This window comes from Podarcis gaigeae (assembly GCF_964106915.1).
Source record: "Podarcis gaigeae genome assembly, chromosome: W".
NCBI lineage: Eukaryota > Metazoa > Chordata > Lepidosauria > Squamata > Lacertidae > Podarcis > Podarcis gaigeae.
Window position 1 is genome coordinate 1,789,321 of NC_139695.1, and position 72,089 is coordinate 1,861,409.

Here is a 72,089-nt window from a genome sequence, read left to right on the forward strand (position 1 = left end):
GAGATTGCGCAGCCACGTTTTCGCCTCTCCCCGTAAATGCGAAACAATAAATCCCACTCTTTCTTCCTCATTTTTAAAGTCCTTGTCAAGCAGCTGCAGTGCATATAGTACATCTGCTCTGACGTTAGGATACTCCTGCAGGTCCCCATTGAAGTGAGACACAAGGCTCCCTCCTCTGTTCCCCAGCCCAATCCCTTCTGGTCTGGTGGCCGGTAGCCTCTGTGTAGTTAGCACTTCTAACCTGTTTCGCAGATCCTGGCAGGTAACAGCTGCTTCCTGCTCCTTCTTTCTGGACGCCGCAATTTCTGCAGTCAGCTGCGTCACTGCGTTTTGCAGACTCGCTATCTTCTCTTCGGTAGTCATTTCCCTGGTTTTCGTGAGCTCGCGAAGCACCAATCTTCACCCCTTGCTGCTTTCCCGCACTCCACGAGGTTTTAAAATTGGTGGAAAATGGAGAGAGGGGACTTACTGTCAGGACTGCTGCTAGGTCCCAGCTCACAGAGGACCAACGCCCAGTGGATGTTATATACAAAAGTCTTTATTAAAGTTTAGTTTCCATTTCCAAGCTCTGGGCGCGCAGACCCACGTCTCGACGCTAGACCGGCTAAGTCCCCTCTGACTCACTGCTCCACCCACACCAGTTTAAGATTCTAGCCCGGCTCCACCTCTTGCGCTGTTCTTTCCTTTGCTGGGTCCTTCTGCCCTCTGGGGTTCCCTCCTTCCTGGACTCCTCTGACGCTGAGCCTCCTGAGTCTTGCCCCTCCCTCCGGCGGGCTTTAGGACCTGGCTCCCTTCCCGGGCTCCCCGCTGTGCTGCGTTCCTGTACATTTGAACTTGGCGCGCGCGCCCAGCCGGTGACTTTCCTTCTGACCGTTTCCCCGCTTCCTGATGTGGGCGTTGCCAAACCTGACTCCTCTCCTCCCTCTGGTGGTGAGGACACTGGTCCCGACTCCTGGGACTCCCCCTCCCCACTGCGCTCTGGTGGAGACGCTGGTCCTGATCTCCAACTGCTGCTCAGGGACTCCCCGCTGGCCCCTTCCTCCTGGGGCTTCCCCCCTGGAGCCCCCCTCGCTCTGGCCACCGGCGCTCCCTTCTGTGAGTCCTCCGATTCGCTAGAGAGGCTTGTGGAATAACTCTGGCCACTGTCACTGCCTGCGCCCCCCTCGTACTCCTCCTCCTCACTCTCCATTTGCTCCCCCTCCTGTGTCTCTCCTTCTGAACCCCTGACAACTTACCTCTCTGACCTGTTGTGGATTAGCCTGAGTGGGGGCAAGAAGATAATAAATTTATAGACAAATTTGGTTTCCATATTAACTTTGCAATACCGCCCCAAAAACTTTGGATCTGAACTGCATTTGGACGTTCATATTGTACTCAGTTAATTAATAACTGGTTTGTGTAAAACTAAGAAAATGTCACATTTGCAGAAAAAGGGAGCAGAGGGGGGGGACACCAACAGAAAGGAGAGCTTCAAAGCAGGAAACAGAGTTTAGAACGGAAATTTTAAAAATGTTTGCAGAAATAAAACAAAGTGAGAAAAATCTAGAGACAAAATTAGAACAAGTAGATAATAAAATTGGGAAAATGGATAAAAAAATTGATGAGACAGTTAGTGAATTGAAAGGACAGATCAAAGAGGTATCAAAAAGAGTGGATGAGGGGTTTAAAAGGACAAAGCAGGAAATGAAGGAGATGAAACGGGAGGAGGAAAAAATGAAGAGCAAGATGGTAGACCTAAATAAAGCACAAGAAGAAATAAAAGACTCTATTGCTATGAATGAACTGAGACAGAGGGAAGTAAATTTGAGACTGAGACAAGTTCCAGAAACACAAAATGAAAATATAAGAGAGAAGCTAACAAAGGAAATTGCACAGTGGTTGGAGCTAGAAGAGGAAGAAGTTGCAAAAACAGTACAAAATGCATTCAGAATGAAAATAAGGACAAGCAAAACAAAGAAATTTCCAGGAGATTGTTTGATCACATTTAAAGATAGAGAGATGAGAAATCTGATTCTACAAAGAAATAGAGAGAAAAGACTTTACATAGATGGGAATTACATAATTATTTTTAAAGATATGCCAATAAGGCTGCTGAAACGAAGAGAAGTCTACAAACCACTGGTGCAAACTCTTAAGAAAAATAAGATTGATTTCAGATGGGAATTTCCGGAAGGAGTCTCGTTTTTTTACAAAGGTGTGAAAAGAAGATTGACAAGCCCTGAGGAAATAGGGAAATTTACGAGAAGATACAAAGAATTGCAAACGGGAGAGGAAGAGAGCAAGGGAGCAGAGGGAGGAGCATCAGAATCAGGAGAGGAAGAGGAACAAAACGGGAAAAAATCGGAAGAAGAAGAAGAGGAAGAGGAGGAAGTGAAGCAACTAGTACCTGCTTGAACCTTTGATAGAAAGTCACGTCCCAGCAAGGGAATTGGGCATTCAGGCACATACAGAAATTGATGTGTAAGTGTTTTCCCTCCAATCTGACATTCTTGAGGTTGCAGAAACGGTTTAAGGACCCTGTTGCCTGTGGCCCCCACAATTGTCACTGCTTGGTTGCTTTTTGCTTTTAATGGCTTCGTGAGCACCGAAAATTGCGCTCCAGTGTCTATCATGAAATTTACTAAACGGCTCCCCAGTTTAACCGAGACCATGGGCTCTTGGGAGCCTAAAGAAAGAGTTGAGCCCGGTCTGTCCTATGCATTCTCATTCTCATATTCCTCCAATTGCGCTAATCCAACAAAATCTCTGCTACTTCCTCTGTTCCTCACATATCTTCCTGCTTGCATCCTTCCTCTCTGCGATCCCCATTCACGTCCACGTTCCCTCTGATCCCTGAATCCACTTCCTCCCTCTGCTTCCCTTGCATCAGGGCACTCCTGTTTCCAATGACCTTCCTTCCTGCAAATTGCACATTGATTCCTTCCCAATGGCAGTCCTCTTCCTCTTCCACTTCTACCTCCACGTGCCCTACTTGAACCTCTCCCTTGGGCACCTGCATCAAATGCTGAGCCTTGGCTGATGGCTCCAGCCAAAAACACTGCCTTCTGCTTCATCTCCCGAACTCTGTCCTTCTTAACCTCATTCTCTCTGTTCAAGAAAACCTTTTGAGCGATTGCTAGGAGCTGATCCATTTGCAATGTTTCAAAAGCATCCAACTTTTGCAATTTCCTCTTAATGTCCGTGGCACTCTGAGCCACAAATGCCGCATTTACCATTTGCTTGCTTTCTGGGGCCACAGCAAAGGAACCACAAAGACAGCTAAGGGAAATCAATTTGCAGATCTGGCTGCAAAACGGGCAGCATTGCTACCACCACCACCTGCCTCTATAACAGCATCTCTTCTTCCTACAGCGGTTGATTTAGAGCAAATAAAGCCCATCTACACAGAGGCAGAACAGGAATGGGCCCAACAAGAGGGGGCTTACAGGATGCCAACACAGGATGGATGGTTTATCCTTCCAGACCAGCGAGTATTTGTTCCAGAGGCCTTGGGCAGGAACATAGTAAAGCAATACCATGAATCCACTCACTATGGGGCCACAGCATTGCGTGAAAGCCTAAATAGGCAATTTTACATAACCAGGATATCACAGCTGGCGGAAGCAGTATCACGTGCATGCCTTCTGTGCGCAAAAAATAACCCCAAGCAGGGCCCAGTACCTCCACCAGGAATACAGCAAACAGGCTTAATGCCAATGGAGAATTTAATAGTGGATTTCACAGAAATGCCTAAGGCAAAAGGTTATAAAGCGCTTTTGGTTTTTACTTGTTCTCTTACAGGCTGGCCTGAGATATATCCAGCTAGAACAGAAAAGGCCCAGGAAGTAGTAAAACGCCTCTTAACAGAAATCATTCCAAGGTTTGGTCTACCAAGGACAATAGGCAGTGACAATGGTCCGGCTTTCATTGCATCAATTGTGGATGGGGTATGAAAAGCATTGCAAATACAATGGAAACTACATGCGGCCTATAGACCTCAAAGTTCAGGAAAAACAGAAAGGATGAATCGGACTCTGAAAGCGCAATTAGCGAAATTGTGCCAGGAAACTCATTGTAAATGGATAGACATGTTGCCTATAGCTTTGTTTAGGATCAGATGTTCACCAACAAAGAGACTGAAACTTTCTCCGTTTGAACTTTTGTATGGGAGACCACCTCCAATAGCTAGGGGGAAAACAGCAGACTTGACTCAGGTGGGGGGGGCAGATAACAGCAGAACAAATCCAGGCTCTTTCTCGTGTTTTTCTTGATTTGAACAGGTGGTGTCTCCAGCGCATTCCCATCTGCTTATCCGACCCAGTTCATCCTTTTCGGCCAGGAGACCGAGTGTGGGTACGAGATTGGAAAGACGAACCACTGACGGCTCGCTGGAGAGGTCCCTACACGGTTCTGCTGGCCACACCTACTGCAGTAAAAGTAGCGGAAGTAACCCCGTGGATTCATCATTCTCGTCTGAAGCGGTCTGAGGGTCATTGGAACTGTGAGCTGAACCCGTCTGACCCTCTGAAGCTGAAGCTCACCAGGAAACCTTGCACCTAGCCCCTCCGGAAGCGGGCAGGAGCACGGTCAACGGGACTACAGGTCTGCTCTCACTGCACCTGGAAGCCAGTGAGTCTACACACACCAGAAGATTTTGGAGCTGCACCAGCGTATGGGAGGACCCCTACCAGTTAAAATTTCAGTCAATCCTAAATTCCAGCCAGACTTTGCTCATAAACCCTTAGTACAAATAACAAGGGTGGACAAAGGGGGGGCATTCGTGATAAGTGGGTGGATTGGGTAACTGCTTACGGTTGTTACATCCCTTTCTTTCTTTGGGAGGTCTACAATCCAGATTGGGCACAAGCAGGACCAAGACAATAGTTCACATACAAGGGAGAGTACATGCCAGGGGAACCAAGGAGAGCCATACGAAGCTTCTCCTACTCACCTCCCCAAGGAGCATTTCCCGGTGCTATACTGGTCACTGTAGCTGTAATTCCTCCACCACCCATAGGCCCCTTCAAGGTAGCAGTTGCAGAGTGTATACGGTGTGATTTGACCTCACCAGTTCGATCAGAACCTGGGGACCACCAATAGGTCCACTGGGTGTGGCCGAGCGGGAGGCTATATCTCACTAAAGGGTATGTTCTGGTACCTGCTACCTTATATAATTGTTGCAATTTCGCTCCTTGTGGTCCTGATCATTGTATTTTGTGTATACAAGAAGGATCACAGTATTAGCATCGACCTAGAGCCGGAACTGATAAGGTTCAACCTTGAAGGCATACATGGGGAAAATGAAAATGAAGCTCCTGTTGATATTGATGTGCTTGTGGCTCCAGAGAGGCCCAATGGTAGTAGGTAATGTCTTTATAGATCATGCTGAACACATGTTCCAGATATATGGGGAGAATGCTACCCTATACTATGAACACCCAAGGAAGGTAGCAGACATGTCCCTTATACCAGGATTAATCAAGGATCCTGATGTTGTTTTGGCAGGCCTACTTTACAATCAGAGTGGTCTCTTTGCAGCCCCGCCTACCGAAATGAATGACATCCCCTACCGATATATCAGATATACCAGAACTACAAAAGGTCTGTGTTTTTGTTGTCATGCCACTGGAGTATGGAATTCCAAATGGAAGTATTGGCCCCAAGTTAAGTACCACATTGACAAAGGATGGTTGGGAAATTATACCCAATGCTCGGATAAATTTTGGCTTTGGGGTTCCCACAATGCCTCCTACCAGGGCAATACGACCTTATCAGATTTATACCCATACTTTCCTCAGTATTCAGTTAATTTCACCGGACAAGGGTCCATTTGTTCTGGCTGGATGATTAAAGATCCTAACCTCTGGTTTCTATATGATGGATTGGTGACGAATTTCCACCCAGGAAATTTCCAGTGTGTCGGTGTGGGGGCGTTCACCTTTCCGGTTGCAGTGGAGGTCAACCACATGGTACCTCGTCTTGCAAGCAGACGGAAAAGGGCGGCCCTAGGCGAACACTGTGAAGATGAAATTTATCTGACAAATTCTGTAGGGAGCGTTGGAAGTGGATTTATAGGATTCCTTTCAATGGGAATCTACCCAGGAGTAGTTTCCGAGCAAAATAGGAAGGCACTGTTTGCTCTTACATGCAGGCTGGAGGAAACTATCAATGCCACCACCCATGTCTTGCGCTCCTTGCAGTCAGAGGTAGAGGATTTGAACCAATTGATGATGACCCATAGATTGGTTTTGGATTACCTCCTTGCACGTTCAGGCGGATTTGTAAAATTGTCCCAAAAGGTCGATGCCAGGTTAAATTCCACGACCTCAACGAGACAATCGAGGATGAATTGGAAAAACTTCAATCCCTGGTAGTTGACAACACACCCACTCAGAATCCCTGGGGAAAGATGTGGTCATGGATCCCAGGGGAGGGGTGGGTTCATGGCCTTCTGACCGCCTTGGCTATAGGAGGAATTGTTTTTCTGTTGTTTCTTTCTGTAATCCCTTGTTGTCTGTCTTTGCTTAGAGGAATGATAGCCCGTAATGTTAAACATCTCACTGACCCTCAGATTCTGGCAATATATCGAGCTTTGCCACCGGTGCCAGACGAGCCAGAGGAAGATGATGGTTACGAGCGAATGCATAGGGAACCAGTCCCAGTGCAGGAACAAGCCCCATTGCAGGAGACAACGGTTTATTCTGATGTCCTGAGTGGTGTTCAAGCTCAGGAGTCAGATGAATCTTCTCTCTGAGCTTGAAAAGGGGGGAATGAGGCAAGGGAGAAGGGTTACCCCTATGCTATCCACATAATCAGTTATCAGAAACCAATATAATCAATATATTCATATATGCTTACACATAATCAAGGATTCCAGTACTTAAAAATCCATTTTGAATCAAAAGGGAAGCTGTGCTTTAGCAAACTGCAAAATGCTTGAAACAGCGGAATTTGGAGCCGACCTTTCCCCTAAACATCTGCGCACCCCGAACAAGGGGGAAAGACATGAATCAGAGATTCTGGTACAAAATCCCCTCAGATACAGGCTAAAATAAATCCACAGAACAGGAAGAGCAAAACCACAAAATGTACAAAATGTCCATGTCCTGTCATAATTGGGGGAAAGGTTAGACAAAGCGTCACTATAAGCATCGGAAAGCAGAACTAGAATCCGGTGCTGACCAAGGCTTGACCGGGGGTCAAGTAGCGTGACAACCGCTTGCTGATTGGCTGACTCTTGCTGACAATATTGTGAATCCTTCGTGATTGTCTTATGATCAATGATTTGCTGTGTTCTGCTCAGGTATAAAGACCTCTGGATTTCTGTCAATCAGGGTCCCAGTTCTTTGGAAACTATTCCAACTGGGTACCTTATTGCCTGGCAATAAACCTCACCTTCTTATTCTCCATTGCTGTCTGGCTGATCTTATTTAAAACCACTTCGCAGGTACTAGTTGCTTCAGAAGAAGTCGACAGATTGTAAAGTAATAAACTAAATTTATTTAATTTGGAAGAAGAATGGCATTAAAATTATGGAATTGGAACATTAATGGGATGAATGATAAGAAGAAACGAAATAAAATTGAACAATTTTTGAAAAAGAAAAAATTAGACATTATATGTTTACAAGAAACTCATGTGGCAAAGAGACACAGGAAAATTCTGATCAATAAAAGATTAGGGAACGAATTCATATCCTCAGACAAAGAGAAAAAGAGGGGTGTTGTTCTATACATCAAAAATAAAATTGAATCCCACCAACTTTTCAAAGATGAAGAAGGGAGAATTATAGCTGTACAAATCAATTGGCAAGGTGAAAAATTGATAATTGTCGGGATCTACGCACCAAATGGAAATAAGACTGATTTTTACAGATCATTGGAGGAAAAACTATTTGAGTACATGGATCAAAAAATTATAATAATGGGAGACATGAATGGAGTTGTTTCATTGGAAATGGATAGGCTAAGAGAAGTAAAAAACAAAGAAGGGAAATTGCCTAAGACATTTTTTATGTTGACGAAGAATTGTAATTTGATAGACATCTGGAGACTTAGACACCCATTAGAGAAGCAATTCACATATTATTCAGAATCGAATCAGTCAATGTCAAGAATAGATCAAATATGGGTATCGAATGAACTGACTCCAAGAATTCAGCAAATTGAAATTCAAGCAAAAGTGATCTCAGATCATAACCCTATAGAATTGGAACTAAAAGGATTTGAAGAAAGAACTTTTAGGTGGAGACTGAACGACAATTTGTGGGACGACCAGAAGATAGTGGAAAAATCACAAAAGAAATTATCTGAATACTTTATGGATAACGTCAACAAAGGTACGAAAATGAGTATTGTTTGGGACGCAAGCAAAGCAGTAATGAGAGGTTTTCTAATCCAGCAAAACTCACTGAAGAAAAATAATAAGGGAAAAAGGACAAAAGAGATTTTAAGACAGATCATGGACAATGAACAAAAATTGATTAAAAAACCTAACAATGTGAAAATAAAGCAGGAAATAAAAATTCTCCAAACTCAGTTTGCAATGATAATAAATAAAGAAGTCGAGTGGAACATCAAAAGATTAAGACAAAAAAACTTTGAGTTTGCAAATAAATCAGGAAAATGGCTTGCGTGGCAACTTAAAAAGAGAAAAGAGCAGAGCACAATTAATAAAATCAAAATAAATGGAGAAGAGACAGTTGATCCAAAAGAAATAAGGAAAGGATTCTTGGACTTTTATACGCAATTATATAAAAATAAGGAGAGGAATAATAAGAAGAAAATTGAAAGATATCTAAAAGAGAAAATGGTGCGAAAGATCCCGACAGACCAAAAAGCCCAACTGAATACCCCAATAGAAAAAGAAGAAGTAAAAGAAGTAATAAAGGAGTTGAAGAGAGGGAAAGCTCCGGGTCCAGATGGGTTTACATCTAGCTACTATAAAGAGATGAAAGATGTGTTGGTGACACCGTTGACCGAAGTTATGAACAATATTTTGAAAGAAAGAGACATTCCAGAAACTTGGAAAGAAGCATATATTACATTAATCCCAAAACAAGATTCGGATTTAACCCAAGTGAAGAATTATAGGCCTATTTCATTATTGAATACGGATTACAAGATTTTTGCTGGAATTCTAGCGAAGAGACTGAAAAAGATATTAACAAGACTTATACATAAAGACCAAGCAGGCTTCCTACCAGGCAGACAAATGAGAGATAACATAAGAAATATAATTAACGTTATAGAATATCTGTCTGGTAGGGGCGACAAACAAGCAGTTTTAATGTTTGTGGATGCAGAAAAGGCCTTTCATAACGTAATTTGGGAGTTTATGCTGAAAAACTTAGAACATATGGAGGTGGGACAAGAATTTTTCAATGGCATAAAGGCAATCTATACTGAGCAGAGAGCAAAATTGATAGTAAACAATGTAATTACTGAAGATATAAAAATATCTAAAGGTACAAGACAAGGTTGCCCGCTATCGCCATTGTTATTTATAACGGTTCTGGAAGTCTTCTTAAATGCAATTAGACATAACAATCAAATAAAAGGGGTAACAGTGGGGCTAAATGAGTACAAAGTTAAAGCCTTTGCCGATGATTTGGTAATGACGATGGAAGAACCAATAGAAAGTGTAAAAGAGGTATTGGAAGAGATGGAACAATTTGGAAAGGTGGCAGGATTCAGATTGAACAAGAACAAGACGAAAATGATTGCAAAAAATATGGAGCAAGATATGATTGAATTAATGCAGCAACAAACTGAGATAGAGGTGGTGAAAAAGGTTAAATATTTGGGAATTTGGTTATCACCTAAGAATATAGATTTGTATCAAAACAATTATATCCCAGTCTGGAAGGGAATAAAGAAGGATCTGGAGGTGTGGGCCAGAATGAAACTATCATTCTGGGGAAGAATATCTACGGTAAAAATGATGGTGCTACCAAAGATGTTATTTTTATTTCAGACCATACCCATATTAAAGGGTATAGGAATTTTTAGAGAATGGCAAAAAGTGATTTCAAGGTATATCTGGCAGGGAAAGAAGCCTAGAATAAAGTTTAAGTTATTGCCCTGCCAGATATGAGATTGTACTATGAGGCAGCATGTTTATGCTGGATAAAAGAATGGATAAAGTTAGAAAATAATGAATTGTTGGATCTTGAAGGTTTTGATAACAGATTTGGATGGCACGCATATCTTTGGTGTGAAAAAAGGAGGGTTCACAAAGGATTTGGAAATCACATCTTCAGGGGTTCATTAATAGAGGTGTGGGAAAGATATAAAAAAATATTGGAACCAAAAGTCCCGCACTGGCTGTCCCCGTTGGAGGTAATGAGTGTTAAGAAAATTAATATGAGGAAAAAATGGGGTACATACAGTGAATTGGTGACTAAAGAAGGAGGGAAATGGAGACTGAAGCCATATGAACAAGTTAAAGAGTATATATATGATTGGCTGCATTATCGTCAGGTAAATGAAATAATTAAAAAAGATTTGAAGGAAAAAGGTTATGTAGAAAAGGAATCAACTTTCCAAAAAGACATAATAAACAATGAATATAAAACTCTGTCAAAAATGTATAAGATATTGCTGGAGTGGCATACTAAGGATGAAGAGGTTAAATCGGTAATGATACAGTGGGCAAAGGATTTTGGGTATAATATTCAATTTGAGGAATGGGAAAAATTGTGGAAAGAGAATATAAAATTTACGGCATGTACGCTGCTGAAAGAGAATGTAATGAAAATGTTTTACAGATGGTATATGACTCCTGTAAAATTAGCAAAGATGTATAAGGTTGATAACAAATGTTGGAAATATAAAAATAAAGAAGGGACGTTCTTTCATCAGTGGTGGGAATGTAAAAAAGTAAAAAGTTTCTGGGAAATGATATACAATGAGATGAAAAAAATGTTAAGATATACTTTTGTGAAAAAACCAGAAGCTTTTCTTTTAGGGATGATAGGAAAGGACATAAGAAGAAAGGACTTTAAACTTTTCCTTTTTAAAAATTTATTTATTTATACAACAAGGAAAAAAACACACACAAAAACACAAATACCAAATTACACACAAATTACAAAAATAACCATAGACACATAATTTTCTTGGCAAACAATAAAACATCTATTGGTCTTAACACTAAAGACCCAACTTCCCGTCTGTTCCATATTTCAAATTCATATTACATATTGCCAATACACGTTTTTTCCATAATTAAACTTATTTTCAATAAATCTAATTTCTTCTATCTACCTAGCAACTATTACTGAAGTTCCTCGAATGCTGCAACAGAATTTAAAGGACTTTAAACTTTTCCAATATGCTGTAACGGCAGCCAGAATCCTGTTGGCCCAGAAGTGGAAGCAAGAGGAGATACCGACGATAGAAGAATGGAGACTAAAACTGATAGACTATGCGGAATTGGACAAATTAACTGGAAAAATCAGATATACTAAAGACCAAAAGTTCATCGAGGACTGGGGGAAATTGGTGGATTATCTGAAAAACATATGTGGTATAAACACAACGTTAGTGGGATTTCAAGAGGCACTGTAAAAAATCAAATAAGTATTGTTTATTAAAAATAATGGGATTAAGGAGGAATAATGGCAATATAAAAAAGGGAATGCGTATTAAAGATACAAAAATGGATGACTCTCAGAGACGCTGAAGGAAGTTCAAAACAGACACAATTTGTTGTATTCGAGTTAAAATGTATAACTGGATGAAAATTAATAAAAATTTATTGGGGGGGGAAAATGTATTAGAACCTAAAGTCCCAAACTGGTTGTCTTTATGAGTGTAAAGAAAATTAATATGAGAGGGAATTGGATTACTTACGGTGATTTAAGAATTAAAGAAGGGGGGAAATGGAAAAGCCATATGAACAAGTAAAAGAATATGTGTTTGATTGGTTGCAGGATGTCAGGGAACTGCCATCGGAGCCAGGAGTGGAGGGAAGGCTCTCCAGCGATGCCGGAGAAGGGCCCAGCAGGGAGAGAGGGAACTCATCCACTGAGGAAGGAAATCAGAGTGACACCAGGAAGAAAGGGGAGCAGGGGAGGGCTTCGGAGAGATGTCTCCAGGACTCTTCCACAGAAACTAGCGGGGAGAGCACAGGTCCTCCACTGCCCACGCCCACCCTGCGCAGAAGACTTCCGCGCAGGGAGGCTAGGCGGAGACTTGGTGTCAAAGAACCTTTATGCTGGAAGAAGTTCAGGAAACGCCCACTAACGGATTCTGCCAGTGACTGACACAGCCGCGGAGTAAGGGCTGTGCAGCCAGGGAAAGGTTTAACCAGGCAACTTTGCCAAGAGTAGAGGCAACTTACGCACGAGCAACCCCAATTCCCATTACAGCAATCCGTCAGTCCTTGACGTTGCTTGTGCACGACAGGACAGGCAGCACCATGAGTCAAACTGGTGGAGCAGGCGCCGGGGAAGGAGCAGCGGCAGTGCCAAATCTGGAGGAGAGAAACCGGGATTTGGAACGGCAGGTCGCTCTGCTGACGGCGCGGCTAGACGAAAGGCGGACTCAGGATGCCCAGGGGAAGCCCACCCCCATCGCAAGGGAGGTACCAGGACTGGTGCACAAGTTTGGGGGGAACCCCCGAGATTATAATGCATTCAGAATAGAGGTACAGTACGCGTTGGAACTGCAGTATGATGACTTTGCTGACGATGGGGAGAGGGTGGCTTATGTGGTAGGGCATCTTCAAGATGGGGCTAGAGAATGGATCAGGCCCTTAATGGCAACGCAGAATGCTGCCTTGAAAGACCTTAGGAAATTTTTTGGCACCGTGGATACCATGTTCTCCAGTCAAGTGGAGCAGAATGTGACTCGCCGGGAGCTGATGGCTTGCAGGCAAGGGGGCCAATCAGTTAGAGAGTACTGGTCACGTTTTGCGATGCTGATCGACAGACTTGGGTGGGATCTGTGCTCGGAACCCGTGCAAATGCTATTTGAGGAAGGCTTAGCCCCATCGGTGAAGGACGAGCTTTCCCGCGCGCCCCGCCCACAATCGATCGATCAGCTGACCAAGGCTGTACTTGCGGTAGGAGTACGGCAAGAGGTGCGCACTCAAGAGAAGCGGGAAGGGAGGGGAGAGCGTTGGCATGACAACCGCATTCCTGAAATACCGGAGTAACCTTCCCAGCCAGTGGAGCCAATGGAAATCGGTGGCGCGCGCACAAGCGGGGTTTCAAACTCCAGCGAAGTTCGCAAGAAGGAGGGAAGGGAGGGGAAAACAGCCAAGAAGTGTTTCCTCTGCCAACAGCCAGGACATTTTGCCAGGGTCTGCCCTCAAAGAAAGGCATGGCAAGGAATGGTGGGAGCTGCTGGCTGTGAGGAGGAGGGGCAAAAGGAGCAGGGAAACGCCAACGCTTGGCTGTCGATCAGCGGGCACAGCAGCCAGGCCAGCAACCACTAGAAGTGACCAAGACAGACCCTCCCAAAGCAGCTATAGCCATAGAGGTGGTACTAGAACTCCCTAACGGACACCCAATCAAGGTGAAGGCGTTGCTGGATTCAGGCAGTTTTTGCAATTTTTTCAGCAAAGACTTCGCGCTAGAGCACCAGCTCCACATACTGCCCCTAGATTTTCCCTTGCAGGTAACCACAATTGATGGCAGAGAACTTCGGGGGGGGGGGGGAGTGACGCACCAGACTCCCCCCATGAGAATGAGGGAATGTGCTTTTTGGATGGAGTCCAGACGCTTCCCTGGCGCTCTGCTCCCCACTGGACCCCCAGGGATAGCTCTCCGTGGACTCCCTGTAGCAGAGTTTCCGCAGCGTAGAAACTGTTGCTGTGCGTGTGTGTAATAAATCAGACACACTCAAGCGTTCTTGCTTATCTCTGTTCAGTCTTTAATCGTGTAGAAACAACTCATAGATCACCCGGAGAAAGAGCACACATCTTGCCGCCTCACCGCAAAAGCGAAAGGAACAAAGACACAGAGAAAAACACTCCCCTCTGTGAAATATAGCCACGCCTCAGAATGTGAGACGTCACTCAGAACTGCTTAACCCTGTAAGTTCTGATTCTCTTCACACCCCCTCTCGTCTCACATTCAGAGGGAAACTGTGAACACACATTTACAGATCTCTGAGAGTTCAACTCCCTTACCATTGCCTCCTGTCCCTTTCTGGCATTTTTCTCAGGCAACTGTTGAACCTCCTCAAAACTCCCAGGTCCGCACTGTGCGAAACCAATCCACGCACTGGTGGCCTGAAACCTCTCAGGTGGAACTCCCTTCGTGGTGCGAGTGGACCGTCTGAGCACAAACTCAGGTGCTCCTTCTGACCCACTGGGGCCAGCAAGTGTGTCCTCTACATCAGAAGACTCCCCCTCTGTCCTAGTGCGTCTTCGGGCTTTCTGTACTATACTAACAGGAGACGAAGGCTCACTCTTGGGCTCTCTTTTAACAACCTGTGGAGATGCCCAACCCTGTTCTTGACCCTGTTCAGAGACTTGGTCCTCATCAACAGGTTCAGCTTCTGCCTCTCCTTCCTCCTCAGAATCAGACAGACATTCTGAGAGAATGTCAGGACTTGCATGGATCCCTGACCAACCATTCTGCTCACAGAACTCAGCACGTTTACTGATCAGAAGCTTGGTCTGATCACCTTCTGGATATGCAAAGCTCCACCCCCTTGTCATAGGTTCATATCCACAGAAGATCATTTTCTGGAACCTAGGGCCACCTTGCTTTTGTTGAGCCTTTGGCACAGGCACCCAGGCCTGTGACCCGAACACACGGAAGAAATGCAGCTTCGGCTTCTCTCCGTGGAACATGAAAAATGGGGTGTCACCTACCACTGAATTGTAGGACCTGTTCATCGTGAAATTGGCCGCCCTCCAAGCTTCACTCCAAAAACTCTGAGGCAAACCGGAGTCACACAGTAAAACCTCTGTTGCTTGAGCCAGAGCTTCACTTCTGAGCTCTGCCACGCCCCTCTCCTGAGGAGCCGTCACCTTGTGACGTATCCCCTTCTGACGGAAGAAACTGTGCAGAGCAGACCCAGTAAACCCTGCACCTCAGTCACTCTTGAACCCCTGCACTTTGGTGGAGAACCGTAGTTCCACTGCCACAACCCAATCTTTGATCAGTTGTGCTGCCTCGCTTTTCGTTCTCAGCGAGAAGGACCAGCCATTCTGGCTAAAATCATCTGTCAGTGTCAGCACATACCTGGCCCCGCCCAGACTCGGCTTTGGCATAGGCCCAAAAAGGTCTGTGTGCACAAGCTCAAAAGGTTTTGTGGTTACCCTCTCCACCCTGGGATAACTGCACCCTTTTACCTTTGCCTTTCTGCACGCCCTACAATCTAGGGATTGGCCACATGGTCTTATTCTGCACCCTACTGTGTACTGTTGCAACCTTTGGATATCTCGCCAAGAGCCATGTGACATTCTCCTGTGCCACAAACAAGCACATGAATCATGAGTGGGAACGTTTGCACACTTTGCTTGTGCTCCCTCAGCATTCCCCTCACCCTCCAGAGGTGCCTCTAAAATGAAGAGATTGTTCTGGCATTCAACACTGACGAGTTGTCTTCCCCCTCTGGAAATAGAACAGACATTATTTTCAAAGCAAACCTTGTACCCCTGCTTCAAGAGACAAGGAACAGACAAAAGACAGTGTTTCATCTCAGGCACAACATAAACTTCCAACTCCGCCTGCAAGAAAGAGACATAAACATTTGCCACGTTAGATAGAGGCTTTTGTGACCCATCAGCAAATACAACTATTCCCAGCTGGAACAGCTCTGCAGTTCCACATCTCGACACTAGGTGTCGCTGTTATCAGGTGATGGCTGGCTCCACTGTCGATTACCCAGCGCATCATTCTCTCCTCACTGGAGTTGTCCTTTATTATTGCCATAGCAACAACCGCCTTGCTGCCCCCGTCCTTGGGGACTCTGCAGATGTCCTCTCTGGTTGTCTTGGCAACAGACTCCCCCGGCAGGAAGACTTGCCCACGACCTTCACAGCTTCCGTAGATGCAACATTTCCAGTTGCCTTGGAGACCGGACTTGTCTCCACGTTCCCACACAGCTCTGTAGCTCTTATCTGTACTTTCCGCAGGTGGCTGGCTATGCTGGACCCGGGGGTAAGGTACCGTGGGCGTAAGCAGAGTCCACACGAAGAGGGGCGCGGTCCGAGGCGGAGAGCCGGGCGGGGAACAGGAACGCTGGAACAGGAGGCCGAGCAGGGAACAGGAGCACCGGATGGTCAGGAACAGGAGGCCGAGCAGGGATCAGGAACACAGGAAGGTCCGAAGCCAACAACGACGTTGCTCCCGCAACCTGGGGCCGGGCTGACTGGGCTTTTATCCTCTTCTAAGGCCAGGGGCGGTCCCGGCCCCCTGGAGCCCCGCCTCCTCTGACCTTAAAGCGAGCACTCCTCCTGGGAGCAACCAGTTCCCTTCGCCTCTCTGCCCTAAGCCTCTGCAGATCAGGAGAGGCCGAAGGGTTACTGGGCCCTGGAGGAGGCTCACCTGTAGCCACTGAGTCCTCAAGCCCCTCTGGGGCCAGAAGGGTTTCACCTGGGGCCAGCTCCTGGTGCTCTGCCACAGGTGCGGGCTCTTCAGCATCTAGGCCTTGCCCCAGTTCTGCCGGCCCTGGAGGCGGGGACTCCTGTGCAGGCTGGGACTCCCCTGGTTCGTCCTCTGAATCGGAATCCCAGGCCATCACACTGGCCTTGAAGCTTTTAGCTCTTTTCAGCTTCCCAGGCTCCGACTCACAACGTAAACAACCCTTCGTAGCTTTTGGAAAATAAGGCTTTTCTGAGCTTTCACCGCTCACTGCCCCCCCACTGCTCACAGGGTTCCCAGGACGTTTTCCTGCACCCCCTCTGGTGGGTAAAGGGCCCCCAACGCTTGGCCTCTCTCCTGGCTCCTCACACAGGCACGTTGCAGCACCCATACAGCTGCCAGGCTCACCAGCAGCAACAGTCCCTTCGTCCCCCCGTGGGGGCTCCCAGCTCCTCCCAGCTGTGTGTCGGCTCTCAAGAATGTGCCCAGCACCATCTTGCCTCTCCCCTTCGGATGCAGCCACATCTTGGCCCTTGCTTCCCACTCCCGCTTCACAAGCCTCACGGAGTGCCAGCCAAGCAGCCTCAGGCCTTTTAGCATCCAGGACAACTGGCCTCAGATCAGCATTCACATTCTCTGCCAAAAAAGCAAGCACACGCTTCTCTGCTTCACTTTGCTCTGCAGCCCTTTGAGCCTCTGCTTTCTCAGCTGCCTTCTGTGGGGGCTGGACTACGTCCCACAGCTGTGCTCCGACGAGCCACAGCTCTGCTTGAAAGCTCCACTCCAACCAACTTTGGCTACTCAGCTTCTGACATGGCAGCTTAAGCCCAAAGCCATATTCTTGGGACTGAGACATCTCTCCCCCGGGGCTGAGCGTACTCACATAACAGCAGCTCCTCCGGCTCCCGGTCCTTGGAGATCCGATTTCTCCCAGCGAGCTTCTCTGCCTTCAAACGTTAGGCAGGACTCAAGCTGGCTCCAGCTTCTCCTCTCAGCTGGCTTCCACACACACCGGCACAACTTGGCAACAGCTTCAAAGCTTTGCTGACCTCTCCATAACCTGTGCTTTTTGGATGGAGTCCAGACGCTTCCCTGGCGCTCTGCTCCCCACTGGACCCCCAGGGATAGCTCTCCGTGGACTCCCTGTAGCAGAGTTTCCGCAGCGTAGAAACTGTTGCTGTGCGTGTGTGTAATAAATCAGACACACTCAAGCATTCTTGCTTATCTCTTTTCAGTCTTTAATCGTGTAGAAACAACTCATAGATCACCCGGCGAAAGAGCACACATCTTGCCATCTCACCGCAAAAGCGAAAGGAACAAAGACACAGAGAAAAACACTCCCCTCTGTGAAATATAGCCACGCCTCAGAGTGTGAGACGTCACTCAGAACTGCTTAACCCTGTAAGTTCTGATTCTCTTTACACAGACTCCCCCCATGAGAATGAGGGTTTCCAGACACACAGAAACCATTGCCTTTCACGTAGACGCACTGGCAGGACCCCCGAACATACTAGGAATGAGCTGGCTGGCGCTACATGATCCAGTAGTGGCATGGCATCAGCGGACAGTCACTTTTGGGTCAGCTCACTGTTTGGAACACTGTCACGGGGGGAAAACCCCGAGGATGGCAGTGGCCAGGGTGGCGGTGATGGCTGTGGGGCAAAAAGGGGAAGTACCACCACAATACGCTGAACTGCAGGATGTCTTCAGTGAGAAGGAAGCGGATAGACTACCACCCCATAGGCCCTTTGACTGCCAAATCAACCTGCTCCCAGGAGCTCAGCTGCCAGTGGGTAAACTGTATGCCATGTCGGACAGGGAGATGCAGGAGTTGCGGGAATTCATTGACAAGAACCTGAAAAGAGGTTTCATAAGAGAATCAAGGGCGGTGGGTGGCAGTCCGGTGTTCTTTGTGGACAAAAAAGACACAAATCAGCCCAGATTGGTCGTAGATTATAGGGCCCTGAACCTTGTATCGGAACCCGTGACCTTCCCAATGCCGAGGATTGACAACATTTCAACGCGAATAAGGCAGGGGAAAATTTTTACTAAGCTGGACCTTCGGGGAGCGTACAATTTGATTAGGATGAGGGAGGGGGATGAATGGAAAACCACCATGTTCACCCCTCTGGGGGCCTTTGAGTACTTAGTTATGCCTTTTGGCTTACAATCAGTCTCCGCCTGTTTTCAAGGCTTCATGCACCACATGTTGGGATCCCTGCTGTACAAAAACTGTGTCGCCTTTTTGGATGACGTGTTAATCTATTTGGACGACGAGGAGCAACATGTCAGAGACGTCCGGGAAGTGCTAAAGAGGCTACAGGAGCACCAGTTGTGGGTCAAACTGGAGAAGTGCCAATTCCACACCCGAGAGGTCGAGTTCCTGGGATACAGGTTGTCGGACAAGGGCCTAGCTATGGACCCCGGCAAGGTGCAGGCGGTGCTGGAATGGAAGACCCCCAAAACCAGGAAGGACGTGCAGAGGTTCCTGGGGTTCGGCAACTTCTATCGGAAGTTCATCAAGAACTTCGCCCACTTAACCGCACCCATCACAGATTGTCTCAGTAGCAAAAGAAAGTTCGTCTGGACAGAAGAGGCACAGCAATCTTTTGAGAGGCTAAAGAAGGCGTTCGCTTCGGAAGAGCAGCTCCTGCACGTGGATCTGCAGAAGCCAATGAGGCTGGAGACAGACGTGTCAGACCGGGCCGTCGGAGCGGTACTGCTACAGCCGGGAGACCAGTCAGGCTGGAGACCGTGCGCCTTTTTCTCAAGGAAGCTGAGCAAGTCGGAGCAAAACTACACGGTGTATGACCGTGAACTGCTTGCAATTTATGAAGCATTTCGACGCTGGAGACATTTGTTAATGGGGCGCAGCACAAGATCCAGGTGTGCACGGACCATAAGAACCTGGAATACTGGAGGACTGCGCGGGTATTCAACCAGAGACAGGTGCGATGGGCACAGGAGTTCTCCAAGTTTTTCTTCGAGATTCGGTACATGCCGGGAGAGGAAAACGTCAGAGCTGACGCTCTCTCCCGGAAGCCGGAGTACATGGAAGGAGAGGGACCGCCGGAAGTCCGACACGTGATCCCCGAGAACCGATGGGTGTGGGGGGGGGGGAGTGTTGGTCGGGAGACGAGAACTAGCCGGACTGAAGAGAAACGACGAGTTCGCTCAAACCAAAATCAGGGAACTCAGGGACGCAGGGGAAAACCATGGGGGTTTTGAGGAGAAGGAAGGGGTACTATATTACAAGGGAGCACTGTACGTACCAGGGGAGAACTTGAGGGGAAGAGTATTCAAACAAGTCCATGACAACCCCATGGCTGGGCATTTTGGTCAACACAAAACCATGTTGCTTGTCACCTGGCAGTTCTGGTGGCCAAGAGTGAGGGAAGATGTACGGGAATATGTACGGGGGTGCGACCGCTGCCAGCGAGCAAAGGGGGAGAGGGCTGCACCCGCAGGGTTACTGGAACCATTACCCACGCCGGGAAGACCATGGGAGGTGGTATCCATAGATTTTATGACCGATTTGCCCAAGTCAAAGGGGAAAACGGCCGTCATGGTGGTAGTCGACCTCTTGGAACTTTGAAGTGTCAGGCATAGCTCTAATGGCTTTAGCCCAAACGTAGCAGAGTTTTCCTGCACAGCAAAGAAGCTAGTTGAGGTGGAAATGACTTGTCAGCTAGACTCAGAATAACTATTTACAGGATTTATTAAAAGGAAAAATAAAACCAGCAGAGTTTCTGCATACAAAACAAAGCAAAATAAATCCTTTCTTTGTCTCTCTCTCTCTCTTAACCATACACAGCACTTCTACTCCTAACACACCCACCACAAACTGTGCTAGCTTTCCTAGATAACAGAGTTGAGTGCTGGTCGTTAACCAATCAGAGTAAGTAGTTTCTAGGTCAAGCAGACCTTGGCTTTCTGCCAAGAGTAAATTGACTCTGCCTTGAGTTAATTGTGTGAAGCCAGAATCTGTAAGTTTTCATGAGAATCAATTAACAGAAACTGAACACCCCCTCACAGATTCTGCTGGACAATTAACATCAAATAACACCTATGTAGGTTTTTCCAGCAAACCTAAACCCTTGCACATTTGCTTGTTCTTTATCTTTGCCAATGGTTTAGTTAATACATCTGCTACATTTTCTTCACTTGATACATAAGTACATGTGATTATATTGTCTTGCACACAGCAACGTACATTTTGGTATTTTACAGAGATATGTTTGGAACGTGATTTGAAACCCTCTGTTTTACTTAAGGTTATACAAGCCTGATTATCAATGTAAACTTGTACTGGTTCTCCACAATTTACATTTAAATCTGCTAACAAATGCTTGAAATAAATCACCTCGTTGCACAATTCACTCAATGCGGCGTACTCGGATTCCGTTGATGACACACTTACAACGTCTTGCTTGTGTGACCGCCAGCCGATTAAAGCTCCACCGACCATTATGACTAGTCCTGTGACAGATTTTCTATCTGGCAAATTTCCCCAGTCACTATCACAGTAGCAACTCAACATTTCATTCTCTGAAGAATTTAATTGTAACATATAGCCAATTGTCTGTTTGAGGTATCTCATAACTTGTTTTACCCCTTTCCAGGCATTTAGTGTGGGTTTTGAGACCAATCTACTTAATATGCCTACTGCGTAGCTAATATCAGGTCTGGACCACTGTGCTAGATACAATAAACCTCCAATTACAGAATGATATACATCAGGATGTTCAAATTCAGGACTCTCATCTATATGAAGTGTTTTTATGAAACCTGGATCCATAGGCACCACTGCCCCTTTGCAATCCTGCATCCTGTATGTAGTCAGTAGTTGTTTAACTTTGTTCTGCTGACTAATTAGGCAGCTGCCATCTTGGGCCCAGCACACTTCCAACCCTAGATATGTCCTAACCGGGCCTAAGTCTTTCATTTTGAATTTACTGGACAATTGCTTGGCAAACCTTTTTGTTTGTTTATCTGTTTTCCAAGCATACAATACATCATCTACATAAATCAGACAAAACTCTTGATCACTGCCTGTACCACGTACATAAACACAATTGTCAGCTGTACTCTGCTTGAAACCAAATGACACTAAGGCCTCATGAAAACATTTGTTCCAAGATCTTGCAGCCTGTTTGAGACCATATAGAGCTTTGTTTAATTTCAACACTCTATTGGAACCTGTCTCATAACCAGGCGGTTCGGCTAGATACAGGTCTTCTGATATTGATGCATGTAAATATGCAGTCTGGATATCAAAATGGTTTAACAGGAGTTTTCTCTTTGCTCCAAGCGTTAGAATCAGCCTCACACTGTCCCCCTTAGCAGTAGGGGAAAAAGTCTCGTCATAATCTTTTCCAGGCCTCTGAGAGTATCCTTGAGCCACTAAACGAGCTTTGTATTTGTACTTTCCTGTCACCAGTGGTTTACGTTTGTACACCCACCTGCAGCCTACAATCTTTGCCCCCTCAGGCGCTGCTACTGGTGTAAAGACCTTGTGCTCATTCAGAGAGGACATCTCTTCCTCCATTGCCTGTTTCCAGAGCTCTGCCTCCTCTTTTGGTAACTTTAAAACCTCCTGAAAACTCTTGGGCTCTGCAATTACACTAAACACATTTGCAGTATCTGAAGAAAAACGCACCGGAGGCACTCCTTTGTTTTGTCTTTTAGATCTTCTGGGAGAAAATTTTTCTTCTGACCCACTTTCTTCCTCAGAACTACGACCTCTCTTTTGTTGCTTAGCAACTGGTTTCTGGCTAATTCCACTTTCTTGAGAGCTCTTATCTGAACTTTCCTCCCCCTCAGACTCTGATTCTCTATGTTTACCTTCAGAGTCATGAAGCTCCTGGGAAGGTTCAAACCAAACCTCAGTATTGGCATGTAGTCTCTCCCAGCCACTATGTTCACAAAAACTGGCATTCCTGGAGATCACAATGCCATTTGTCCCTTCAGCAAAGCGGAAACCTTTTCCCAGCTCCTGGTAGCCCACAAACACTAACTGTTTGGTCTTAGGATCTCCCTTCTTTCTCATTTGTTTTGGAATTAATACCCAGGCTTTTGATCCAAACACATGCAAATGATCAATTTTGGGTTTTTTCTGAAACAATTTAAAGTACGGAGTTGTACCTATTGTTTGATGAAAGAGCCTATTTTGGAGATAACACGCAGTGAGCATGCTCTCCCCCCAATAAGACATGGGCAAATCAGCATCATCAAGCATGGCAAACATCATATTTTGTAAAGATCTGTGTTTTCGCTCTGCAACGCCATTCTCCTCTGGGGAAAAAACGTTAGTTTTTCTATGCCCAATGCCACGCTTTTGCAGCCAATCTCTAAAAGCATTTGACATAAATTCGCCACCTCTGTCCGTCTGAATCCTTCTGAGTTTAATGGACAGAAATCTTTCCACAGATGCCACCCAGCCTTTAAACTTAGTGAACACGTCACCCTTATTCTTCATGGGAAAAACCCAAGAGTAACGTGTGGCGTCATCCACAATTGTTAATGAAAAACGCGATCCACCCCTGCTTACAGGAAATGGACCAATTACGTCCATGTGAACCAGCTGTAGCGGTGACTCACTAACTCTGTCACTTCTGGGGTAAGAGACTCTGTGGGTTTTAACCTTTTTACAAACATTACAATCAAGGTACTTGTTACAACTCTTTAAATTACCCCCATCAGCCAATTCAGACATTTTTAGTACACTTTTCCAGCCAGCATGCCCCATTTTCCTATGCAATAAGTGCACACAGTTGTCATGTATAGCTTTGTTATTCACTGCAGGCTGAGATTTACTGACTACTGCTGCAACTTGAGATCCTGCTTTAAGCCAAAACAAGCCTCCCTCTGACTTAGCAGTGCCTAAAATCTCACCGGCCTTCTTAATAATGCAACTGTCTCCTTCAAAATACACTTTAAACCCAGCCTTTAGCAAACAATCTACAGACATCAGATTGCTCCTTAATGAAGGCACACAAAGTACATTTTGCAGGCATTCACGAAGACAAGGAACAAAAACTGCACCCCCCGAAATCACTTCGGAAGTACTTCCGTCTGCTAGGGCCACCTGGCTGCGCTGTGCTGAGTTCTTGGAAGCAAACAATTCATCTGAATTTACGATGTGCCGAGACGCTCCCGAATCGACCACCCAGACAGCTTGTTTCTCATCAGCAATCTTGACCTCGGCGGTCACCAGCTGAGCCGACTGTTTTCATTTGAAGAATTTCTTTTTCCGCTGCTGCTGCTGCTGCTGATCTCGTCTCTGCTCCTGCACCGGCCACTGAGACTTGACCAACTCCGGACATTGTCGTTTTAGATGCGCTGAAGACCCACATCGGAAACAACGTCTAACAGCAAATGCTGACTCCTCACCGGTACGCTGCTTTTGCTTCACCTCTGGCACGGCATGAGAACTCCCTCCAAACTGCCCGCCTGTAGAAGCCTCTGCAGCAAACGACCTTTCTTGCCTCTTCTGCCATTCTTCAATCAAACGCCCAGTAACATAACTGACTGATAAATCACGCTCCTGTATGCCTTCTAGAGACAAAACTAAATTATCCCAGCTTTCGGGAGAGAACTCAAAATAATAGCCACCTTCTCCTGCTGGTCTAACGCACAGTCTCTTTCCTGTAGCGCAGTAAACTTTAACTGTAAATTGTGTAGGTGTTCCTGCATTGTAACCCCAGGCTGTAACATTGCCTTGTACAATGCCTTGCGAATGAACAGCTTGGAAACCGCTGTCTCACGCACATGGAGTTCTTTAAGTGCTTGCCACACACCTCTACCTGTCTTGATTCCCCTCACATACGGCAACTGGGAATCTTCCAGCCCCAAGACAATCGTGGCCCTTGCTCTTTGGTCTTTATCAAGGTCTTCATCATCAGGCTTCGGAGGAAACTTACTCACCACTTGCCAGAGACGATCCCTCTGCAGCACTACCTGCATGCGTTCCGACCACAGCAAGTAATTGGAGTCATTCAGACGCTCAAAAGCCATCTGAACTGGTTGTGAGGCCATCTTGAGAGCGATGTCCCTGGAACCCGGAACCAGCCAATCACGACCACTGAGAGAGAAAACAGGAACCACAGCAACCAGCACTCCCACGCTGCAGCTGTTATCCTTGTGTCCACTGTGTCACCAGCTCACAGCAGTCAGGAACCAGTCAGTGTCCATCTGCTGCACCAACAGGAACAACAACTTCTGGAACTTCTGGAACCAACACCGTTGATGCTGACACCACCACAACTCAGGCTGGCAGCACAATACCCATAACCTCTTGGAACTTTGAAGTGTCAGGCATAGCTCTAATGGCTTTAGCCCAAACGTAGCAGAGTTTTCCTGCACAGCGAAGAAGCTAGTTGAGGTGGAAATGATTAGTCAGCTAGACTCAGAATAACTATTTACAGGATTTATTAAAAGGAAAAATAAAACCAGCAGAGTTTCTGCATACAAAACAAAGCAAAATAAATCCTTTCTTTCTCTCTCTCTCTCTCTCTTAACCATACACAGCACTTCTACTCCTAACACACCCACCACAAACTGTGCTAGCTTTCCTAGATAACAGAGTTGAGTGCTGGTCGTTAACCAATCAGAGTAAGTAGTTTCTAGGTCAAGCAGACCTTGGCTTTCTGCCAAGAGTAAATTTTCATGAGAATCAAAGATGTGCCATTTCATCGCTTGCTCGCATGCGGTGACGGCAGAGGAAACAGCCAGGCTGTTTGTGGATCACATCTTCAGGCTGCATGGCGCCCCCTTGAGGGTTTTGTCTGACTGGGGGAAGCAATTTACTTCCCGGTTCTGGAGGAAGCTCATGAGCTTGCTGCAAGTGGAAGTGAGCTTCTCGACGGCCAGACACCCGGAGACCAACGGGCAAGCGGAAAGAGCGAACAGTATACTCCAACAATACCTACGCTGCTACGTCAGCGAGAGGCAGAACGATTGGGTGGAGAAACTAGCGCTGGCCGAATTTGCCTACAATAACGCTGAACATGTGTCCACGGGAATGAGCCAGTTCATGGCTAATTATGGGTGTCACCCCAGGGCCTTCCCGGGGGAAGGGGAGGAGGGGTGGAGCGTACCGGCGGCAGAGCAGTTTGTGGAAGAAATGGAGGCCTTACACCAACAACTTAAGATGAACTTGGAACGGGCCAAGGAAATGTACAAGAGGCAGGCAGACAAGCACCGTAGGGAAGGGGAAACCATACGGGTTGGGGACCGGGTGTGGTTGTCAACCCAAGGGTTACCTTTTAAGGGAGGTTGCAAGAAGTTGCAGCCAAGACGACTAGGACCTTTCGAGGTAACCCAGCAGGTGAACCCCGTGGCTTTTAGGCTCAAGTTGCCGACCAGCATGAAACTACACCCGGTGTTCCATAGGTCTCTACTCTCACTATACAGGGAGGGACGGGAATTTCCAGGGCAAGAGGGAGAAGTCCCCACACACCCACAAGTGGAGGAGAGGGAACTTAGCAGTCAAGCCACGGAAATACTCGATTCAAGATGGCGAGGGAGTCAGGTGGAGTATTTGGTGGCTTGGGAGGGCGAACCCGAGTCAGAAAACACGTGGGTTCCTGCGGAGGCCATCAGGGATGAGTATCTCAGGGAGGTGTTTCACAGCAGGTTCCCAAGGAAACCCAAACCACTAGTGAGATTCTGGGAGGAGCAATTTGGCACCACAGAAGATGAAGAGGATTTTGTGGGGTTTCTGGCCTCCGAAGAGGAGAGAGGAGAGGTATCAGAGGGAGAGGAATCGGACTGGGAAGATTACCCCATGGGAAGGGATAGGAGCAGGTGGGGAGCAATGTTTGAATCATCAGAGGATGGGGGTAGCTCCTTCCGGGGATTCCCCGCATCATTGGCCGAGGAAAGGGACGAAATTGGGTTAAGGGAACGGGCCGGAGGTGGGGGGGGTCTTGGGGGGGAGGTGGATGTCAGGGAACTGCCATCGGAGCCAGGAGTGGAGGGAAGGCTCTCCAGCGATGCCAGAGAAGGGCCCAGCAGGGGGAGAGGGAACTCATCCACTGAGGAAGGAAATCAGAGTGACACCAGGAAGAAAGGGGAGCAGGGGAGGACTTCGGAGAGATGTCTCCAGGACTCTTCCACAGAAACTAGCGGGGAGAGCACAGGTCCTCCACTGCCCACGCCCACCCTGCGCAGAAGACTTCCGCGCAGGGAGGCTAGGCGGAGACTTGGTGTCAAAGAACCTTTATGCTGGAAGAAGTTCAGGAAACGCCCACTAACGGATTCTGCCAGTGACTGACACAGCCGCGGAGTAAGGGCTGTGCAGCCAGGGAAAGGTTTAACCAGGCAACTTTGCCAAGAGTAGAGGCAACTTACGCACGAGCAACCCCAATTCCCATTACACATTATTTCCAGGTAAATGAAATGTTTAAAAAGGATTTTAAAGAGAGTGGATATACAGAAAAAGAATCGAAATTTAAAACAGAGATAATAAATAATGAGTATAAGATAATGTCAAAAATGTATAAAATGTTGTTTGAATGGCAAACAAAGGATGAGGAGGCAAAGTCGGTTATGATACATTGGGCCAGAGACTTTGGTCATAATATACAATTGGTTGATTGGGAAAAAGTATGGAATGAAAATATGAAATTTACTGCATGTACTGCGTTAAAGGAGAATATTATGAAAATGGTATATAGATGGTATATTACACTGGTCAAGTTAGCAAAAATGTTTAAAACTTGTAATAAGCGTTGGAAATGTAAAGAAAAAGAAGGATCGTTTTTCCATATGCGGTGGGAATGTAAGAAGGTAAAGGGTTTCTCTGAAATGATATATAATAGGTTGAAGATGATGTTTAAATACACATTTGTAAAGAAACCAGAAGCCTTTTTGTTAGGAATAATAGGAAGAGAGATAAATAGAAGGGACCACAAACTTTTTCAATATGCAGTAACAGCGGCAAGAATATTAATGGCCCAAAAATGGAAACAAGAGGAGTTACCGACCCTTGAAGAGTGGAGAATGAAACTTATGGATTATGCAGAATTGGACAAATTGACTGGGAGGATCAGATATCAACAGGATAACAAGTTCATCGAGGACTGGGGAAAGTTTACAGATTATCTGAAAAGCATATGTGACGAACAGACAACGCTAGTTGGTTTTAAAGAGGCTCTGTGAAGGTTAAAGATGTATTGTAAAAAAGAAATAGAATTGAAAGGATAATATTAAATGGCAATATAGAGAATGTGTAAAAATGGAAACTATGGATGATTGGTGGAAAAGCCGGTGGAAGTCCAAAAAGGTGAAATTTGTGAATAATGTTTGAGATGGCGAATGTGTAAATAAAAATCTTAATAAAAATTATTATTATAAAAAAAGAGATGGAACCAAAACACCTATGCTTCATTTGGGCTGATAACAAACATGTCACTCTGTGATTTTTGGGTGAATGTGCATTCTAACGTCCCAAAACACCAATTTGAAATAAGCCCAATCAGAGCTTTATCATCTTCTTTTTATGTAGATAAAAACACCTTTTTGCTTTGGTTGGGGGCAATTCTGGTGCACACCCAAGAAACACCATGCGAATTGAAATAAGCCCAATCAAAGCTTATTCATCGTCTTTCTACGCATATGGAAGCGAAAAGACGGTGTTGTGTTATTTTGGTCTCATCCACACACTTTGCAATTTCTGGGTCAATGTGCATTAACACCAAAGAACACGACTTGAAATAAGCGAAACTCAAGATTCTTCTTTCTATGTAGCTGGAACCCAAAACAACCTGTTTCGCTTTGTTTAGGCTTATTACACTTCGCTTTGTTAGGGTTAGGGTTAGGGTTAGGGTGAATGAACACCAAAAGAACAATCCAAGCTTATTCGTCCTCTTTCTATTTAGATGGAACCAAAACACCTATGCTTCATTTGGGCAGATAACAAACATGTCACTCTGTGATTTTTGAGTGAACATGCATTCTAACCCCCAAAACACCAATATGAAAAAAGCCCAATCAGAGCTTTATCATCTTCTTTTTATGTAGATGGAACCCAAAACACCTTTTTGCTTTGGTTGGGGGTGATTCTGGTGGACACCCAAAAAACACCATGCGAATTGAAATAAGCCCAATCAAAGCTTATTCGTCATCTTTCTACGCATATTGAAGCGAAAAGACGGTGTTGTGTTATTTTGGTCTCATCCACACACTTTGCAATTTCTGGGTCAATGTGCATTAACACCAAAGAACACGACTTGAAATAAGCGAAACTCAAGATTCTTCTTTCTATGTAGCTGGAACCCAAAACAACCTGTTTCGCTTTGTTTAGGCTTATTACACTTCGCTTTGTTAGGGTTAGGGTTAGGGTGAATGAACACCAAAAGAACAATCCAAGCTTATTCGTCCTCTTTCTATTTAGATGGAACCAAAACACCTATGCTTCATTTGGGCAGATAACAAACATGTCACTCTGTGATTTTTGAGTGAACATGCATTCTAACCCCCAAAACACCAATATGAAAAAAGCCCAATCAGAGCTTTATCATCTTCTTTTTATGTAGATGGAACCCAAAACACCTTTTTGCTTTGGTTGGGGGTGATTCTGGTGGACACCCAAAAAACACCATGCGAATTGAAATAAGCCCAATCAAAGCTTATTCGTCATCTTTCTACGCATATTGAAGCGAAAAGACGGTGTTGTGTTATTTAGGTCTCATTACACACACTTTGCGATTTCTGGGTCAATGTGCATTAACACCAAAGAACACGACTTGAAATAAGCGAAATCCAAGATTCTTCTTTCTATGTAGCTGGAACCCAAAACAACCTGTTTGGCTTTGTTTAGGCTTATTACACTTCGCTTTGCTATTTGTGAGTGAATGAACACCGAAAGAACAATCCAAGCTTATCCGTCCTCTTTCTATTGAGATGGAACCAAAACACCTATGCTTGATTTGGGCTGATAACAAACATGTCACTATGCGATGTTTGGGTGAATGTGCATTCTAACCCCAAAAACACCAATTTAAAATAAGCCCAATCAGAGCTTTATCATCTTCTTTTTATGTGGATGGAACCCAAACCACCTTTTTGCTTTGGTTGGGGGTGATTCTGGTGCACACCCAGAAAACACCATGCGAATTGAAATAAGCCCAATCAAAGCTTATTCGTCGTCTTTCTACGCATATTGAAGCGAAAAGACGGTGTTGTGTTATTTAGGTCTCACTACATACACTTTGATTTCTGGGTCAATGTGCATCAACACCAAAGAACATGACTTGAAATAAGCGAAATCAAAGATTGTTCTTTCTTTATAGCTCATTACACTTCGCTTTCCTTTTTTAAAAAAAAAAAAATATTTATTACTTTTAAACCTTACAAAAAAGAAAAAAGAAAAGAAAAAAGAAAAGATAAAAGAAGAAAGAAACAATACAATACAATATATAAACAATACACAACACAACATTAACACAATAAACTAAACAAAACAGAACAAAAACAATTTAAAACACACATCCTACCATATCAATACCCTATCTTTCATTCCTTTGTTTCAACGACCTCCTCTCACCTCCCTTTTTGTATTCCACTTCTATTAATTGTTTCAGCAATTCCTTTCCATCTTTCTCTATTTTCTATCATATAATTATCTTAACATATTTTAACATTATTTTCCATTAAGGCTATAATGCTTATTTGTGCTTAATTCCTTATAACATTTCTACTAAAGCCATATAACTTCATTCCAACATTTTTCTAACACTCATTAATTTTACAATATTTCTATAAATAGTCTTTAAACTTTTTCCAATCTTCTTCCACCGTCTCTTCTCCCTGGTCTCGGATTCTGCCAGTCATTTCCGCCAATTCCATATAGTCCATCAAGCTGGTTGTCTTCTGTCCGAGGATCTTAACTCTTTCCCAAGTCCCTTCTGCAAGTCTTCTTCGTATTTATACATGCACTTTACTTTGTCTTCTACTGATCTTGTTCTTATTTTCCTTCCTTTGATGCTGAAGAGTAGATCTCGGGGAAACTCCCACCTAGCAATATTTTTATTCCTTCTCAACAGGGCAACCAAATCTCCGTAGTTAAAACTGAGATCCAAAAGATATTTCAGGACGTGTTTCAAAATTCAAAAACCGCGTCAGCTGCAAGGGAGAAAAGGGGCGAGCCAAGGGCTGCCCCGACCTTAAGTGGCCTCTAGAAGGCCCGCCCCTGCCGCCAGCCGATTGGCTGGCGCGCGGGGATGCAAAACAAGGGGAATCCCTGCTTCCCGCGAGGCTGACGCCAGCCTCGTGGGAGTGTGGGCAGGGTCGAGAGTCCGCAACCCCACCTCCTCCTGAAGCTCGGTAGTGGCATTGCGTGGCTATTCCCTCCCCCCCCCCCACAGTGGAATGAATGAAGACACCGGACACAAGTATTTAGGTTAATGGGCGAAAATGGCCACAACTTTATTGATTACAGGTAAGAGAGGTATTGGCTTTAGGCATTGGCCCCTAACCGACTATCCGGTCTAACCGGGAAGGGTTAAACACCAACAGGGGGAGCTACCCGAGATGCATATCCCTAGGCGCTCCCCGAGGGGTTACCGCTCAGGGGCGCGCTTTAGGCCCTAGCCTCCGTAGGTTTCGGACGAGGCGTCGCCCCTCGGAGTCCTTTAACGAACTACCCTTCAAGCATTGGGGGAGGTGATGGCGCTCCTCCCCCCCGATCTCATTTGCATGACAATACCCCGGCCAATGCCTACCGCCACCCGAGCCGCATAAAAGTCGGCTCGCCGCCAATACCCTCAGACCTGTAACCAATCCCTAATTCCCTGAAAAATATCCGCCAACCAGATATCATTGCCAGCATCAGATAGATGCACGCCATCCCAGCGATAGAGCGTATCCTTGTTATACTGAATTTCAGGGTGCTTGATGACCCGTCCGCCCAATGCGGCCACCCTACGCGCAACTGTACGCTCCACAATCCTCCTGGCTTTATCCACCGCCGCGGGTTTCCCTGCGTCCCGCCAAAATCGCCTTTCCAGTAAGGATGACCAAATTATTGTAATGTTTGCGTGGGATGCCCTCAACACCTCCAAATCATTGATAATGTTCCACATTAAATTCACCCCTTTCCTATAAGCCAGGTCGTTCTCGCCCAGTTGTATGACCAAGGCGTCGGGAGAACCTTCATCCGCAATTCTTCTGAATATAGCTGGGAGGAATTCTTCCCAACGCATACCGCGCCTAGTAATCCATGACACTTTGACATTGATAGGTAGTAGGAGGTCAGCATCCCATCGCCTGTGGTCTGCACGTCGTTTACCCCAATGTACGATGCTGTGGCCGACAATCCACAGTCGCACCAGATCTGCACCTGGAATGAGAGAATGAGAGAACCAGGTCAGGAGGAATGCTGGGGGGGGGGGGTGGTTAGGAAAGAAAATTGAGGGGAAATTAAAGAGGCTTCCGGATGTAACCCTTAAAAGCGTTGGATTTCCAACGCCCCATGTCCATAATCCTTTCGGCCGGTAAACCCATATGGACGGCGGTGGTCGCCGCCCCGATGCGGAAAGAGTGCGCGGCGTACTCTTCATGTGGGAGACCGATGGCCGCGATCGCTTTGCGCATGACCCTCGTGAACTGATGTTTAGAAAGGAGGGAACCGTCGGAATGTACGAAAAAGGGGCCATTTGATTTAGGTCTTACACACAGATATTTCCTGGCATCTTTCACAGGGCAGGGGCCAGCCTTCTGAGTTGCCTGGAGGCGAACCAAGGCCCCCTTGCCGAGCTGATCAGTCTTGGAACTACGGATTTTTAATATCACATGCGAGCTGGCTACAGTAACATTCTCCAACAATAGACCCCTATAGGCTGCTCGGTCCTCACAGACCACCTCGCCTATGCGCAAGGCGCCAAAGAATGCGAAAGAAAATGCTGCGGAGAATAATCTGGCTTCATATCTTGACCAACAGAGGGCCCTTAGCTTCCTGCGGATTTGGGTGAGTATGTCGAGTGTTATTGGCCTTCTCCTGTCTTGGCCATGAGGTCTGGACCTGCGCCAGCCCTCAAGCATTTTTCACACAACAAAATGTGAACAGGGATCAACGGAAAACAAGGCTTTAGAAAAGAAGGATATCGCTGCTGAATGGATATTGAGGGTTTTGGGGGCCCGGCCTAGGTCGCGAAGGTGAACCATATACTCTATGACTTCCGACTTGGATGGAGGCCTGCCAAGTTTAAACCGCTCCTTTTTCCTGCGGAAAGATGTAAAGTCTAGCCAAGCCTTATTATATGATCTTAGGGTAGAAGGTGCCAGCGCAGACAATACTCCCTTTATTGCTTCTCGTTGCCAATACTCCAGAGGTGCTCCGGAAATGGTTGCGGCAGCTGCTGCACATCCGGCGCCAACGAGCGAAAGCGTTCCATCTGGAAACGAGATAAAGCATCCGCGATGTTATTATCTATACCAGGGACGAACTTGGCTGAAGCGTGAAGGTTCAACCGCAGGCATGACAGGACGAAATACCGCAAAAGGGACGCTACTCTAGGTGAATGTGACGACTGCTTGTTCATAACCGAAACAACCGCTAGGTTGTCCGTCCAGAAACAGACTCTATGGTTTTCGAACTGGGCCCCCCATATGTGGATTGCAACTACAATGGGGAAGAATTCCAGAAATGTCAGATCACGTAGAATTGGCTTTCCTTGCCAAGAGGGAGGCCATTGCTGAGCACACCATTGACCCCTGAAGTAAACACCGAAACCCAGGGACCCGGCTGCATCCGAACGTACCTGGAAATCCAACTGCAGGGCCAAACTATCCTGCCACAGGGATATGCCGTTAAAACCATCTAAGAATTGCAACCAAACTTGAAGGTCTGCCTTTACTGCCTTAGAAAGGCGAACCCTATGATGTGGAGACCGTAAACCCGCGGACAGCTTTGCTAGACGGCCGCAAAAGGGACAGCCGGGGGAAACCACACGGCATGCGAAGTTGAGGTGCCCCAGGAGGGATTGAATTTGCCTCAGGGTGACCTTTTTTAAAGGTAGCATTTGGCCAATAAACTCTCTTAGGGCAACCAACTTCTCGACTGGTAAGCGCGAAGTTTGGGCCAGCGTGTCAAGTTCAATACCCAGGTAAGTCATGGTCGTGACCGGACCCTCGGTCTTCTCGCTTGCCAGAGGGACCCCCAGGTCACTGGCTAAGGACTCAAAAGCCTGAAGCAGGGTCCTGCACTCATCAGCGTTACTCGCCACCAAAATAAAGTCATCCAGATAGTGACCCACCCCCTCGGCGCCAATTCTAAATTTTAGGGCCCATTCCAGGAATGTGCTGAAAGTCTCAAAAGCGGCACAGGCAATAGAACAACCCATAGGCATTGCTTTATCTATGAAGTAAGCTCCCTGGAATTTGAAGCCCAACCAACGGTAGTCGTCTGGGTGAACCGGGAGAAGGCGAAAGGCCGACTCAATGTCGCATTTTGCCAGAAAGGCGCCCCTACCAAAACTCCTTACCAACCGCACAGCTTGATCGAAAGAAGCATACTTCACCGTGCACATTTCCTGTGGAATGGCGTCATTAACTGAGGCTCCCTTGGGATAAGAAAGGTTATGTATCATTCGACATTCTCCGGGGGTCTTCTTAGGGACAATACCGAGCGGGGAAATATGCAGCTCATCAATGGGAGGTATTGTGAATGGGCCGGCCACCCTCCCGGCGGCTATCTCCTTTTGGATCTTTTTTGTAGCAATGTCGGGTCTCTCTAGAACTGATTTCTGATGGGGGGGCAACCGGCATTGGGGGTGAAAGCAACGGGGATTCTAAAACCCTGTGAAAACCCTTCATCTAGCAGACGGGCAGCTTGTCTATTTGGGTACAACTTCAACAGTGCTCTCAGGGGCCGTAATTTTATGGGGGAGTATGCTAGGCTAAGTGAAACATTAGTATCGAGACCCAGTCGGCCCTTGGGCGGGACCGGAAGGTCCAGCGGGGGCACCTCGATTACCCCGGGTGAGGTGACCCCTGCCTCCTCGAAAGGGCTGCTGCTTCCCTTTGTAGCAGTTGATTGCCGGGTGGCTGCCTAAGCACTTATCACATTCGTGCAAGTACTTACAGGCTGCGCGCTGACAGGTACCCTTGTTGAAGTCCCAGCACTGTCTACGGCGTTGAGACTCCACCTTACCAGATTTCGGCTGATCAGAAGTTTTCTTTTCGATGTTAGGCCCCACATGTTCCATCCAGCAGTTATTGTCCTTTTGGTCCCAGCGCGTTGAAGACAGTAGCGAGGCATTCCTCCGAAAGTCCTCATCATACGACATGGCGGCCTCATCTCCCGCCAATTCCCGCGCCCTCCTGACGTGCGCCAGGTAGGACGCGAGGTGCATGCCTCGTTTTGGATAACATCCTGACACTACTGCCATAAAAACTTGATACCCATTAAGCCAGTTCTCAAAAGTTCGCTCCACCTGGGGGGTCCTGTACCTCTTTTTACCGTAGTACCTCCTTTTCTCCCCTTTTCCCTTAACCTGAGTTGGGGGTAACAACGAAAACATGTCTACGTAATCGCCATTCAATAACTTATTCCTCTTCCTCTTAGAGAGGTGATTCCCCAAAATAAAGTCAGTGGCGGCATTGGTTGAGACTTTTACGTCCTGGACTAGGGCCCCATCCTTCCAGTCAAGAGTGCCGTTGAAGGTTTTCCGATGTGAATTGGCCCTCCTTTCATGGACCCACAGTGGGGCTCCTGTGTCCTCCCCTTCCCCCCAGTATGTCTCCATTGGAGCGTCACTATCCCCGTCTGAGGAAGAAGTACCTGTCTCTTTCTCGGAGTCAGAAGTGTCTCTCCTCTTGCTCTTCTTAGACCGATGCTTCTTCTTCGCCTTCCGTTTTCCACTATGCGATAAACCGTCACTCGGGGCTGTGTCATTGACAGCCGGGGCTGCCTGCTGTGGGGACAGCTCCTCATCCGATGTTGACCCCTCCGAGGAGCTCTGCTGCCCTGGGTTGTCCTGAAAAACACTAGGAACATCGGTTACCTCTTGCTGTGGGACTGCAGGGGAAGCCGCTGAAGGCCTGGCCTTCTGCGTATTGGCCCTAGCCTTTTGAGCGGATGCCTTACCCTTCTGCGAACCTGGCTTAGATTTTTGTGCACTCGCAGTTTGCAAGCGTGTCCGAGGCCTGCTGGCGGCATGCTGATCTGAGATAGCTGCACTAGTGGAGGGCCCATCCTGCCCCTGCTGACTGGGGGGGGTGTCAGGTATACAATCTTGTGACACTTCCACTATGTTCGGAGAGGGAGTGATAGGTGCCCTGCACTGTGCATAAAAAGATTGCAGCGCGGAAAAAAGCTGAGCTAGAGCCTGAGGGTTGCAAGGACCTGTTGGCACCAACCTGGGTTGCAAGGACCTGTTGGCTTGGGGATTGCCGTTGCTCTCCATAATAGAGTAGAAAGCTGCAAATCGGCGAGGGAACACTAGTTAGGTTAAGCGAATCACCAACTACCGAGTGGTTTTAAGAAAGCACCTCAAGCTGACCGTTACCAAGCTTATAACTTGTCAGGGTCCTGCTTTAATCTCTTGGCCTATTTATTTAATTATTTATTTATGCAATTTAACCCCCTAATTACTCTGATCGGCTTGCTCTGTTTTTTTAAAATTTATTTATTTATTTATTTATTATTATTATTTTAGTAACTAAGACAAAGTATTACCAATCAAAATATTTTCGTTGTTTGGACACTTGTTCAATTATCCGAAATAAATGCAAACTGCTGTGAAGTCCCCAACTACTAGGGGAAAACAAGCTAACCAAGAGTGGTCACTGACTAATAAGTAAACAAATGGAGGAAGGCAGAAATCCAAGGTGCAGCCGATTGCTGACTGGAAGCGATAAATTCAGGGGAAGGTATGAGCTAACAATTAAACAGTTGGCACTGGTGATTGGCAGGGAAATAAAATGCTACATAAACTGTATAGCAATTGAGGAATAAAGGACCACGAAATAAGAAGGCTATTTTGCTGCAACTGTTATAGAAAGAATAAGGGCTAGCGGAATAAAGCGCAAATTAAAACAGCAAAGGCTGATAACAACTGAAGGTCAATGAAGGAATAAAGGCAATTTTCTTCACGAGGAACACCGAAGAAAGTATCCAGAAAAAAACCCACAAAAACTTCACAGGCAAGGTACTAAGAGAAGCGGTGAGACTCAGTGCACTTCCGACTACAATTGCCTCACTTAAAATGGCCGCCGCCGAGGCCACGTGGTACAGCCAAAATGGCGGCCGGCCAGGTCGCTGCCTGGGCAACCAGGACGCCGGAATTTAAACTGCCGCTAAGGATGCCCCCGATTACCCCCCCTAGGCTTAAAATACCGCTGAGGGTGTCCCTTATAGCCTTCCGACCTATGAATGTCTGAGGCCAAGCTCCACGGGGTGCAGTAAAACAAAAGGCGGGTTTGGGCCAAAAGAACAAAGAACGTAAAAGAACGCACCGGCGCTCCGGCTTGGAGCCCGCTCACCCTCTCAAAGCTACCCCTTTCGCCCCCCCCCCCGCTCCCGCTTGGAACCTTTAGTGAGCGCTGCAGCGGCTCACTATCGACGATCCTTAAAAGGGGCCCCCTATGGAGCGCTTTAGGCTCGCGTGGAGAGACGCGGCAGGCGGGCAACGAAAAGAGGCAGAGAGGCGACGGCTCCGACGCTCGGAAAATTTCCGAGCGCAGCGGCTCCTCGCGCTCGAGATCCGGTGAAGCGGGGCGGCTCGCGGGGCTGAGGAATCCTGTGTACTTCAATCCACCAGAGGTAAGAGGCGCGAAGAGCGAGCAAGGAGGCAGCAGCGCGAAGAGCGATCAAACCGCGTCAGCTGCAAGGGAGAAAAGGGGCGAGCCAAGGGCTGCCCCGACCTTAAGTGGCCTCTAGAAGGCCCGCCCCTGCCGCCAGCCGATTGGCTGGCGCGCGGGGATGCAAAACAAGGGGAATCCCTGCTTCCCGCGAGGCTGACGCCAGCCCCGCGGGAGTGTGGGTGGGGTCGAGAGCCCGCAACCCCACCTCCTCCTGCAGCTCGGTAGTGGCATTGATGCTGAAGAGTAGATCTCGGGGAAACTCCCACCTAGCAATATTTTTATTCCTTCTCAACAGGGCAACCAAATCTCCATAGTTAAAACTGAGATCCAAAAGATATTTCAGGACGTGTTTCAAAATTCCTCCAAATCTAAAGGCCCCCACAACTCCAATCTCCTCCTGACCCAAGTCCAGGCCCCAAAAGTCAGCAAATCCCTGCGTGAGGGGATCTATCAACCTTTCCTTCTCCAGTCCAAGCAGGGCTCCAATCCTCAAAATCTGACTTTCTCTAAATTCAATCATGGAAGGCATCAACTTATAGTCATCAAATTGCATCTGTAAGGCTGGGGCTCTCTCCCTCTCCACTTCTGTTACTTTAGGTTCAACGACAACAACTTTCTCCCTAGCCTTCTCCACAATTTGCCATGTCAAAGTAGATTCCTGTGTCGATTCCTGAATAGTTTCTGTATTAATGCTCACTTTTTGTTCCAAATTGGTCACTTTTTGTCCCAAATTATCAATTTTGGTAGTTATCACATCCACCTTCTTGTGGAGCTGTTCCAATGAGTCATTTGTCTTACATAATGCAACCACTAAGGCTTCTTCTGTCGACATTCTTAACCAATTCAAGGTCAGTCCCAGGCTTTTTATCTTGCAGCTGGAAATTCCCCCAGCTCAGCTCTTGTAACAGTTTCAAAAGCTTCCTCTAGAGGGAAACAGTTTCTATTTGTATTAATCCTTTTAAACACAGTTCAAACAATAAAGTTAGTTTCAATTTTCAGTTACTTTTACTCCTTTTTAAACGCAGAAGAAGACAATGGAACCAATGTATTTCTCTTATTTAACTAGCTGTCAACGAACGTTCTATTCACAGTCAATGAACATTCCAAGAACGTCAGTCTTACTAGCAGCCCATTTCCAGGTTCAGAGCGGTGGTAATTTGACTTTCTTCACTCTCTCCTGCAGGCTTACGCAATCCAAAATTTCCCCCCTCTTCTCCTGCTTCCAAGGGGGGTTTAATGATTTTAGCCGATGGAAGTTTAATCCTTTACGGAAGGCTTTCCAAGACTTTAGCTTGCAGCCCCTTTTCCTTCAGTCTATTTACAAAAGGGGAAGGTGGACTTCCTGTTTTGAACCTCCCTGTTTCGGTGCCAAATTAAGACTTTTAAAGATCCAATTCTCCGCTCTACTCACGGGTAGTTGTTTTAAGATCAAATTGTCCACAGGAAAAAGTCAGCGCTCTCCAGCAACAGCAATGCGGCTTCGCTCCGTGAAAGAAGCAGTCAATTCGAAGCACCGCGCCACTCACCCCACGTCGCTCCAGATCCCCAAAACCGGGTTTCCCCGCGAGTAGGGGAGGCGCAAAAGGTGCCAGCCGAATCCCAGGTTCACAGGCGTCACCCGCCTGTGATTTTTAGAGGGTCTCCGCCTTCGCCGTGGCGGCCAGACCCGAATTTCCACGATCAGAGGAATTCTGCCATTACCGGAGGCGCTAACCTGGAAGTCTACACTGTTTGGTTTTGTTTAGGCTTATTACACTTCGCTTTCCTAGGGTTAGGGTTAGGGTTAAGGTGAATGAACACTGAAAGAACAATCCAAGCTTATTCGTCCTCTTTCTATTGATATGGAACCAAAGCACCTATGCTTGATTTGGGCTGATAACAAGCATTTCACTCACCGATTTTTGGGTGAATGTCGCATTCTAACCCCAAAAACATCAATTTGAAATAAGCCCAATCAGAGCTTTATCATCTTCTTTTTATGTAGATGGAACCCAAAACATCTTTTTGCTTTGGTTGCGGGTGAATCTGGTGCACACCCAAAAAACACCTTGCGAATTGAAATAAGCCCAATCAAAGCTTATTCGTCGTCTCTCCATGCATATGGAAGCGAAAAGACGGTGTGTTATTTTGGTCTCATTACACACACTTTGCGATTTCTGGGTCAATGTGCATTAACACCAAATAACACGACTTGAAATAAGCGAAATCCAAGATTCTTCTTTCTATGTAGCTGGAACCCAAAACAACCTGTTTGGCTTTGTTTAGGATTATTACACTTCGCTTTGCTAGGGTTAGTGTTAGTGTTAGGGTTAGGGTGAATGAACACCGAAAGAACAATCCAAGCTTATTTGTCCTCTTTCTATTGAGATGGAACCAAAACACCTATGCTTGTAGAGGGATCCGCTCCGTGGGAATCGGGTCGAACCGCTACGGCGAAGCGGAGACCCTTTTTAAATTGCAGGTGGGGTGAAGCCTGTGAACGTGGGGCTCGGTGGGCACCTTTCACGCCCCCCCCAACTCGCAAGGGGACCCGACTACGGGCTCCGGAGCGAAGCGGGCGAGTGGCGCAGTGCTGAGAGCAGACTGCTACCTCCACGGAGTGAAGCCGCATAGCTGTTACCGGAGAGCGCTGACTTCTTCCTGAGACAATTCGACTCTAAAAACAACTACCCGTGAGTAGGATTAATTGGAAAAGGCAAGAAGAAAAGGGCTTTAAATTTGGCACCAAAGCGGGAAGGTATAAACAGGAAGTCTGCCTTCCGCTTTTGTAAATAGACTAAAGCAAAGAAGCTCTAAGCTAAAGCCTGGGAAAATTGATTTGAAAGGACTAAAACCCCAACACCCAAGTAAGCGATACCCCCCTTTGATGCAGGAGAAGAGGGGGGAGAGATTTGAACTATGTTTACCTTCAAGAGAGAGGGAAGGAAATAAAGATCTACTGCTCAAAACCTGGGAACGGACTGCCAATGGACAGTAAGATTGCCTTTTTTGAAAGTTTCTGGACAGAGCAACTTTTGACAGCTAGCTCTGCAAAGGAGATACATTGTTTTTGGTTGTCTTCTCCGGATCTTAGAAAGGAAGGAAGTAACTGAAAAGTATCAGAAATTGAAACTGACTTTTATTTTGGTTTTTCTGTTTGAAGTGGGGGTCTTAAAGTGCTACTTTGGAACATAACAACTTTAGACTGATACTGTGTCCCCCTAGAGGAAGTTTCTGAAACTATTAACAATTAGGCCAGGGGAATTTTCCACTTAAAAACAAGTTGCCGTGGGACTGACCTTGGGTTTTCAATTGAAGTGTTATGGCAGATGGAAAAGAAAAAGCAGACTATCCTTTAGACAAAACAACGAGGTCTGGGAAATCTTGGCAGCAAAGACTGTCAACATCAGTTGTGCATCCACACAATCTAAGCCAAAAGGTATGTCCATCTGAAGAACTTCTTGCAGTTGCATTAAGCAAGATAAATGAATCATTGGAGAAATTAAGTAAACAGGTGGTTGAAGCATCAACTAAAATTGATCAAAATACTATAAGTATTAACAATTTGGGACAAAAGGTAAATACCAATACAGAAACCATTGAGAAACTGCTACAGGAATCTACTTTGACTCGACAGACAGCTGAAGAAGCTAAGGAAAAAGCAGCTGCAGTAGAGGAGAATATTCCAGGCATACAGAGGCAGCTGGAGGACCATAGGTCAACCTTTTCTATGATTGAACTTAAGGAGAAACAAACTAATTTGAGGATCAGAGCTGTGCCTGAGTTAGAGAAGGATAATTTGACAGACTTTCTTATGCAGGAATTTGCAGACTTCTGGGAACTGGATCCGGGAAAAGAAGGATTTAAGATCATGAGTGCTTTTAGACTTGGAAGAGGGGGGAAGAAGAACAGGGTGAGAGACTGTTTGATTACCCTCCGATCAAAAGAGGAGAGAGACAAAATTTTGGGTCTGCACTTCCAGAAGACCTTAGAAATACATCAGTCGAGACTATAAGATCAAAAATCAAATACGTAAGGGAGGAAGATATTCGATACTTACCAAAAGGGTGGAGGGGAGTCCAGGGCCCAGTAGAGCCCAACAGATTATGATTTTTTATTATGGTTTTTTACGTTGTAGAATTTAGGGAAGAGAACACTGTTGTATTTTTTTTTGTTGTATTTGTTGTATTTGTTTATTTTTACTTGTCTTTATATAACTTGAATAAAAATGTATTTTAAAAAAAATAGAAATACATCAGTCGAGAGTTGAGATATTTAAAGATATCCCTAAACATCTTTTGGACCTTAGGTCCAACTACGGAGATTTGGTTGCCCTGTTGAGAAGGAACAGACTTATCTTCAGGTGGGAATTTCCCCAAGGCCTATCTTTTAGGTTTAAAGGAAGAAAGATAAAAATAAGATCAGTGGAAGACAAAGAAAAATTTCTGAAAGACTACGGAGAAGACCTACAGAAAGAATCTGGAGAAGAGCCAAGAGCACTGGACAGAGAATCATTTGACAGAGGCCTAGAGCAAACAGCATTGGTCAGAGGATCACCAAAAAGAGGAATACTAGATATATCAAGACTATCTTTTGGATTGGACTGTCCAGAGAAAGAAATAGCAACACCGCCGACAGAACAAGAGCAAGCACTTGGTACAGTTGGAGAAAAAGTAGAATAATTACATCATGGCCCTGCAACTATTGAGCTGGAATACAAATGGTTTGAACTCCCCTCAAAAAAGGAAAAAAGTCTTTCACCTACTAAAAAAGGAACAATTGGACTTGATTTGCCTACAGGAAACACATGTGATAAGGTTCCACAGAAAAGTATTGACTAATAAAAGATTGGGTCAAGAATTTATCTCTTCAGACAAAGTAAAAAAAAAAGAGGAGTAGTAATTTACGCAAAGGAGAGCCTATCACCGGAATTTATATTTAAAGATGATCAAGGAAGATTTGTGGCAATTGAAATTCAATTACAAGGAGAGAAATTCTTGATAGTAGGCGTCTATGCTCCGAATGAGGGAAAATCAGAATTTTTTTAAAAAGTTGCATGAAATCTTGTTGGACTATCTGGACTACAATATCATTATGATGGGGGACATGAATGGAGTGGTATCTACAAACATGGACAAGGCACAGAGACAGGTAGTTACTAAGGACGGTAGACTACCAAAAACCTTTTTTGAGATGGCTGACAATATGGACTTAGTTGATATTTGGAGAACAAAGAACCCCCTGGGTAGAGAGGGAACTTACTTCTCTGAAGCCAAAATGACATGGACAAGAATTGACCAAATTTGGATAACTAGAGGACTGGCTCCAAAGACTAGAAAAGTGGAAATTTGTCCTAAAACTTGCTCTGACCATAATGCGGTGAAAATGGAGATGAAATTAACACCAACTGGCTCCTTCAGATGGAGGATGAATGACACCTTGTTTAGAGATGAAGAAGTGACCAAGAAGGCCCAAAAAACTTTGAGAGACTATTTTGAGATAAATATGAATACTACTGTTGAAAAAAGAGTAATCTGGGATGCAAGTAAAGCGGTCATGAGAGGGTTTCTGATTCAACAAAATGCAGTAAAGAAGAGAACTCAAAATGAGAAAAAAGATAAAATTTTGGAGAAAATAAAAGAAGGCGAGAAGAAATTGAGAGCGAAACCAAAGGCGCAAGAGATTCTGAGAGAAATAAAGCTACATCAAGTACAATATATGAAAATGATGAACCAAGAAATTGAGTGGAAAATTAAACAGATGAGACAAAAGACATTTGAATTGGCTAATAAATGTGGGAAATTGCTAGCCTGGCAAATGAAAAAAAGACAAAAACTTAACACCATTACAAATTTGGAAGTGGAAAGAAAGAATATACAGAATCCAGTGGAGATTAGAAAATGTTTCCAGAGATACTTTAAACAACTATATACACAAGGGCCGCAGAAAGAGATTGATATAGATCAATTTTTGAAAACAAATGGACTACAGAAAATCTCTCAAGAAAATAAGTTAATGTTGAACTATAAAATAACGGAACAGGAGGTAGAAGGTGCCATCCAGAATATGCAACTGGGTAAATCTCCAGGGCCGGACGGCTTAACTTCAAAATTTTATAGATCCTTGAAACACTGGATAATTCAACCACTAAAGGAAGTTTGTAATGGAATTTTGGAGGGGGAAAAAGCACCAGAGTCGTGGAAGGAAGCTTACATTACACTTATACCGAAAACTGAGTCTGAGAAGAAACAACTTAAGAACTACCGCCCCATATCTCTGCTTAATGTGGATTATAAAATTTTTGCAGATATTTTGGCTAAAAGATTTTTAAAAGTACTAGCGGAAGAGATACATAAAGACCAAGCAGGCTTTCTCCCGGGCAGACACTTGTCTGACAACACGAGAAATATAATTAATATTTTAGAAAAATTACAAGTGAACATTAATACTAAAGCAGTTTTGATATTTGTAGATGCGGAGAAAGCTTTTGACAACATTTCTTGGAGTTTTATGAAGAAAAATCTTCAGGGGATGGGGATTGGCCAAGGTTTTGGAAACGGTATAGGTGCAATTTATTCAGAACAAAAGGCTAAACTAATTGTTAACAATGTGGTGACGGAGGAATTTAAGATAGAGAAAGGGACACGACAAGGTTGCCCAATTTCCCCATTGCTGTTTATCTCGGTCCTGGAGGTTCTCCTAAATATGTTCAGAAGGGACCAACTGGTCAAAGGTATACAAGTCGGAGCTAAACAGTACAAATTGAAAGCATTTGCTGATGATTTAGTATTGACACTAGAGGAGCCGGAATCTAGTACCAAAAGAGTACTTGAACTGATTCAAGAATTTGGTCAGGTTGCAGGATTTAAGTTGAACAAGTTTAAAACCAAGGTTTTAGAGAAAAATCTAACCGCGATTGAGAAAGAGAGGTTTCAGAAGGAGACAGGTTTAACGCTGGTTAAGAAAGTAAAATACCTGGGGGTTAATATGACTGCTAAGAATGTGAATTTATTTAAAGATAACTATGAAAAATGCTGGTCAGAAGTGAAAAAGGATTTAGAAATATGGTCAAACTTGAAGCTTTCCTTGCTAGGCCATATTGCTGTTATAAAAATGAATGTATTGCCAAGAATGTTGTTTTTGTTTCAATCATTGCAAATTTTGGATAAAACGGACTGTTTCAAGAAGTGGCAGAGAGATATCTCTAGATTTGTCTGGCAGGGCAAGAAGCCTAGAATAAAATTTAAAATACTAACGGATGCAGAGGAAAGAGGTGGATTTGCCCTGCCAGACCTTAAACTTTACTATGAATCAGCCTCATTTTGCTGGCTGAAAGAATGGCTGCTTCTTGAGAACACAGACATTTTGGATCTAGAAGGCTTTAATAATGTATTTGGGTGGCATGCATATTTGTGGTACGATAAGGTCAAAGCACACAAAGCATTTAAAAACCACATTGTCAGGAAAGCACTGTTTAATGTCTGGATAAGATATAAAGATCTACTTGAAAGTAAAACCCCAAGGTGGTTGTCACCGATGGAAGCAAAGGCTCAGAAGAAGCTGAATATGGAGGCCAAATGGCCGAAATATTGGGAGATTTTGGAACAAAAAGGAGATAAACTGAAATTGCAGAGCTTTGAGAAACTAAAAGATAAAGTGCGAGATTGGCTTCATTACTATCAAATAAGGGAGGCTTACAATCTGAACAAAAAAATCGGCTTCCAGGTGGAAAAATCAAAATTAGAAACAGAACTGTTAGATCCCAAAACTAAGATACTATCAAGAATGTATAACTTGCTGTTGAAATGGAATACTCAGGATGAAATGGTGAAATTTGTTATGATAAAATCAGCACAAGATGTTGGACACAACATTATGTTTGCTGACTGGGAACAGTTATGGACCACAGGTATGAAATTTACGGCATGTAATGCCTTAAGAGAGAATATTATGAAAATGATATACAGGTGGTACATGACACCAGTCAAGCTTGCAAAAATATATCATTTGCCCGATAATAAGTGTTGGAAATGTAAAGAAAATGAAGGTACATTCTTTCACCTTTGGTGGACATGCCCAAGGATTAAGGCTTTCTGGGAGATGATCTATAATGAAATGAAAAAGCTATTTAAATATACCTTCTTGAATAAACCAGAGGCCTTTCTCCTGGGAATGGTCAGCCAATTGGTGTCAAAGAAGGATAGAACTTTCTTTATGTATGCAACAACAGCAGCAAGAATACTCATCGCAAAGTATTGGAAGACGCAAGATCTACCAACCCGGGAAGAATGGCAGATAAAGTTGATGGACTATATGGAACTAGCGGAAATGACGGGCAGAATCCGAGACCAGGGAGAAGAGTCGGTAGATGAAGATTGGAAGAAATTTAAAGACTATTTACAGAAACACTGTAAAATTAAGGAATGTTAGAGGGATGCTGGAATGAAGCTATGTGGTTTTAGCAATAATGTTATTAAGGGGTATGTAAAGGTGGATTGTTAATGGGTGAAAATGTAAAGTCACAATATATTAAGATAAAATATTAAGATAAAGGCAAAAAGGGTAAGGACTTGCTGAAACAACTACTGAACTAGAATACAAAAAAGGGAGGTGTGAGGTGGTCAGGGAAATAAGCAAATAAAAGACAAGACATGGAAAGATTGATTTATTTTTAATTGTTTTTTTCTTTATTTTTCTGTATTTTGTATCTTTTGTTTTTTCTTTTTCTTCTCTTTTCATTTTATTTTTGTAATTTCATTGAAACTTTAATAAATATTATTCAAAAAAAACCCAAAACACTTATGCTTGATTTGGGCTGATAACAAGCATTTCACTCATCGATTTTTGGGTGAATGTGCATTCTAACCCCAAAAACTCCAATTTGAAATAAGCCCAATCAGAGCTTGATCATCTTCTTTTTATGTAGATGGAACTCAAAACATCTTTTTGCTTTGGTTGGGGGTGATTCTGGTGCACACCCAAAAACACCATGCGAATTGAAATAAGCCCAATCAAAGCTTATTCGTCGTCTTTCCATGCATATGGAAGCGAAAAGACGGTGTTGTGTTATTTTGGTCTCATTACAAACACTTTGCGATTTCTGGGTCAATGTGCATTAACACCAAAGAACACGACTTGGAATAAGCAAAATCCAAGATTCTTCTTTCTTTGTAGCTGGAACCCAAAACAACCTGTTTGGCTTTGTTTAGGATTATTACACATCACTTTGCTAGGGTTAGTGTTAGGGTTAGGGTTAGGGTTAGGGTTAGGGTTAGGGTTAGGGTTAGGGTTAGGGTGAATGAACACCGAAAGAACAATCCAAGCTTATTCGTCCTCTTTCTATTGAGATGGAACCAAAACACCTATGCTTGATTTGGGTTGATAACAAACATCTCACTCTGCGATTTTTGGGTGAATGTGCATTCTAACCCCAAAAACTCCAATTTGAAATGAGCCCAATCAGAGCTTGATCATCTTCTTTTTATGTAGATCAAACCCAAAACACCTTTTTGCTTTGGTTGGGGGTGATTCTGGTGCACACCCAAAAAAACACCATGCGAATTGAAATAAGCCCAATCAAAGCTTATTCATCGTCTTTCTACGCATATGGAAGCGAAAAGACGGTGTTGTGTTATTTAGGTCTCATTACACACACTTTGCGATTTCTGGGTCAATGTGCATTAACACCAAAGAACACGACTTGAAATAAGCGAAATCCAAGATTCTTCTTTCTATGTAGCTGGAACAAAAACAACCTGTTTGGTTTTGTTTAGGCTTATTACACTTCGCTTTGCTAGGTTTAGGTTTAGGGTTAAGGTTAGGGTTAGGGTTAGGGCCGCTCCCTTTCATGCCAACTCCATCTGGCCTAGGGGGCGGAGTCTGCACTCACCGCCACAGCTTAAGAGGCCTGAGGGAGGCTTCCAGGACACTGCTGCCGCTGCTGCTCTAGTGAATGCTGGGTGGGGCGCTCCCTTTCCTGCCAACTCCATCTGGCCTAGGGGGCGGAACCTGCACTCACCGCCACAGCTTGAGGGCCTCCATCAAGGCCTCCGGGACACTGCTGCTGTTCTAGTGAGTGCTGGGTGGGCCGCTCCCTTTCCTGCCAACTCCATCTGGCCTATGGGGCGGAGCCTGCACACACCGCCACAGCATAAGAGGCCTGAGGGAGGCTGCTACTGAGACAATCTGTGATGGGCGCTGTCAAGTGGGCGAAGTTCTTGATGAACTTCCTGTAGAAGTTGCTGAACCCTAGGAACTTGCCGCTCCTGGCTAGGTTGCCTGGTTAAGCCTTTTCTGTCTGGATAGCCCTTCATTTCGTGGCTGTTTCAGTTGCTAGCAGAATCCGTCAGTGGGCGTTTCTTGAACCTCTTCCAGCAAAGAAGTTCTTTGACGCCAAGTCTCCGCCTACTTTCCCTGCGCTGAAGTCTTCTGCGCAGGGTGGGTGTGGGTAGCGGAGGACCTGTGCTCTCCCCGCTGGTCTCCGGTGAAGAGTCCTGGAGCCCCCTCTCTGATTCCCCCATCCGCCCCCCTTTATCCCTGGTGTTACGCTGATTTCCTTCTCCAGCCGATGAGTTCCCTCTCTCCATGCTTGGCCCTTCTCCAGCATCGCTTGGGAGCCCTGCCTCCACTTCTGGCTCCGATGTCAGTTCCCTGACAGCCACAAATGGGGCTCTGCCCGTAGACACATGCATTGCATTATTATACACAAACTCTGCTAGACTCAACTTCTCTAACCACCCGCTCTGCTGATAACCAGCATAACACCTCAGATATTGTTGTAGTGTTGCATTCGTTCTTTCAGCTTCCCCATTGGTTTGCGGGTGTCTCACCGACATGAGGCTTAGCTCCACATCTAGTAACTGCATTAATCTCCTCCAGAATTGTGATGTAAATTGGGCCCCTGTATCTGAAATAATTTGTGATGGTATGCCATGCAAACTAAAAATATTATCTAAAAACATTTTTGCAGTTTCCTGTGCGGTTGGAATTTTGGCACATGGTATGAAATGTGCCATCTTGGTTAACATGTCAACCACCACAAAGATCACTGTTTGCCTATGCGATGAAGGTAGATCCGTTATAAAATCCATAGACACCGCATCCCAAGGCCTTCCCGGCGTGGGCATAGGTTGCAACAACCCTGCGGGAGCTGCTCTGGGTGCCCTGGCTCGTTGACATACTTCACAACCTTTTACATATTGTGTTACCTCCTCCCTCAACTTTGGCCACCAGAACTGCCGTGTGATCTGATACAGGGTCTTTTCTCTACCAAAATGTCTTGCAGTCAGGTTATCATGATGTTGCCTCAACACTTTACCTCTTAATTCACCTGCAGGTACATACAGCACCCCTCTCCTGTACAACAATCCACCTTTTTCCTTGAAACCTTCCTCTTCCCCTCTACCTTTTCTCAGTTCCTCCATTTTCTTTTGTGCAAACTCATCTGTTACTGTCAATCGCTGGAATTCCCTGCCGTCCACTACTACAGCTGCACACCCGCACTGATCCGATCTCAGCATTTCTCACAACTTGGGAGGTGCTTCCCCTTCCATATACTCAGGTTTGCGCGATAGCGCGTCTGCACGAACGTTTTTATGCCCAGGTATGTACTCAATCCTAAAATTAAACCCAGCAAAAAACTCCGCCCACCTAATTTGCCTTTGGTTTAGCTGTCTAGCAGTTCTCCAATACTCTAAATTCTTATGATCTGTTTGTACCACCACCTGATGTGACGCCCCTTCCAAAAAATGTCTCCACACTTTAAAGGCAGCATGCACAGCTAAAAGGTCCTTATCAAATATGGTGTAGTTTTGTTCAGATTGATTTAATTTTCTAGAGTAGAATGCACAGGGTCTCCAGTCCCCTTCCTTGTCCTGATGCAGCAGAATGGCCCCAATAGCCCTGTCAGAGGCGTCAGTTTCTACCTTTATATGTTTACTTGGATCTAGGTGCATAAGATATTTTTCTGAAGCAAACACTACTGTCAGGGAACTGCCATCAGAGCCAGAGGCAGAGGCAAGGCTCCCAAGCGATGCTGGAGAAGGGCCCAGCAGGGAGAGAGGCAGCTCAACGGCTGGGGAAGGAAATCAGCATAACACCAGGGATAAAGGGGGGGAGGTGGGGGAATCGGCGAGGGGGCTCCAGGACTTCTTGCCGGAGACCAGCGGGGAGAGCATGGGTCCTCCGCTGCCCACACCCACCCTGCGCAGAAGACTTCTGCGCAGGGAGAGTAGGCGGAGACTTGGCGTCAAATAACTTCTTTGCTGGAAGAGGTTCAAGAAACGCCCACTGACGGATTCTGCTAGCAACTGAAACAGCCACGAAATGAAGGGCTGTCCAGACAGAAAAGGCTTAACCAGGCAACCGAGCCAGGAGTGGCGGCAACTTACGCATGAGCAACCCCTATAACCACTACAGCAATCCGTCAGTCTCTGACGTTGCTTGTGCGCAGCGACAGGCAAGCAGCATAATGAGCCAAACTGGAGAAGCCGGTGCAACAGAGCAAGCAGCTGGAGTGCAAAATCTGGTGGAGAGGAACCGAGATTTGGAACAGCATGTGGCTCTCCTGACGGCGCGGCTGGACGAAAGGCGGGCTCAGGATGCACAGGTCAGATCCACCCCCGTCGCAAGGAAGGTACCGGGACTGGTACACAAGTTTGGGGGGAAGCCCCAGGACTATAACGTGTTCCGAACGGAAATAGAGTACGCTTTGGAACTGCAGCATAATGACTTTGTTGATGATGGGGAAAGGGTGGCCTATATTGTCGGGCATCTACAGGATGGGGCCCGGGAATGGATCAGGCCCCTAATGGCGACGCAAAATGCTGCCTTGAAAGACCTTAGGAAATTCTATCAGGCGATGGATGCAATGTATTCCAGTGAAGTGGAGCAAAATGTGACTCGACGGGAATTGATGGGGTGCAAGCAGGGGAGCCAATCAGTTAGAGACTACTGGTCGCGCTTTGCGATGTTGATCCACCGGCTAGGGTGGGATCTGGACTCTGAACCCATTCAAATGTTGTTTGAGGAGGGGTTGTCCCCAACTGTGAAGGACGAGCTTTCCCGCGCACCCCGCCCGCAGTAGATTTCAGGGCCTTGAACCTTGTATCAGAACCCGTGACCTTCCCAATACCCAGGATTCACAACATTTTAACACGGGTGAGGCAGGGGAAAATCTTTACTAAGCTGGACCTCAATTTGATTAGGATAAGGGAGGGGGACGAATGGAAAACCACCATGTTCACCCCCCTGGGAGCCTTTGAGTACTTAGTTATGCCATTTGGATTACAGTCGGGCTCCGCCTGCTTTCAAGCATTCATGCACCACGTTCTTGCTGTACAAGAACTGCGTAGCCTTTTTGGACGACTTCTTAATCTATTCTGACAATGAGAAGCAACATGTCAGAGACGTCAGGGAAGTGCTAAAGAGACTGCCGAAGCACCAGTTGTGGGTCAAGCTGGAAAAATGCCAATTTCACGCAAGAGAGGTTGAGTTTCTGGGGTACAAGTTGTCAGACAAGGGCCTAGCTATGGACCCAAGCAAGGTGCAGGCGGTGCTGGAATGGAAGGCCCCCCAAACCCGAAAGGACGTGCAGAGGTTCCTAGGGTTCAGCAACTTCTACAGGAAGTTCATCAAGAACTTCGCCCACTTGACCGCGCTCATCACAGATTGTCTCAGTAGCAAAAAGAAGTTCGTCTGGACAGAAAGGACCCAGCAATCCTTTGAAAGACTGAAGAAGGTGTTCGCTTCGGAAGAGCAGCTCTTGCACATGGATCTGCAGAAGCCCATGAGGCTGGAGACCGACGCGTCAGACCGAGCCATCGGAGCGGTACTGTTGCAGCCAGGGGCCCAGCAGAGCTGGAGGCCGTGCGCCTTTTTCTCGAGGAAGCTGAGCAAGTCGGAGCAAAACTACACAGTGTATGACCGCGAACTGCTTGCAATTTATGCAGCATTTTGACGATGGAGACATCTGCTAATAGGGGCGCAGCACAAGATCCAGGTGTGTATGGATCACAAGAACTTGGAATACTGGAGGACTGCGCGAGTACTCAACCAGAGACAGATTCAATGGGCACAGGAGTTTTTCTTCTAGATCCGGTACGTGCCGGGAGAGGAGAACGTAAGAGCAGATGCTCTCTCCCGGAAGCCGGAGTACATGGAAGGAGAGGGACCGCCGGAAGTCTGACACGTGTTCCCCAAGAACCGATGGGTGTGTGGGGGAGTGTTGGTTGGGAAACGAGAACTGGCCGGGCTTACTAGAAACAACGAATTCGCTCAAAGTAAAATCAGGGAACTCCGGGACGGAAGGGAAAACCGTGGAGGGTTTGAGGAAAAGGAAGGGCTACTGTACTATAAGGGGGCGCTGTACGTACCGGGGGAGACCTTGAGGGGAACTCCATGACAACCCAACAGCGGGGCACTTTGGTCAACACAAAACCATGTTGCTTGTCACCAGGCAGTTCTGGTGGCCAAGGGTAAGGGAAGATGTACGGGAATATGTACGGGGGTGCGGCCGCTGCCAGAGGGCAAAGGGGGAGAGGGCTGCCCCCGCAGGGTTACTGGAACCCTTACCCACGCCGGGAAGACCCTGGGAGGTGGTGTCCATCGATTTTATGACAGATTAGCCCAAGTCAAGGGGGAAGACAGCAATCATGGTAGTAGTCGATCTACTGACAAAAACGTGCCATTTCATAGCTTGCTCACATGCGGTGATGGCAGAGGAAACAGCCAGGTTGTTTGTGGATCACATCTTCAGGCTGCATGGGGCTCCCTCAAGGGTCATCTCAGATCGCGGGAAACAATTTACTGCCCGGTTCTGGAGGAAGCTCATGAGCTTGCTGCAGGTCGAGGTGGGCTTCTCGCCGGCAAGACACCCGGAAACCAACGGGCAAGCAGAAAGAGCGAACAGTATACTCCAGCAATACCTACGCTGCTACGTCAGCGAGAGACAGAACGATTGGGTAGAGAAACTAGCGCTGGCTGAATTTGCGTACAATAACGCTGAACATGTGTCCACGGGAATGAGCCCGTTCATGGCCAATTATGGGTGTCACCCCAGCGCCTTCCTGGGGAGGGTGGAGGAAGGGTGGAGCTTACCTGCAGCAGAGCAGTTTGTGGAAGAAATGGAGGCCTTGCACGAGCAACTTAAGATGAACTTGGAACGGGCCAAGGAAATTTACAAGAGGCAGGCAGACAAGCACCGTCGGGAAGGGAAGACCGGGTGTGGTTGTCAACCCAAGGGTTACCCTTTAAGGGAGGGTGCAAGAAGTTGCAGCCAAGGCGGCTGGGACCTTTTGAGGTAACACAGCAGGTGAACCCGTGGCATTCAAGCTCAAGTTGCCTGACAGCATGAAAATACACCCGGTGTTCCATAGGTCCCTACTCTCACCGTACAGGGAGGGGCAGGAGGGAGAAGTCACCGCACACCCGCAGGTAGAGGAGAGGGAACACCACAACCAAGCCACGGAAATAGTCAATTCAAGGTGGCGAGGGCGCCAGGTGGAGTACTTGGTAGCTTGGGAGGGAGAACCCAGGTCAGAAAACACGTGGGTTCCCGCGGAGGCAATCAATGACGGGTATCTTGTGGAGGAGTTCCACAGCCTGTTCCCAGATAAACCAAAACCACTAGCGAGATTCTGGGAGGAGCAATTTGGAACCACAGATGATGAAGAGGATTTTGTGGGTTTTCCTGCCTCTGAAGAGTAGGGAGGAGAGGCATCAGAGGGAGAAGAATCAGACTGGGAGGCCCACCCTGCGGGAAGAGATCGGAGCGGGTGGGAAGCGGGTTTTGAATCCTCAGAGGATGGCAACAGCTTGACAGATGTATTTGTCTATGATAGAACTGCGGAACCGGGAAAATAATTTAAGATTGAGGTCGATACCAGAACTTGAACAAGGAAACTTAACCGAGTTTCTGACCAAAGAATTCTCTAATTTTTGGCCTCTAGAAGAGGGAAAGGATTTCAAAATTGTGTCGGCCTTCAGACTTGGAAAGTTTGCGAGGAAAGACAAGCCCAGAGATTGTTTGATAACCCTGAGATCGAAGGAGGAAAGAGATAAAATATTAGGCCTACACTACGAAAAGTCACTGGACATTTTGGATAAAAGAGCTGAAATTTACAAAGATATTCCGAAACAACTTCTGGACCACCTATCTGGAATTGGTTAAATTGTTGAGGAGTAATTCAATCATCTTCAGGTGGGAATTTCCTCAGGGTCTATCTTTTATCTTCAGAGGGAAGAAGGTTAAAATTAAAAACAGCTGAAGACAGAGACAAATTCTTGATTGCCTACGGAGAAGACCTTCAAAAAGGGACTGAAATACCCCCGAGGCCTGGACCATTGGCTACACCTTCACCTTCGGAACCTGAAGATCCAGAGAAAAAGATACCACCACCAGAACAATAACAGATTTATTCAGGATGTCTCTGCAACTTCTGAGCTGGAATATTAATGGATGCAACTCTCCGGAAAAAAGGAGGAAGATTTTCCACATATTGAAAAAAGAACAATTGGACATTATTTGTCTGCAAGAAACACACGTGACTAGGCTCCATAAAAAAGTGTTAATAAATAAAAGATTAGGCCAAGAATTTATTTCTTCGGACAGAGTGAAGAAAAGAGGAGTGGTGATTTATGCAAAGGAGAGCCTATCACCAAAATTTATATTCAAAGATGAGCAAGGAAGAATTTTGGCAATTGAGATACAACATCAAGGAGAGAAGCTTTTAATATTAGGAATCTATGCACCAAATGAGGGGAAATCGGAATTTTACAAGAAGCTGCATGAGAGCATACTGGATTATCTGGACTATGACAACATCATCATGATGGGGGATATGAATGGGGTGGTATCAACCAACATGGATAAGTCACAAAGCCAAAATGTAACAAAAGATGGCAGACTACCAAAGACTTTTTTCGAACTGACTGACAATATGGACTTGATTGACATTTGGAGGACAAAGAACCCCTTGGGAAGAGAGGGAACATTCTTTTCTGAAGCCCAACTGACATGGACAAGAATCGACCAAATATGGATATCTAGAGGTCTGGCACCTAAGATCAGAAAGGTGGAAATCTGCCCAAAGACCTGCTCCGACCACAATGCAGTAAAGATGGATATGAGACTACTACCAACCGGCTTCTTCAGATGGAAGATGAATGACAATTTGTTTCGGGATCAGGAGATTACTAAGAAGGCCCAAAAAGCTTTGAAAGATTACTTTGAGATAAATTTGAGCACTACGGTGGAAAAAAGAATTATCTGGGACGCAAGCAAGGCCGTGATGAGGGGGTTCTTGATACAACAGAACGCTGTAAAGAAAAGGACACAAAATAAGAAAAAAGACAGGATTTTGGAAAAAAATTAAAGAATGTGAGAAGAAATTAAGATCAAAACCGAAGTCACAGCCGATTCTGAGAGAAATTAAACTTTATCAAGCGCAATATTCCAAATTGATAAACCAGGAAATAGAGTGGAAAGTTAAACTAATGAAACAGAGAACATTTGAATCGGCGAATAAATGTGGGAAACTGCTAGCATGGCAGTTGAAGAAGAGAGAAAAAATGAACACAGTTACAAATTTAGAGATTGAAGGAAGAAACATACAGAACCCTATGGAGATTAGAAAGTGCTTCCAGAGATATTTCAAACAATTGTATACTCAAGGGCTTCAAGATGAGGCTGAGATAGAACAATTCTTGATAAAGAATGGATTACCAAAACTGTCACAAGAAAACATATCAATCCTGAATCGTAAAATAACACGACAAGAGATTGAACAAGCCATTCAGAACATGCAATTGGGCAAATCCCCAGGGCCTGATGGGCTTACCTCCAAGTATTATAAGACATTGAAAGATTATTTGATACAACCACTGATGGAGGTAGGCAACGAAATTTTGGAAGGGAAGAAGGCGCAGGAATCGTGGAAAGAGGCCTTCATCACATTGATACCTGTCAGGGAACTACCATCGGAGGGACAGGTGGTGGAGAGGCTCCAGGAGAATAGGAGAGACTCTACAGCAGAAGAAGGAACCAGTAGGGGGAGAGCAGGAGTTCCAGCGGAAGGGGAGTCGGGGGAGAGGCTCTGGGATACTTCTAGTGAGAATAGTGAAGAGGTAAGAAGACCCCCGTTAGGAACTCCCACCCTTCGCCGGAAACTGTCACGCAGAGAGTCACGAAGGCGCATGTCCGTCAAACAGCTTTTATGTTGGAGTAAGTTCCGTAGACGCCCACTGTCAGATTCTACCAGCGACTGACGGAGTCATGCTTTGGGGGCTCCGTTAGTGCCTAGGTTTGGGTGACCAGCCAAACCCCAGAGGGATCAAGCTTTTACGCACAAGCAGCTCATTATCCCATCACAGCAATCTGACAGTCTTTGAAAGCAGCTTGTGCAAGCAGAGGGCATCATGAGCGAACCAGCCGGAACCGGAGGAGCTGGAGCTGGAGCAGGTCCAAGCCTGGAAGAAAGGTACAGGGCGTTGGAGGTCCAGCTCGCGCTGCAAACGGCGAGGCTCGAGGAGAGGAGGGCTCAAGATGCGGATAAGGGAAAAACCACCCCACTTGCCAGAAAGGTGCCTGGATTGGTGCAAAAATTTGGGGGGGATCCCAGGAACTATCAAGCCTTTAGGACAGAGATGCAATGCAATATGCTCTCAATCTACTGTTTGATGACTTCCCCGATGAGAACTCTAGAGTGGCGTACGTGATTGGCCATCTAGAGGGAGGGGCGAGGGACTGGATTAGGCCCCTGATGGCAGCCAATAATGAAATCTTAAAGGACACAATGAAATTTTTTCGCGCCATGGACTTGATGTTTTCCAGCGAGATTGAGCAAGGGGTGGTGCGCAGGCAGTTAATGGCGTGTAAACAGGGGAGCCGATCTGTACGTGAGTACTGGACTGAGTTCACCATGCTGATTCATAGACTGGGGTGGGACCTTGCGAGTGAACCTATTCAAATGCTGTTTGAAGAAGGGCTCTCTCCGGCAGTGAAAGATGAACTTTCCCGGGCGCCTAGGGCGGAGTCTATGGACCAGCTGACTAAATCTGCGCTGTCCATAGGAGCGCGCCAGGAAGCCAGAGCTTTGGAAAAGCGGGAAGGAAAGGGGGAACGTTGGAAGGACTTCCGCATTCCGGAGATTCCGGAGCAGCCTTTCCCGCCAGCAGAGCCGATGGAACTTGGAACAGCGCGCGCGTGTGCAGTTTCAAACACCAGTGAGGGGCGGAAGAAGGAGGGAAAGAGCGCCAAAAGATGTTATCTCTGCCAACAGCCAGGTCACTTTGCCAGAGTCTGTCCGCAAAGGAAGGAATGGCAAGGGATGGCGGGAACTGTTGGGGGAAAGGAGGAAGAAGAAATCAAGGAGCAATTAAAAGCCAACGCCTGGCTGCCAACATCAGGGCACAGCAGCCAGGCCAAGGAGTAGTGAATGTGCCCACGCCGGAACCTCCAAGACCAGCGCTTGTGATAGAGGTGTTGCTGGAACTGGCAAACGGACACCCACTAAAGATAAAAGCGCTATTGGATTCAGGTAGTTCCTGTAATTTCATGAGTAAGGAGTTTGCAGCTGAACACCAGATACAGACTATCCCATTAAGTAAGCCTTTGCAGGTTACCACGATTGATGGGAGGGAGCTGTTGGGAGGAGAAGTGAGCCAACAGACTGTACCAATGATAATGAGGGTGGCAAGACACACAGAACTGATAGCGTTTAACGTAGCCACCTTGGGAGGAGCTCCTATTATTTTGGGAATGAGCTGGCTGGCACTACACGATCCGCTAGTAGGCTGGCATCAGAGAGTGGTTTCCTTTGGATCAGCACATTGCCTAGAACACTGCAAGGAGGGAGAGGCTCAGGCAGGGGCCAGGGCCACTCTAGCAGGGATGGAAGTGATGGACAAGGGGAAGGTGCCACCACAATACGCTGACTTGATTGACGTCTTTAGCGAAAAGCAAGCAGATAAAATGCCCCCGCACAGACCCTTTGACTGTCAAATTAACTTACTCCCAGGAGCACAATTGCCAGTGGGCAAGCTGTATGCAATGTCAGACAGTGAGATGCAGGAGTTAAGGGAGTTCATTGACAAGAACCTCAAGCGAGGTTTCATCCGAGAGTCACGAGCGGTGGGGGGCAGCCCAGTGTTCTTTGTGGACAAAAAAAACACGGGTAAACCCAGGCTTGTGTGTGATTTCAGGGCCCTAAATGCAGTGTCAGAACCAGTGACGTTCCCTATGCCTAGAATTGATGACATTCTGACACGGGTGAGAAAAGGGAAAATTTTTACCAAGCTGGACCTTAGAGGGGCTTATAACTTGATACGTGTGAGAAAGGGGGATGAGTGGAAAACCACTATGTTCACCCCCTTGGGGGCCTTTGAGTACCTCGTTATGCCCTTCGGTCTACAGGCGGGCTCGGCCTGTTTTCAATCGTTCATGAATCACGTCCTGGGGCCATTGCTCTACAAGAACTGCGTAGCGTTCTTAGATGACGTCCTGGTATACTCAGAGAATGAGGAGCAGCATGTGCGAGATGTAAGAGAAGTACTGAGCAAACTGCGAGAAAATCGGCTGTGGGTGAAACTGGAGAAGTGTCAGTTTCATACCAGGGAGGTGGAATTCCTGGGGTACCGGTTGTCTGACAAGGGATTGGCCATGGATCCCAGCAAGGTTCAAGCGGTACTGGAATGGAAAACACCAAAGACCAAGAAGGACGTGCAAAGATTCCTGGGCTTCGGAAACTTCTATAGGAAGTTCATCAAAAACTTTGCCCATTTAACAGCGCCCATCACGGATTGTCTTAGCAGCAAGAAAAAAATTGTTTGGACGGAAGAAGCGCAGCGGGCGTTCGAACACTTAAAGCAGGCGTTTGCGTCGGAAGAGCAACTTTTGCACGTAGATCTACAACAACCAATGAGGGTGGAGACTGACGCGTCAGACCGAGCGGTGGGGGCCGTGCTTCTCCAGCCGGGAAAAGATACGTCCGAATGGAGACCGTGTGCGTTCTTCTCGCGGAAGTTGAACAAATCCGAGAGGAACTACACAGTATACGACCGAGAACTGCTCGCCATTCATGAAGCATTCCGGAAATGGCGGCACTTGCTGATTGGGGCGCAGCACAAGGTTCAAGTCCGAACTGACCACAAAAATCTGGAATACTGGAGAACAGCACGAGTGCTGAACCAGAGACAAGTGAGATGGGCCCAGGAGTTCTCCAAATTCCACTTTGAGATTCGTTACGTGCCAGGCTCCGAGAACGTGAGGGCGGACGCTCTCTCCAGGAAACCTGAGTACTTAGAGGGGGAGGGAGCACCTGAGGCAAGGCATGTAATCCCTGAAGACCGCTGGGTGTGTGGGGCGGCATTGGTGGGGCAGAGGGAACTGATAGAGGGTACTGAGAACGATGAATACGCCCAAGAGAAATTCAGAGAACTCAGGAGGACAGAGGAGAACACAGGGGGGTTTGAAGAAAAGAACGGGGCGTTGTATTACAAAGGGGCACTGTACATACCAGATGGGGAACTGAGGGGCAGAGTACTCAAGCAGTTGCATGACAGCCCCACAGCGGGGCATTTTGGACAGCACAAAACCATGTGGTTGGTTACCAGGGAGTTTTGGTGGCCCAAGGTGAGGGAGGACGTACGGGAATATGTCAGGGGTTGCGACAGGTGCCAGCGAGCGAAAGGGGAGAGGGTGGCGCCAGCGGGGCTATTACAACCCTTACCCACACCAGAAAGGCCATGGGAGGCAGTATCCATAGATTTTATGACGGACCTGCCAAAATCCAAGGGCAAAACAGCTGTCATGGTGGTGGTAGATCTATTAACTAAGATGTGTCATTTTATAGCCTGTTCCCATGCGGTCACCGCGGAGGAAACCGCCAAGTTATTTGTAGAGCATATTTTCAGGTTGCATGGCGCCCCCTTGAGGGTTTTGAGCGACAGAGGGAAACAGTTTACTTCCAGGTTCTGGAGGAAACTTATGAGCTTACTGCACGTGGAACTCAATTTCTCAACTGCCCGGCACCCAGAAACAAATGGGCAAGCGGAAAGGGCAAACGGGATTTTACAACAATACCTGAGGTGTTATGTAAAAGACAGAGAAAATGACTGGGTAGATAAGTTACCTCTGGCAGAATTTGCCTACAACAACGCGGAGAACGTGTCCACAGGGATGAGTCCTTTTCTGGCAAATTATGGGTGTCATCCCCGGGCATTTCCAGGAGAAGGAGGGGAGAGGTGGAGCGTGCCGGCGGCGGAACACTTTTTTGAAGAGATGGAAGCGATCCACCGTCAGCTTCAACTTAACTTAGAGAAAGCCAAGGAAGAATATAAGAAACAAGCAGACAGAAATAGGAGGGAAGGTGAAACTATAAGGGTGGGAAACCGGGTGTGGCTATCCACCCAAGGACTACCGTTCAAGGGAGGGAGTAAGAAATTGAGACCCAAAAGATTGGGACCCTTTGAGGTCATACAGCAGGTCAACCCAGTAACATTCAAACTCAGACTGCCCAGTCACATGAAATTGCACCCAGTATTTCACAGGTCATTACTGTCGCCGTACCGAGAGGGACGTGAGTGGGGGGAGCATGAGAGAGAGGTCACCCAAACGCCTGTGATAGAAGAGAGAGAACGCGACATGAACGTGGCAGGAATCATTGATTCCAGGTGGAAGGGGAATCAGGTGGAATATCTGGTAGAATGGGAGGGGAAAGTTGAGTCGGAAAACACTTGGGTACCAGCAGAGTTAGTCAAGGACGAGGTTTTAATAGAAACATTTCATCAGCGTTTCCCAAAAAAACCGCAACCCGTGGCACGATTTAGAAGGGAACACTTTGGGACCACCGATGAGGAAGGGGAGTTTGAAGGGTTCCCAGAGTCAGGGGTGGGTGAGGAAGCCAACTCCGACGAAGAAGAGGAAGACGAGGAGAGAGACGGTACGCCGTGGTTAGAAGTGTTTGAATCCTCGGACGACGAGGAGAGTTCCTTCAGGGGCTTTCCGCCCTCACCGCCAGTGGGAGAGGAGGCGGGGGGGTGAAAGGGGCCCTGGGGGGGAGGTGGATGTCAGGGAACTGCCATCAGAGGGACAGGTGGTGGAGAGGCTCCAGGAGAATAGGAGAGACTCTACAGCAGAAGAAGGAACCAGTAGGGGGAGAGCAGGAGTTCCAGCGGAAGGGGAGTCGGGGGAGAGGCTCTGGGATACTTCTAGTGAGAATAGTGAAGAGGTAACAAGACCCCCGTTAGGAACTCCCACCCTTCGCCGGAAACTGTCACGCAGAGAGTCACGAAGGCGCATGTCCGTCAAACAGCTTTTATGTTGGAGTAAGTTCCGTAGACGCCCACTGTCAGATTCTACCAGCGACTGACGGAGTCATGCTTTGGGGGCTCCGTTAGTGCCTAGGTTTGGGTGACCAGCCAAACCCCAGAGGGATCAAGCTTTTACGCACAAGCAGCTCATTATCCCATCACAATACCCAAACTGGAAACGGCAAAGACACAGCTTAAGAATTAACGTCCCATCTCCCTTTTAAATGTGGATTACAAAATATTTGCAGACATTTTAGCAAGTAGATTTATTTATTTTTTTAATAATATTTATTGAACATTTTCAAATATAACAGAAAAAAGGAAAGAAATAAAACATCCATTTTATAACCTTATTTTCATTAGCATCTTTCCAGGACTTCCCCACCCCACCTCCTCTTGTATTCCAATTCCTTCAAATAGATTCAGCAAGTTCTTACCCCAAATTTTAAACTTATTATAATTAACCCAATGTTAAAAATGTTTTTCCATCCCCTAAAATCAACCCCGCTCCCTTCCACGAGTTCCCCTCTTTAATATGCAGAACAGATTAAAATAAAATAAAATAGAAAAATGAATAAAGTATAATTTAACACCCTTTGGATTCCAAATTTCCCTCCCCCCTTTCCCGGTTGCGTTCCCCAATGTCCATCAATGCCTGTTGTCATCCTGGAGATCCCACATCTAGGCCGAAATCCTTCACAAGTCCACTTTGCCGTCTTTTTAATAGTCTTTGCCGTCTTTTTGATCATCTTTAGTTTCGAGCGTCCAATCTTAGAAAAACTCTATCTCAAAAAGGTCCATTTTTTCCATCCAGATCTCTGTATTTAAGAGTAAAAACTCCAATTTTGTTTCTTTAGACCTTTCAAATCTGGATGTCCCAAATGTTCCCACTTCCAACTTTGTCCAATTCTTGTTGTTCATGTTGTTCTTATTATTCTCTCTCCTCACTTTCCTCTAGTTTCTTTTCCTGCTCTCCTGCAAAAATGTTCCAATTCCAAAAGCTTCTAAATCCCCTACAGAGGCTTTGTTATTCAGGAACAAAACTTTACGTCAAGTCCCTTCCATTCTTCAATAGATAAGTCTATTGTCTCCTTTAGTGTAGAGACCTCTGTAGACAAAATAGTGTTCCATTTCTGCAGTTTCCCAGGAGATAAAAAGTCCAATTCAAATTCCATGCCAGCAATACTTGTAGTGTCCCACAGCCCCTCTAGAGGGATTATAGTAACTCAGTTTCCTTCCAGATCGCACCCAACAGTCAAAGTAACTTGTTATTCCTTGTTTAAAACAATTTATATCTAATTTGTAACAAATGTAACCGGCAAAGTCCTCATAACAAAGTTCTCTTTTTATTCTTCAGCTTTGACAGCTCCTTTGACAGCTGTCAAAGCCTCTGTTTCTCCTCTCCCGGCGCTCTCGCGGATCACTCCCGGTTCCCGGGGGGGGGGGGTTGCATTTTAGCTCACGTTCTACTTTTCTCCTCCAGCCCAGTCTTATAATTTTCCATCGTGAAATTAGTAACTTTATCAAACTTAGGTAGCACTCGATCTTAGTTGTTAAATCCTTTGCTTTAAATCCTCTACGACAGGGGGGAGACTGACTTCCTTTTTGCACCTCCCCCGCTCACTCCAAATTTAAAATTTAATTTTTTCCCCCTTTTTAAGTCCAGTTTCCAATTACTCACGGGTTGTTCTTTTAATCCGAATTTTCAATGGAAGAAGTCAGCGCTCTCCGCCAAATGGCATGCGGCTTCGCTCGGCAGGGGAAGCGGAGGACTCATAGCACCACACCCCCACCGGCACCCGCTCCGTAGCCTTTAAAAAGGCTCCTTCGCGGGTCGGGGGGCGGAAACGGTGCCCGCCGAGTCACCATGCCCATGGGTTTCAGCGCCCATGGTTTTTGAGGGTCCCCGCGACGCCGATGCGGTAGAACCCAGCCCCTGCCGAGCAGGCTCCCTCCGGAGCTCGGAGGGAGTCCGCCATTCGGCGATGGCGCCAACCCGGAAGTCCCATTTTAGCAAGTAGATTTTAAAAAGTTCTAAATGAAGTAATTCACAAGGACCAGGCAGGCTTTCTCCCAGGCAGACATTTGTTTGCTAATACAAGGAACATTATTGATATTTTGGAACTTCTGCAAACAAACATTAATACAAAAACTGTGTCAATTTTTATAGATGCGGAGAAGGCCTTTGACAATATCTCCTGGAAATTCATGAAGAAAAACCTGGAAGGGATGGGAGTGGGACGGGGATTTGAAAATGGGATAGATGCAATCTATTCAGAACAAAAGGCCAAACTGATAGTTAACAATGTGGTGACAGAAGAGTTTAAAATTGAAAAAGGAACACGACAAGGCTGCCCTATCTCCCCTTTGTTATTTATTTCTGTCCTGGAGGTGCTCTTGAACATGATTAGAGGAGACCGGTTGGTTGACGGAATTCGGGTCGGAGCGAAACAGTACAAACTTAAAGCTTTTGCAGATGACCTGGTTTTGACTTTACAGGAGCCAGAATCCAGTACGAAAAGAGTATTACAATTGATTCAAGTGTTTGGCCGGGTGGCGGGATTTAAATTAAATAAGCAAAAAACTAAGGTATTGGGGAAAAACTTGACAGTTATAGAGTCAGAAAGGTTTCAGAAAGAGACAGAGTTAAATGTGGTTAAAAAAGTAAAATACCTAGGGGTAAATATAACAGCAAAAAATTTGAGCCTATTTAAGGACAACTATGAGAAATGTTGGTTAGAAATTAAGAGAGACTTAGAAAGTTGGACAAGATTGAAACTTTCCTTGTTAGGCCGAATCGCTGCTATAAAGATGAATGTTTTGCCAAAAATGCTGTTTTTGTTTCAAACTTTGCAGATTGTGGACAAAACAGAGTGCTTTCGGAAGTGGCAGAGAGATATTTCCAAATTTGTCTGGCAGGGCAAAAAGCCCAGAATTAAGTTTAAGATATTAACTGACGCAAAAGAAAGAGGGGGCTTTGCCCTGCCAGACTTAAGGTTGTACTATGAATCAGCAGCTTTCTGCTGGCTAAAAGATTGGCTGCTTCTCGAAAACACTGATGTATTAGATTTGGAAGGTTTTAACAATGCTTTTGGTTGGCATGCATATTTATGGTATGACAAGGTTAAGATTAATAAGACTTTCAAGAACCATATTGTCAGAAAAGCAGTGTTTAACGTCTGGACAAAATACAAAGACTTATTGGAAAATAAAACTCCAAGGTGGCTTTCACCATTGGAAGCTAAGGCCCAGAAAAGACTCAATATGGAGGCCAAATGGCCGAAATATTGGGAAATATTAGAAAAAGATGGAGATAATTGGAAATTGCAGAGTCAGGAGAAAATGAAGGACAAAGTGCGAGATTGGTTACACTATGCTCAGATTAAATAAGCTTTTAAACTTGACAAAAAGTTAGGATTCCAGGTGGAAAAATCGAAGCTAGAAACGGAATTGTTAGAGCCTAAGACTAAGGTACTCTCAAAAATGTATAACTTGCTGTTAAAATGGAATACACAAGATGAAACGGTTAAATCGGCTATGATAAAGTGGGCACAGGATATTGGATATAACATCATGTTTGAGGACTGGGAGAGGTTGTGGACTACTGGGCTGAACTTTACTGCATGTAATGCTTTGAAAGAAAATGTTATGAAAATGATATATAGATGGTATATGACCCCAGTCAAACTTGCAAAAATATACCACTTGTCTGATAACAAATGTTGGAAATGTAAAGAAAATGAAGGAACATTCTTTCACCTCTGGTGGACTTGCCCTAGAGTGAAGGCTTTCTGGGAAATGATATATAATGAGCTGAAAAAGGTATTCAAGTATACCTTCACTAAGAAACCAGAGGCCTTCCTCCTGGGTATTGTCGGCCAGAAGGTGTTAATGAAGGACCGAACATTTTTTATGTATGCAACAACAGCAGCAAGGATACTTGTCGCTAAGCATTGGAAAACCCAAGATCTACCCACACTGGAAGAATGGCAGATGCAACTGATAGACTATATGGAACTGGCTGAGATGACTGGCAGAATCCGACACCTGGGAGAAGAGACGGTAGAAGAAGATTGGAAGAAATTCAAGATCTACCTACAAAAATATTGTAAATTGTATGAATGTTAAGAAGGATGCTAGAGTACAAACAACTAGGCACCATTAAGTTAGACGAAGTGAATTATGAAGATAAGCTAAACTTAAGAAAAGATAAATTTTTGGAAGTTTCAGGTTATATTTAAACTTTTAAGATTTGAATAAAGGATATTTAAAATCAGAGATATAATATTGGTAAATTAGATAATAAGAAATAGAAATAAGGGGATAAATTTGCTGGATAAAATTTTATAGACAGGAACGCAGGAGCGGGAGATGTGAGGGAGTCCAAAGAAGTTAAGAAAACTATGTTAAGAAATGTGTTATATTGTATTGTTTATTGGTATTGTAATCAAAACAAAACTGTTAATAAATATTATAAAAAAACAAAAACAAAAACAAATGCACCATAATAAATAAAATTCTTCCTGTCTGAAAGAAAAAAAAAAGGTATTTTGACACTGAATCAATTAATTGATGAGAACTACAAATTTGTGGAATATAAGACTTTGCAGGTAAAGTATGGATTAACCAGTGAAATACACTGGCAATATATCCAATTGAAACATATGTTGGAAAAGCAGTTTGGCCCTGATCCTATAGCAGCATCGGAAACACCCATGCTGTTACAAGATTTAATCTCTGCAACAAAAACAAAAAATCCTACACTTGCCCTATATAAAACTTTACTTAACAGGAAGAAATACGATTTAGAATATGAAAGACAAAAATGGAGTAAAGAGCTAGGAGTACAGATAGCAAATGATATAATAATAGTAATAAATTTTATTTATACCCTGCCCTCCCTGGCCAGAGCCGGGCTCAGGGCAGCTAACATCAATAAAATTTCAGTAAATAATAAGGGGAAAAAAGAAAAGGCTTCTGGTTGGCCACACGATTAATGGCGGACGGGAGCTCTTTCAGAAGAAAGAGCCCCAGCGTTTTGAAGATTGGGGCGACCGCGAGAGTGTCGCGGAGCCCCCAAAAAACCTCAGATCAGGCTTTCTGAGGACCTGGTGCTCTGGCAGGTACCCTTAGTGACTCCTCTGCTCCCCGGTAAGCTCTAATAAGAGCCCCGAGAGCGAGCGGGGTTGGAAACGCGGGTACTGTGGAATTTACTCACTTTCTTCATAGCGCGAAGCTCCAAGTCCGGCAATTGTGAGCGACCAATTTCTCCGACCAAATTATCAAGGATTGGACAATTGTGAGTAAAAAATATTTTAATTTGGACAGTTAATTGGAACGAAAGGGATTTAAATTACGGAGGTCGATCCCTTTCCGCTGAAGTAAAAGTGAAAGCAGTTACCGCTGACCGAAGCCGTAACTTTAAAAGACCTGTCAAAACTTCCAAGGAAATATGTCAAACCCCTCTTTCTGCAGGGGGAAGGGGGGAGAATTTGATTGATTTGAGACCCTGCTTGAGATAGACTTGACAGTGGATTAGACTCTCTTTTTAGAAGCGGTTCTCCCGGCAGGGGAAGGCTAGACTCCATTATTATGTCACAAAGGGAGCAGATACATTGAACTTTTGTTTTCCTCTTTGGGGATTACAAAGTAACTGCTGCTATCTGAGATCGTTAAAATAGCGATATAAGTGTTTGAACTAATTTTGTGGTTCCAATAAAATAAAATAAAATAAAATAAAATAAAATAAGGAAAGAGAATAAGACTTTGAAAGAGGGAAGCTGTTGGGCTGCCTGCTGCTGCCTGCGCACTAAAAATCTGGTGGACTCTGACTGGGTGAGCTGACCTTGAAACTTTGGAATAGCTATGGCTAATGGGGTAGATAAGTCTGAGAAAAGTAAAAGTAAAGATAGAAGACCTTCTAAAGCACCAACTTTTGAAGAGTCGGTGATGCAAATGTTAACAGACATAAGAGCAGGTGTGAGAGGAACTCAGCAGACTGTACAGGAGTTGAAACAAGAATTTGTAGATGTGAAAAAAGGCATTCAAGAGGTCAGGGAGGAAGTTGCTGCCCATGAAACAAGACTGAGGGAATTGGAAACAGTGAGAGTGCCTGACGTGGAGAAGATTCAACAGGATGCGCTCAATGCAATTGCTTTTTTACAGATGAAGGAACGGGAGAATCAACTGAGAGTAAGAGTGGGAATTTCAGAAGGCCTCTCTTTTAATTTTCAAGGAAGGAAACAAAGAATTAGGACCGTCAAAGAAAAAACAAGGTTCCTGGAAAAAAATGCCAAGGATCTGGGATTGGAAAGTGAGCAGACACCAGGGGCAGGCGCAGGAGCTCCTGAATAGTTTAAGATGGTATTGAGAATATATTCATGGAATGTTAATGGTTTTAACTCACGACCAAAAAGGAACCAAGTATACCATGTGTTAGCAAAACAGAATTTGGACATAATTTGTTTGCAAGAAACTCATGTTACTAGATTACACAGAAAAGTCTTCAGAATAAGAGACTTGGTCAAGAATTCATTTCATCTGACAAAATGAAGAAAAGAGGAGTGGTCGTTTACGTGAAAGAAAAATTGCATCCCAAAATGATGTTCAAAGATGAGGGAAGATATATTGCAGTAGAAATCAATGCACAAGGCGAAAAATATTTGCTGTTGGGAATTTATGCACCAAATGATGGCAAAGCAGAATTTTTTAAGAACTTGGAAACAAGACTTCTGGACTATTTGGATTATAAATTGATTTTGATGGGGGACCTGAATGGAGTTGCATCAACGCTTATGGATAAAACACAGACACAGAAAGTAATGAATGCTGGCAGATTATCAAAGTTTTTTTTTGAAATGGTGGACAAATTTGACCTGTCAGACATATGGAGAGTGAGAAATCCAACTGAAAAAGACTTCACATTCTATTCAGATACAAATCAAACAGAAGTGGGGTACTTCTTGCCCCCATCTTTGGACAGTGTCCTTCTGGCCCCATTAAGACTTCCTCTAAGTCATTTCTAAAAAGATTAAACAATGGGAGACTTCCGGGGGCGGCACGAACGGCAATGGCGGTCCTCTTTGCTTTGTAAAGGGGAAGCTCCGCAGAAACGGGTCGTCCGCTACGGCGAAGCGGAGACCCTCACTGGAAAACCACAGGCAGCGATAGCCTGTGGCCGTGGGACTCGACGGGACCATTTGTGCCCCCTGAAACGTCAAAGGAACCCCGTAAGGGGCTCCGGAGCGTGAAAGGGCGGGCGCGGTGCTGTGAGTCGATCGCTCTTTCTGTGGGGTGAAGCCGCGAAGCTGCTGCCAGTGAGCGCTGACCTTCTTCCTGGGACAATTCGGCTACAAAACAACTACCCGTGAGTAGGTGAAGCTTATTGACTTGGGGACTAAATTTGTGGAAATTTGGCACTGAAGCGGGAGGCGCAACCAGGAAGTCCGCCTCCCGGCTCTGTATAAAGACTCAAAGCAAAGACGTTTAACTTTCTAATGCCCTGGAAACCACGTCTTTAAAGGGCACCAGTCTGAGCATCAATTGAATTTAGCTTATCCTTGCTACCCGTGGATTTTACCCTTTACTTGTGGATATATCTTTTTTTTCCCTGTGGATTTACAAAATTATTGAGAGACCCCGGTAACCGGGCTGCCAGACTACTAGAGCTACTAAATTTCTAGAACTGTCAGGTTGTTGGAATTGCTACAGTGGATTGCTACATTGAACTCTTACATTGGAAACTCGCACCTTTTGAGACATTGTAAGTACTCAAGGATTGGCTCTGCAAAGATTAAAGGACTAAGAAGGTTTTTGGGAGTTTGAGGCTGTTTGATATTGATATTAATTTTAGAGAGATTTTGAACAATTTGGGCAAATTGTATGAACAGTAACTTCAGAAACAGTTAGTGTCCCTCTAGTGGAATACTGAAACTTTGCAACTGCTGGGGGATTTTTCCATCCAGGGACTTGTGGATTCCCATGGGAATTGCTAATCGTGAGACTGACCTTGGCACATAGACAGTGGTGGGATGAGTTGGAAGACAAGATCAGGCAAAGCCAAAACACAACAAGCTACTATAACTTCACAGCTGCGCAGATCATCGGTTCCTAGTGTCTCCGTGACACAACAGGAAGATTTAGAGCAAGCAAGGCCTGAAGGAATGGCCACAGGTGGAGACACATCAGTATTAGATAAAATTCTTGGAAAATTAGATGATCTGTGTAAGCAAGTGAATGAACATTCATCTAAACTAGACCAAAATACAGCTAGTGTAAACAACTTGACTCAACAAGTCGGCTTAAATGCACAAGCCATTGGGAAACTCTTGGAAACCACTACAGAAAACCGCAAAATTGCTGAAGAGGCTAAACAGAAAGTAGAGGCCGTGGAACAGGAAATAAAACCTATGCGCAAACAGATTGGGGAACATCAGGCATACCTGTCTATGGTAGATTTAAAAAGTAAGGAAAATAACCTGAGACTGAGGTCAGTTCCAGAACTTGAAAAGGGAGATTTAATTGAATACTTGACAAAAGAATTTGCAGAATTTTGGTCTTTGTAAGAAGATGAAGACTTCAAAATTGTAAGTGCATTCAGACTTGGAAAAGGAGGGAGGAAGGTTAAGTCTAGAGACTGCCTGATCTCCCTCAGAACGAAGGTAGAAAGAGATAAGATACTGAGTGCACACTTTCAAAAGACCTTGGAAATTCAGGATTATAAAGTGGAAATCTACAAGGACATCCCGAAACACTTATTGGAACTTAGATCTAATTACAGAGATTTGGTGACACTATTGAGAAGCAACAGAATCATCTTTAGATGGGAGTTCCCCCAGGGACTATCCTTTTTGTTCAGGGGGAAGAAAGTCAAAATCAGAACAGCTGAAGACAAGGAAAATTTTTTGAGTGACTACGGAGAAGATCTTCAGAAAGGGACTGAAGGTGAATTAGGAGCCTTAGGACCTGGACCACTAAGTTCTGTACCTACACCTTTGGGTTCTGAGGACCTTGAGAAAGTGATACCACCGCAAAAGGGAGAATAGAATTACTTCAACATGTCTCTGCAACTACTAAGTTGGAATATTCATGGCTGTAACTCCCCGGAGAAAAGGAAGAAGATATTTCATTTATTAAAAAAGGAACAATTAGACTTAATTTGCCTACAAGAAACACATGTGACTAGGCTTCACAGGAAAGTTTTAATTAACAAGAGACTGGGCCAAGAATTTATTTCATCTGACAGAGTGAAGAAGAGAGGAGTTGTTATCTACGCAAGAGAAAGCCTATCACCAAAATTCCTTTTTAAAGATGAACATGGAAGAATTTTGGCAATTGAAATTCAAGTACAAGGAGAAAAATTTTTGATCTTGGGAATTTATGCACCAAACGAGGGGAAGTCGGAATTTTACAAGAAGTTGCATGAGACAATGCTGGAGCATATTGACTACAATAATATTATTATGATGGGAGACATGAATGGGGTGGTATCTACGAACATGGACAAAGCGCAAAGTCAAACTATAACAAAAGAGGGCAGACTACCAAAGACTTTTTTCGAACTAACTGACAACATGGATCTGATTGATATCTGGAGAACAAAAAACCCCCTAGGAAGAGAAGGGACCTTCTTTTCTGAAGCTAAAATGACATGGACAAGAATTGACCAAATATGGATAACTAGAGGACTGGCACCGAAGACTAGAAAAGTGGAAATCTGCCCCAAAACCTGCTCCGACCATAATGCTGTAAAGATGGAAATGAGACTAACCACGACTGGTTCCTTCAGATGGAAGATGAATGACACCTTATTAAGAGATCAAGAGATTGTTAAGAAGGCCCAAAAAAATTTGAAGGACTACTTTGAAGTAAACTTGAAAACCACAGTGGAATAAAGAGTAATCTGGGACGCAAGCAAAGCGGTTATGAGGGGGTTTCTGATACAGCAGAATGTAATAAAAAAGAGAACCCAAAATGAGAAAAAAGACAGAATTTTGGAAAAAATAAAAGAAGGAGAGAAAAAATTAAGATCGAAACCAAAGTCACAGGAGATCCTGAGAGAAATTAAACTATATCAAGTACAATATATGAAATTAGTAAATCAGGAAGTCGAATGGAAAATTAAGCAAATGAGGTAAAAAACTTTTTAATCGGCAAATAAATGTGGAAAACTGCTGGCATGGCAGTTGAAAAAAAGACAGAAGCTGAATACGGTTACTAACCTCGAGATTGAAGGGAGAAATATCCAGAATCCTGTGGAGATTAGAAAGTGCTTCCAGAGATACTTCAAACAACTTTATACACAGGGGCCGCGGAAAGAGACTGATATAGACCAATTTTTAAGAACCAATGGATTACAAAAATTATCTCAAGAAAACAAGACAATACTGAACTATAAGATAACGGAACAGGAGATTGAAGGTGCCATCCAGAACATGCAATTGGGCAAGTCTCCAGGGCCGGATGGGTTAACCTCCAAGTATTATAAGACTTTGAAAGACTATTTAATTCAACCATTAAAGGAGGTGTGCAATGAGATTATGGAGGGGAAGAAGCTTTCATCACACTTATACCAAAATCCGAAGCTGAAAAGGCACAACTTAAGAACTACCGTCCCATATCCCTTTTAAATGTGGATTACAAAATTTTTGCAGATATTTTAGCCAACAGATTGAAAAGAGTGTTAAATGAAGTAATACACAAAGATCAGGCAGGCTTTCTCCCAGGTAGACATTTGTCTGATAACACAAGGAACATTATTGACATATTGGAGCTATTGCAAACGAACACTAATACAAAAGCAGTGCTAATTTTTATTGATGCGGAGAAGGCCTTTGATAATATTTCTTGGAGTTTTATGAAGAAAAATCTTAAGGGAATGGGTGTGGGACGAGGGTTTGAAAATAGTTTAGAAGCAATCTATTCGGAACAAAAGGCAAAATTGATAGTTAATAATGTGGTGTCAGAAGAGATTAAAATTGAAAAAGGAACACAACAGGGTTGCCCTATCTCTCCATTGCTATTTATCTCGGTCCTGGAGGTGCCCTTGAATATGATTAGGAAGGACCAGTTGATCAAAGGAATTCAGGTCAGAGCTAAACAATATAAACTTAAAGCCTTCGCAGATGACCTGGTTTTGACGTTACAGGAGCCAGAATCTAGTACGAAAAGAGTTTTCAAACTGATTCAGGAATTTGGTCAGGTGGCAGGATTTAAACTAAATAAGCAAAACACTAAGGTATTGGAGAAAAATATGACGTTAATGGAAATAGAAAGGCTTCAGAAAGAGACAGATTTAAATGTGGTGAAGAAAGTGAAATACCTAGGGATAAATATGACAGCCAAAAATCTGAATTTATTTAAAGATAATTATGAAAAATGTTGGTCAGAGGTTAAAAAAGATTTAGAAATCTGGTCAAAATTGAAGCTCTCCTTGTTGGGTCGAATTGCTACTATAAAGATGAATGTATTG

General features: G+C 45.2%; 1 long non-coding RNA gene across 1 annotated transcript; it reads left to right on the forward strand.

Moving 5' to 3' along the window:
• The first annotated feature begins 28,994 nt into the window (after nucleotides 1-28,994).
• LOC310835990 lies at nucleotides 28,995-47,067 on the forward strand. The gene is made up of 3 exons (XR_014559810.1): nucleotides 28,995-29,495; nucleotides 39,599-39,627; nucleotides 46,606-47,067. It is a non-coding gene; the product is annotated as an uncharacterized lncRNA (long non-coding RNA).
• The last annotated feature ends 25,022 nt before the right edge of the window (nucleotides 47,068-72,089 follow it).